The sequence below is a fragment of the Scardinius erythrophthalmus genome, assembly GCF_964197995.2.
Source record: "Scardinius erythrophthalmus genome assembly, chromosome: 4".
Lineage (NCBI taxonomy): Eukaryota > Metazoa > Chordata > Actinopteri > Cypriniformes > Leuciscidae > Scardinius > Scardinius erythrophthalmus.
The window spans coordinates 41,862,710-41,934,798 of record NC_138224.1 but is presented as its reverse complement, the minus strand read 5'-3'; the positions used below and the strand labels follow the sequence as shown (position 1 = coordinate 41,934,798).

The window sequence follows — 72,089 nt, the reverse complement described above, 5'->3', positions numbered from 1 at the left end:
AGCACACATGAATGTTAAAGTCCCCTACAATAAGGAGGCAGTCATACATTGGCACAAACTCAGCCAAAAAATTAGAAAAGTCAGTGATGAAATCCTTGTTGTATTTGGGTGGCCTATATACGAGTGCGCACAGCACTGGAGATGCACCGCTCAGTTCAAACAAATTCACCTCAAAGGTGGCAAAGGATACAGCGAGTGCGAGCTGTTTACACTTAAAATTTGTTTTATAGACTGTTGCCAGTCCTCCTCCACGACCTGACGTCCTCGGGGAGTTAAAGTACAAACAGTCAGACGGTAAAAGTTCACAAAAAGCACTCGACTCACCCACCGGAATCCACGTTTCCGTTACGCAGAGAAAATCCAGATCACGCGACTCAAAGAAGTCCTTCAAGATGAAAGTTTTGTTTGCTAGCGATCTAGCATTCACCAGGGCAAACCTAACTGGATCCGGGGCTTTTGGAGCCAGTGTAGTCCGAGCAAGCAGCCGGAGATTCTGCTGATTCACCCCGCGCCAGCGGAGGTGAGGAGCCTGAACACGGCAAGCAGGGAGCCCCACGTCCAAGCCAGCCACTGGAACCAAACAGGGGTCGATCGGGTCCGCAGAACGCCACGGCGCGAGGCGACGAAATTCTGGACGGATTCCAGGCAAAGTCATAGTAGAAGACGCCAGCCTGGTCCTCAATTTCACCAGCCAACCACCGCGTTTCCCCCGGCGTCTCCGGCGCGCTCTGCGCAAAAGTGGAGCTGACACACGGCGAAGGTGAGCTGGTATTCCCGTAAGAAACGGAGGACAGAAAGTTTTTTGGCCATCATGCTCAAATGGCACCACGTTTATAATCAAGGGTCGAAGGTCTAGGAGTATTTGGCGGTCATAGACCAGTAGAGAGTTGACATTTGCAATAATAATTGACAAAAATAACGAAAATACAAACAAAGTGCGCAGAGACAGACGGCAAGCCATAGACACCGGCGCCATCTTTGTCATAAATCACAAATCGGTTGAATGGGTGATTCAATCACCCATTCAAAATTACTGCTACAACAACATTTGCTTTATTATTATATTACATAATTTCTGCATTTTTTTTTAATTGAGATTATACTATACAAGTTGTCCAAATGAAGTCATTAACTGCATCCACTCACAAATTTTTATATACATTTACAGTTGGAAATTTACTAAATATCCTCACTGAACTTGATCTTTAAATAATATCCTAATGATTTTTGGCATAAAAGAAAAAATAATCATTTTGACCCATACAATTCATTTTTAGCTTTTACATATAGCCTATACCCGTGCTTTGCTTCGAAGACGGGTTTTGTGGTCCAGGGTCACAAAAAATAAAAACAATGTAACTCATTAACAGTTTTTTTTTACTCTTCTCAGGGTGTACGGAATCTTAATCCCATACCTTACTGTGCCACTTACACAGGCCACAAACTCCATTTAGATCAAAACGAAAAATTGGTCATGTTTGGAGCTACACATGTCCTAGCAATTGATGGCTATAGCAGCAAGATAATGGCATATTCCTGTATGCCAGTAAAGAATAACCTCATTATCTATGATGAAGTGTACAGGTTTGTATTCCAAAACACTTACTGTTTGTGTGTGTGTGTGTGTGTGTGTGTGTGTGTGTGTGTGTGTGTGTGTGTGTGTGTGTGTGTGTGTGTGTGTGTGTGTGTGTGTTTGTGTAAAGCAATTTCTATTTAAATCATATACTGTAATTTAAGGCCTGCAGTAATCAACAATGGAATGTGGGACCAGATAAGGGTGGACCATGGAAAAGAGTTTTTCTTGACTCTATTTATGCAAGAAATTCTTGCTGACCACAGAATGAATACAGCAACACCACCATATCGTCAGACCACATCAACAAAGGTAGGTGTTGTCTTGTGGTTCAAATTTGAACTACTGAAAACTCACAACTTAATAAAATTAAAACGTATACAAACTTGTTTTACAATCACTTGTATTTAAGTGTTGGGTTCCAAATTTTAGTTTTTTTTTTTCTTAAAAAAGATGACATGTTCATAATAAAAATTATTTTAATAAATTATATAATTTTAGGAATCTGATGATTTTACTCTATAAAACAGCCCGTTTAATTCCTTTCATTCATCAGAATCACACAATTGAGAGAATTTGGCCAGAAATAAACAACAGGGTTAATTACCCTTTGAAGGAGGCTCTTGTTCAGCTGGTCGACCAAGAACTGATTGATATGGACTGCAACCTAGCAAGATACTGTGTGTCTAACCTTGTCTGTCAGCTGTGTCATCTGGGCATTAGCAGGGTAGTAGAGGCATGGAACAACCACAGGATTCCTGGTATGCTAAATAATGTTTAAAAACTCTTGACAAGCAGTTGACATTTAAACATTTATTACAAGTTAACATGTCCCATTTACTACAGGAAAAGGAATCCCCAACCAGATTGCACAGGGTGGTTGTGCAAAAAAAATCTCAGCAGCACTACTGCCTCATGGAACTGAAGCAGCTGATCTGTACATGAACACACTGGGATCATCTTTGACAAGGGTTTCGGCCTTTGGAACAGACCCTTTTACAAGTGAACATGAGAAGGCTACAGTGGAACAACTGTTTTCAGAAAAGTGGCCAGACATCACTTACTTGCTCAATAATACGGTCAACAAAAACTTTTTGCCTTTTAAAGAGGCTTTGGTCTGTTTAGTAAATTTAACTCAAAGATACTCTTAAAGAGCATGCCTTCTAATTGTTCAATGCTGCTTTCCATCAAGTGTTTTTTCTAGAAACAAAATATTACACACAAATTTAAGCATCAACATGATGCTGATAAATTAAAGTATTTATTTTTTGTTCTTGTTTTAGTAGTTGTGCAACAAAACTTTACACAACAACTGTCAAATAAACTACTGAACTAAACTTGAATTGCTGAACAGCTAAACATTTTTTCCTGGGTAATGTAGGCCTACTCTACCCTAATGATGTCACCAAGAGCTAACAAAGCTTCAGAGAGACCTGCTGCAAGAAAGATGTGGTTGCTAAGAGCTTCCTCTCTGCATTTTAAGCACTGTGATGAAGTAGCCATCCATTGATCAACACAAAGTTTGCATCCGATCAGGCTTCTACAGCAGGTGGCAAATACTGGTTGATCAATGGGTCCTAAAAAACAAAATGTAAAAAAAAAAAAAAAAAATCAGTTATTGTGCAGAGATGGGGTGTTTAAAAAAGGCAAACTTTATTATCCAACTACCTGGAAAAAGGTACATAAAGGGGCAGTTTCCAATTCCTGGAAAGGGTTTAGATTAATCCAGGACTAGGCCTTAGTTGGCATTGATATATGTTAAGACATACAATTACAAGATGTTTTTAAATTTAGGCAGCTCAAACATGCATTTTCTGGGACTAGGATAAGCCCTGTCTGGGAAACCACCCCATAAACACAAATAATGATTATCTCATGCTATCAAAGCCCCAAAATAATTACTCATATTGTTATAAACTCTTTTGTGATTTTTATTCATTTTCAGAAAGCAAATTCAATTTTTTTATGAAATGCAAGCGGTTTCTGTCCCTCATTTTAAAGTGAATACATCCAAACCCTTCCATCAGTTTATAAAGATATGGTTAACCTCTTACCTTTGCAGACTATGCAAGTGAAAGCTGCTTTTATTTTCTCTGTTTGGACTTCAGTCAAGGTTTTGGCAGGTGTTTGACTGGACAGCTCAGAAAGCTCTTTGATAGTTGAGATAACTTGCTGAAGGCCCTGTGACGCCAGCACCACTTCTTCTATCTTATCCTAGACATCTTGTAGACTTGATGTTTCATCATCTTTCCGACTTGAGCTAAATTTAGTTTAAAATAAATTAGAATTGACTTGTGCATTTGAAAAAAATATTTACTCACAAATACTAATTCTGTACCTTCTTTTCCTCTTGCTGCCTTGAAATTCTGTGAAGTCGTGCTCTGCAATGGCAAATACCTTGCGGGCATTTTGCTTCCAGTAGATGGATCCTGAGTACGTGGAGGTGACATGCCATGAAAAATTGTCATATTACTTTTGATGTTTAAAACAGATTAAAAATGCAAACAAATTGACAAATATGCACCTTTAGTTCCTTCAGAGTCAAGTATCTCATTGCCCTGGGCATCGGTGAGAATTACAGGATCATAACTGCCAAGAGCATCTTGAACTTTCCCAATAATGCCATGTACTGTAGCCTCACATTCCATGAAACGAACTACCACCATCCTGCTTGGCCTCAGTTTGCCGTTTACTAAATCAGCTATGTAAATGGATCTGGAGACATTATGCACATGACAAATTCAGAATTTAATTTCTCTTTCACACACACACACACACACACACACACACACACACACACACACACACACACACACACACACACACACACACACACACACACACACAAACTAAAGTATAAATCACTAAATTTTTAGGCGTTTTTGTTAATAAATTATGCTACATGGAGCCAACTGAACCTGTGTGCTTTTCGACATTTTGGTGCCCATGATACAAATAGTAGGCCTAGTGTCTAAAATAAAATAGTAGTGTCTTTTGACTGTGAAAGTTATCAATATAAATTAAATATAGCTGTTTTTCAAAGCTTTACTGAGAATCTTTCAAACATAACATGCATAAATAAAATAACGATAAGTTACCTCTGAAATGATCGAGTCATGGCGGCTTTCGGAGGTCCTGCAACAGCCGCCGCAGGTGAACCAGCAGCTGCAGAGGGTGGAGTATTGCGTGTAAAGGAGAAACGCTGGGAGGCTGTTGGGGTTGAGAGGGGTGTTCCTGGGGTGAGAACCCCTTTCTCCACTTCATCCCCATGGACCTCATAATGCCCACGTGCAGTTAAGTCTAGGGTACTGAAGTAACCCGACTGTGCCGGGAAAATTGCTATATTCGAATCATCTGTCAAATACAGAGTCTGCGATGAAACCTTAAAAACAATAGCAAGGTCAAGGTTAATAATAACCACAACTCCATGTGATAACACCACTGTCTTTATGACTGATTTATGGCCGAATTGTTTTCATTTCATAATTGATTACACTTTGCCAGTATCGACACTGTTTGCTTACATTTATCTATCCAGCATTGATTAGCTAATTTTCTCTTATTGATTTTTTAATGTAAAGCTAGTTTGAAACATGTAACGTTAGTAATAAAGCTGAACGAAAAAAGTTACCGTGCATTTCGAAGATCATGTGTTTTTTCTCTGTAAATTAATAATACTGATGTTTGTACTCACCTGAAAAATTCGACCTATCTTCTCCGCGCTCATGTCATCGTCCTTCAACGTTACCCTTTTGCTTCCTTTAAAAAGAACGTACTGGTCCATCTTTTTGCTGAACTAATGTAGCGGTTCACCTTAAACGTAATCAACGTGGCGACGAAAAGGTCATCAAATAAATGTTCCGGGTCAACTCAAATAAAATGCAAGAATCAAAAATTGCATTTTTGTAAAACTGAAAAAATAGTTGTATACCAATCATTTGATTTTCATTTATAAAATTATTTTAAATAAGAAAATTTACTTTGTTTGTGGTTAATCTCTCCATTAACTTGAAAACAAATATAAAGAAAAGCACATTTTTTGTTTTTTATATAGTTGTTAAAAAAAGAAAAACGAATGGACGCAAAAGTACACGGACCGTGTACTTTTTCGTTCACTCATTTTTCTATTTAGGAATGAAAGATGAAATGTAAAAAAAAAGCTTGTTTTTTTTTTTTTTAAGAAAAAAACAGAAATGGCTGTATTTTTTTGTACATAGCATAGCCTACTTTGTTATGATTTAATATCATAATGATTAATAAATGCACGCACAATTATCTGTGAACTTGATTTGAAGCCTTTCAACTTGTTTGTGCAAAATTCAGAATTAAATGAATGTGCAGCAATTTGTACAAATAGAGTCTGTAGGTCTACTATACTGTTGAAAGTATGAAAAGTGAACAGCACGAGTAATAGGATGCACAATTTGAGACGGGTCAGACATGATTTTGACCACTTCATTAAGTTTTGTTTTGTGAATTTTGAAAGTGAATTTCGTTTTGTATAAATTGTATCTTAATTTTAATACATTTTTCATCAACCAATTGCCTGGAGTGGATTTAATAAATAAGAAGCAAAAACATAGTAGACAATATAATCATGGAGGCGCCCGCGCGGTCACTTGCATTGCACGTTAAGCGCATCTCATCCTAACTTAACGAAACTCAGTGTATGCCTCACACAGACATGAGAAAGACATCAAATACACAAAGCTTGAAAATTCTTTAAATGAAATAATTCAAAACGAAAAGAAAAAGGCTACTCTTTGATTATGTATGATTATATGATCATAGCCTAGCCTATTTTGTGAATTGTTCATTCCCGGTTGGCACACATTTTGCTGCCCTTACAAAAGTGCCGCTCTAGGCAATTGCCTAGTTCGCCTATATGGACGCGCCGGCCGGTCAGCAATGAGTGTATTGATTCATTGTCCCTTCATAGTTTGCAAGAGACATTTAATAAACTGAGACGTATTTAATAAACTGAGCGTAGCCTATTCATTTGTCAATATGAAACGCGACTTGGCCATTCTTATAAATGATCGGAACGGAAGAACGCGTATCGACCACCGTTACTGTAAAATATGCACGTATGTCTATTTAAACTCGATTTTGGTCAAATGTGGACTATATCATTACACTGGCAAGAATATGGTTGCATTTAAAGTTGCCGTACCAAGTACCAACCATATATATATATATATATATATATATATATTCTTTAACTTTTTTTCACCTAGATTTTTTTAAAGGAAAAAAATCTACATTTATTTATTTTTATGCAACTTTAAATGTGTAAATAAAAGAGAATTCATTGCTCTGGACATTGTTTATTTTTGTAATGATAGTCATAATTTCTACATGAAACAAATTCTTCTATACCTTTTTTCCCCCAACTATTTACAACATACGTTAAACATCTCAAAATCAACATAAACATTTAAATTTATAGTACATAAAATAAGAAAAATGATGTAGACTTTTATTCAGCTGAGTGGGAGACCCTGGTGTCCTGCTGGACCGGGATGGGCTCCACTATAGAGACCCTGGTAAGGCCTCCTGCTGGTGGGACATCATCTGGGATGGTCTTCAGAGTGTTTGACTGCATATTTTCACTATCCACTAAGTTGTCTACCAACAGGTTTGCAGGGCTGACTTATGGAATAAATATTGAGATACTTTATTACACTAAAGTACTTTTAATAACCACTAATACCGCATTGGGGAAAAACTACTAGTCATATATTTTAAACCTTAGTTAAGCAATTTTTTTTATTATTCTTTTTCATTATCTTGCATACTATAATGTACTTAAGGTATCAAGAGTAAAAGTAAAGGAATTCTGCAGGAAACAAACCTTGTCAGGGTTTTTATGATGTTTTGCATTTCTATTATTGCATGTTGCATTTTACTTCTGAATATTTTCAAGGCTGATACATTTAAACTATATACTTTTGTGTAGTTTAATGTAAAACAATGCATCATATTGTAAAATAACAATTTTTGTAGTGTTGCTGTCCCGTGTGGGAAAATTACTTCGAGTATTAACGAAGTATGTAGTTCCTTACATACCACCACTGGTTATTTTGAAAATTAAAGTAACAAAATGTAGGCCTATTGTCACGGTGTGACAAATAGCATATGGAACTTATTCCCGCTGAAGCAGTGTTCCCGTTGGGACACTTTGAGTGTAACACCGTCCCCAGGCCTGTGTGTGCGTCTATTGCTATGACAACCCCAATTGACAGATTGACAACAGGTGTGGGGAATTTACTCTGAGATTTTGGGTGAGGCCCCGTCAGCATTTGAGAGAGTATAAAAAGCGAGAGAAAGAGACTGTTGGGGTGGTTCTCCCCCTGTGAGAAGTTGTTTTATCGGGTGGTTGCAGTTATTGGAGTGCTGGTGAATGAAGAGGAGAGTGTTGACTTGATGAGGGACTCGAGGGCAACAGAGGGAAAGTGAAATACCCCGTTTGCATTGGAGAGGAGCTAAGTAACCGAGAACTGAGTCTCGTAATTGCATGTATTTGACACTGAATTGGATGTGGTTTGGAGTGTGTGGATCACGATCATAAATGTCACTGAGTGGATTGTACTGATTCATTACCGACCTCTTATCTCTTTCTCCATTATAAATGGTGATGTGAACTCTGCCTGTGTCTGTGAAGAAAAACATCCCGAAACATCCTTTGCAGCATTGATGATCGCGGCCCCCTCAGACAGAGACCAAGGGTGAGTGCTGGCTTTAAATTGCACTTCGTGAAGTGAGTTTGCAGTGCCTAAAATTGACATTTTCCCCCACATTATATGCTTGAAGTGGAATTGCCGTGTGTGTAAGATGCATTTCTTTTTGCCGTGCACTCTCCATGTATCATGCTGGTCTACTGTCAATAATGAGAGCTCAGTGACATTGATCTGTTCTAACTGTTTGGATGTTGAAGAATTATCATCTGGGATTTGAATTAACCCCTCTGTTTGTGCTAATAGGAGAGGAGATGCCCTGTTGCAATGTTCACTGTTTGTCTTAGTAAAAGCCTCATGCAGCCTGTCGACTTCGAGTCTGCTGTATCCTTGTAGCCCATCTGTGTTGGGAGGAGTGATTGTCCCTCTGTCATAAACGTAAGGCTGGCACGCTCTGTCTGAAATATCCATTCTGTCTCAGAAGAAGCCCCGTTCAGCCCGTCGACTTCGAGTCTGCTGGATTCCTGCAACTCAGCTGTATTGTGAGAAGTGTTCGCTTTCCACGCATGTGAACTGTATACTTTGTTTGAAGCATCCATTCTGTCTGTTTCAGTAGAAGCCCTGTGCAGTCTGTCGACTTCGAGTCTGTTATCACCTTGTAACCCACCTGTGCTGCGAGAAGTGACTGTCCCTCTGCCACAAACGTAAGGCTGGCACGCTCTGTGTGAAGTATTCACGCTGTCTATGTCAGAAGAAGCTCCGTTCAGCCCGTCGACTTCGAGTCTGCTATATTCCCTGCAACTCATCTGTATTGTGAGAAGTGTTCATTCCTTTCAACGCATGTGAACTGTATACTTTGTCTGAAGCATCCATTCTGTTTGTCTCAGTAGAAGCCCCGTTGCCACCTGTCGACTTGAGTCTGCTGCATCCTTGTAGCCCACCTGTGCTGGGAGACGCGACTGTCCCTCTGTCGCGAACGTGAGGCTGGCACGCTCTGTCTGAAATATCCATTCCGTCTGTGTCAGAAGAAGTCCCGTTCAGCTTGTCGACTTCGAGTCTGCTGCTTCCTCGTTGCCCACCCGTACAGTGAGAAGTGGTCGTCCCTCTTAGAAAAAGCGTGAGAGCTGTACGTCCTGTTTGAAGCATTCATTCTGTCTGTCTCAGAAGAAGTCCCGTGCAGCCTGTCGACTTCGAGTCTGCTGCATCCCTGCAATCCATCTATATGGTGAGAAGTGTTTGTCCTTTTCAACGCACGCGAACTGTATACTTTGTCTGAAGCATCCATCCTGTCTGTCTCAGAAGAAGCCCCATGTAGCCTGTCGACTTCGAGTCTGCTGTATCCTTGTAGCCTACCTGTGCTGGGAGAAGTGACTGTCCCTCTGTCACGAACGTGAGGCTGGCACGCTCCGTTCGAAATATCCATTCCGTCTGTGTCAGAAGAAGTCCCGTTCAGTTTGTCGACTTCGAGTCTGCTGCATCTTCGTAGCCCACCCGTATTGTGAGAAGTGGTTGTCCCTCTTAGAAAAAGCGTGAGAGCTGTACGTCCTGTTTGAAGCATTCATTCTGTCTCAGAAGAAGTCCCGTGCAGCCTGTTGACTTTGAGTCTGCTGCATCCCCGCAATCCACCAGTACTGAAGTGCCCGTCCCTCTGCAACGAACGTGAAGACTGTACACTCTGTCTGAAACATCCAGTCTACCTGTCTCAGGAGAAACCCCGTTCAGTCGTCGACTGTAAGTCTGTGGCATACCGGCGGCCCACCTGTGTTGTGAGCAGTGGCCGTCCTCCTTCAACGAACGTGAGATCTGCACCCTTCGTTTGCAGCTTGTTCATTCTGTCTGTCTCGGAAGAAGCCCCATACAGCCCGTCGACTTCGAGTCTGTTATCACCTTGTAACCCACCTGTACTGGAGAAGTGTCCGCTCCCCTCTGCGAGCGTGAGAACAGTGTGTCGTGTTGGAGTCGCCATTCCGTGTGTCCCCTACCTATTTACTCACCGGCTTGCCGTGTACTTGCTTAAAGTCCTGTTCTGGTGTTACAAGGGAAGTAGAAGAGTTTGACCACACCTCTCCCAAGAAGACTCCCCTGGCTATCCCACCTTAAGACCGTGTACCTGCCGTATACGTACCTGACTGGCATCCATCCGCCACAAATTCCGCATCTGTGAAGAAGGAAGGCTGGAATCACCTACTTACCAGAGGAGACTTACCGGACCGTTCACTTGCCAACCGCATCCCCACCTGTGAAAGACCTACCTGACCACCTACCTGTTCGCCGTCCATCCACTGCAGGGTCTGCACTGAGGAAGAGGGTGGGAGAGACCCCGGCCGCTGCACCGTTCACCCTCGATCCCTGAGGGCAACAAGGAAGAAGATTTTAGATTAGGATTTTTAATTTGCTTTTACTTCGAAATAAAACTTGTTCAATTTATTCTGTCTCCGACTCCTCCCTCTGACACGCTCCTCGAGGTGGTCCTGGTTCAGGGGTGGGTGCAGTCTAGCTTGGCCCATCCCGACCTGTGACACTATTGTCACAACATTAACAAATTGTTGCTAACTACAGCTCCGTCCCATTTCAAAGGGCGCATCTGAATCGCTCGGACCGGTCTAGCCTACGGAGGATTGTACTTGTCGCCTAGCAACAGTGACTGACAGCTGCCGATGAAGAACGGGAGTAACATCCGCACTTGACTGTTTATATTCAAATGGGTTTTATATTCAAATGGGGTTAAAAACCTGTGTAAATGTATTTACCATGGTCCATTTATGTGCATGATAAAAAGAATACACTAGCCTACAAAATCGCATCAAGGTAAGATATAAATTAACATTTGAATCTTCGGCTAAGCCAAAAGTATGACCTGAAACATCCTTAATACCATGTCCTCCAGTAAAATATAAAACAAATGACAATAGCCAGTTCTGGATCCATAGCATATCAAATGAATTGTCAGGATGGCAGCATACTCTCGCACCGTTGCTTGGTGCCTGGAGCGGTAATTGGGAACACCTGGCTGTGCAATTAGGAAATCCTACGGAGGCTACATGGTGCGTCTTTCGGAGGACGCATAGGCTGCATCCTTGAAGTCTTCAGTCCTTCGAAGGATGCAGCCTTCACATTGGGACACATCTTGTGTATATAAGCCTGGTTCACTCTTTCATTCACTGTGAGGTTTTCTTAGCTGTTTACACTGCATCTTTGAGCATTCTCCCTGGTTTCATTGTCTCTTGGTTATTGGATTTTTGCCTGTTTCTGGGATTCCCTTTTTTGCCTTTGACGTTTGTTTGTTTGTTTGGGCTGCCTTCCTGTGCTTGACCCTTTTGCCTGTGTTTAGACTACGATTCTGGATTACTCAAAATAAAGCTACATTTGGATCTCAACCTATGTGTTTCGGAGCAGTTCATAACACACACACACACATTTTGTTTTAGATACAGATATTTGAAATATATGGGTAAAAAAAAAAAAGAATTTTTTACTGCAAGTGTCCTCAGTAAAACACCATTTTCAGGTTTCACATTACTCATAATGTAGCACAATTGTGAAAACTAATGTTTCAATCGATATGAAGTGAGGGATTTTGATAAAATATGACTGTAAATGTTATAGTAGTGACTTTAGAAAGTCTAAATATGAATTATAGAAACACATTAGTGAGTAGTAAGAAAAATACTATTATAACCAGCAGAGGAAAACTCATATGCTTGCTTTCATTTAAAAGTGTCTGTTTTATAAGTGTCAGTTTTTCTCCACTAAAGCAAGGCACATTTTCCATGTTAACTCCATGTTAAACATTCTTACACACACACACACACACACACACACACACACACACACATTTTGTTGTAGATATAGATATTTGAAATAAACTCTAGAGAAAATTCTTATTTCAGGCCTCCCATTTAAAACATAATTTTCAAGTGTCATTGCAATCATAATGTGATATTGCAAAATATGCTGCATAAAATGAACATTTGAAGAGGTAAATTTTGACAAAGTAATTCGTAATGTTATTTTGTCATGTTATTTTAATACAAATTTCAAACACACACATTAGTTCTCATTAATACATGTTCATATTTTAATGATTCTTCGTGAGTTTAATTTTAAATCATACACTGTAGGTTCAGAATCACATTCTGCAAAGCTCCTGTTCTCTTAAGGGAAACAGTAGGAAACCACTGAAAGTGCTGTGGTTATTGTCGTTATCATATATCCTCGTGTTAGCCCAAAGTTTCACATAGACAACATCTCCAACCTCCAGGATCAACACAACTCCATTCGAGGAGTTTAACTCGTTCTGAGGCTGACCAGCATATGCCAAAACCAGACGCTCTCCATTCTTAAAAATGGATGCAGCTGCATGAGTTGGGCCAATACCAAATACAGAGATTCTGAACATGTACGCTCCTTTCAGTGGGGCTGTGAAAACACCTATATCAAATAACAAGAGATACAGAATCAGATGTTTCCTGTTTGATTGCTTAATCACCAAACACACTGTGTAAAAGCTTGAAAGATGGCAGATAAATTCAGGCTACGTTTACACGACAACAGTGTCCTAAAAAGACAAGTTTTTTTCTTTGTGTTTTTCGCGTACCAACAACAACGTTGTCAAAACGATCCCCGTTCACACAGATCTGTGGAAAAGCTTTAAAACGCTGTATTCTGCTGCCCAGGCCAGTAGTTGACGGATATAGTAGTATAGACTATATGTAATTAGAATTTCCCCATTTTCACAAATTCATGTTTTTGTAGTTTACATGGAGACGACAACGGTATTTTTTCCCAAAAATTGCACTTTAAAAGTGTTTGTAAATAACTTTTTTCAAAAGTTTCCATTTTCAGGTCCCCAAAACGCAGTTGTCGTGTTAATGAACGGCCAAAATGCTTAAAAAGTTTTCAGTTTTTTGTTGAAACTGGTGTCGTGTAAACGGCCCCTAATTCTCTAATACAAATTTCACAACTGCAGAGAGGTCTGGATGGAGCAGAAGGGTTTTCATTACTATAAACTGAGTTTTATGACTCAGTTCATTGATAATTACCTGTAACTGGGTTGTAGGCTTTCCCTATGTTTGTGAAGACTTTCCTGTAGGTTAGTGTGATTTCAGAGGTAAAAGGACCAATATATCCATCACCAGATTGAATCAGTCCAGCTGAAAAAGCTATTTCTCTGTCTGTTATTGAAAAACATAAGGAATATAGTGATATATTACTATATTTCAATTAGAATCTATACACTAAATTTAACATCATTCAAGCACACTTTCACCTCTATTTTCCTTTCTCAACTCCTCCACTTGACTCAGAGTAAGATTTGAGATTTCTGTGAAGGAATAAAGATTCTGTTAAATCACATTTACTCTGCTTATTGTAATAGATAAAAACAATTTGCACAGTATACATTTAATTTTACTCTAACATTTACATAATGCAATGTATTGCATTGTTATTTTACTTTAAGGATCATTGATAAAAGAGTGAATGTTTTGGTGAGGTACCATCATTTTTCTTGTTCATCTCATCCAGGATAACATCATTTTTCTTGTTCATCTCTTCCAGGATAAACGTCTGTTGTTCCCTCAGTTGTGTCTTTAAATCTCTGATGTTTGTTTTCTGCTCTGTAACGGTGGTGGTCAGTTCTCTGATGTTTGTTTTCTGCTCTGTAACGGTGGCGGTCAGTTCTCTCAGCGCTGCATGGATGTCACTGAAGCACAGATGGTAGTTTTGTTGGCTGTCAGTTGAAGCTTCATCTCTCAAAGTGTCTGTTTGAGGTGGATTCTGTCTTCCGTCCTCAGATCTGAGCTGTTGACTGATCTCATTCTCATTGAGTCCTCCATCTACCTGATGCTGTACGACACACACAAAGGTTTCCAACAGCAGCAGTAAACATACTAAACCCTTCATTCTTCACTGATGTTTGTTTCCAGCTCTTGCTCTTCATCCTCACAGCCTCTCATGTTCCTTTTATAGTGTCCTGATTTATTGTCTTTTGTACTGTATTTATATTGCTTCAGATAAATAAGTAGTTCAAGTTAATTGTTAATCATAATCAGAGGGATGTTCCGGGTTCAGTAGATGTTTATCTCTATTTACAACATTTGTTGATCTCAACAGAAAATAACTAACTCGTCTCTGTTTTTTTTTTTTTTTTTTTTTATATACCGTAAAACTTCAAATAATAACCCGGTCTTCTATTTACCCAAATCGCCGAACTGCACCGGCTTGTATTTGAGACAGGCATCTATACGAGACAGGCCTTTAATTTAGTGTGGAGATGATCAAGCATGACAGTAGGAGGTTACCTCATTATATTATGTTTTATTTATAATTAATTTGAATGTGTTTAACAAATCATTTAATGTAAGAAATGTCTTTGGCTATTGTCAGCATAAAAAAGAAAACAAAAAACGAAACGATGTGACAGCAATGGGCAGAACACAAGTTACCGCTAAAATCCATCGAGCATATGAACTTGTTGCCCGAAACACATCAACAAGAAAGATTGAAGGCTACCCTGTAAAACAACTGCAATCATGTGATAGAAAATTACTCTATTCATCAATATCATCATCCCCGCGATCCTCAATTACAAGTTCATTGGCGAATTCCTCCTCCACGTCGCTCTCCTCCACTTCTCCCTCTCCAGCCTCCGCTAACTTTTGCCTGCCTTGCTTGCACTAACAGCTCCCGCCCATATGCGCAGGGCTCTCCCTCTTTGAAACAATGGATAAGGTGATCCCAAGCGGCAACCTCCCCGTCTTTCTCTTGAAACCAACACGGAAGTGAGTTAAACTGCAATTCGTTGACTGGCCGCTTGAGGCTGATGTCAGAAGTGAGTCAAATCTGTATCTCCCCCATGTTAAAATACCAAATTTTACAGCAGAAAAAAACGTGTTTACAGCCTGGTGTCTGTATGTTCTTTTGGTCTATAAAGCTATTTTTGCCCTTCATGACAACTGTGAGGGGGGTGAATTTTTTTATAACTCATCCGTTTAGTTGATTAATATTTAAAGTTCTGCATAATTAAGGGTGTGGCCACTTGAGTGACAGGTGGGTTGTCGCTGATGTCAATGCTAGCCGCTTGTCTGTTGTTACTAGCCGTCACTTCACCTCAGCAAATGTTAGCTGCTGAACTTGCCATCTCTGCCGTGTTTTGTGCTTTTTTTTCGGGATTATGTCATACTATTGAATACACCCATTAAGTAACGTTAACTTAGCCCACGGCTTAGGATTGTTGTTGTCGAGTATCGTTCGAGAGAACAGCGCTGTATTTCAGTTTTCCTCTGTGAACATGCACTAATGGATGTCTGACAATTTCGTTGCTTTTTGGAGTTTTCAGATTTAAAAACGTCAATAAAGGCTCGTTCGTTCTGCTCTCACGGAACAGATATAGATTATAATATGCTTATGTACCGTCAGATGAAATCATGCAGGCGTGATAATATATATATTATAATAATATATTATAATATATTATAATATATTTCGAAGGGCAAAAACAGGAACTTTTAATTGGCTTTACATCATCAGCTAACTCGATCACGTCAAGCCATAGATATAAACAGTGTTTATAGATATATCATAGATATAAAACAGTGTTTATATCTATGATGTCGAGCTAGGTGATTTCGGCTCCTCAGCTCCACTCCGGGAGTGACGCGAGGCCAAGATGGCGACGGCCGGCTCCGCCTACTTTAGGCTTCAAAAATGCTCTTCAGAAACCTACGGGTGACGTCACGGACACTACGTCCATATTTTTTTACAGTCTATGGGTGATCCTCGCTTCCATCAGAAGCTACTGTCAGGCCACATACCTAAGGATAACATCCCGAAGTTAATGAAATATATTATCTCCTCTTTCTCCCTCACACACACACACACACACATGCGCACGAATAGTGATGAGTCCTTCATGAACGGTTGCGTCTGTCACGTGAAATCTAATCAAAACATAGAACAGACGATCTGACAGGTTTTAGAAGATCAAATACAACCCGATACTAAAAAACAGACCAAGCCTCTATTTGAGACCGGCCTTTATTTACCCAAACCTGTCGTCACACCAGGCGTTTAAAAGAGATAGGCGTCTATTTGGGACTCGGCTATTATTTGAAGTTTTACGGTATATATTTTTTAAGATCAGTAGAGGGACTTATCCTTAAGGGATTATCACAGAAATATGCACCTCCGGTCGTGTGAATGGATTGTCAGATCTGCACGCTAACGCAGGTTAAGATCTCACACTTTAATAATATTTATTAACACCTGACATAATAAAACAGGCTGTGTGACTGTGAGGAATGATTACCTCAACATGTATGTCCATATGCAAGTTTGAGTGACTTTATTTAAATTAAATACATTAGCTATTGTCATGTGCCAGTGATTATCCTGACCTCTGATATATTTCTGACCTCTGATATATAGGATCACATGACTCTGGTATCCATGTGCATATCTGACAAAAGTTACAAGGTTTACCAGCTTTATGTTATGACAAAATGTAAAGATTGGATGTTAATTTACACAGAAGGGCCTCAACTCAAGGATACTGTCACGGTGTGGTGCAGGCAGAAGAAGACAAAGGAGAATCAATAGTTCCAATACAAACTTTTACTCACAATATAACTTTTACAGGTACACAGAAGACAGGCAGAAGGTTCACACACTTAATACGACGGAGATCGGAAAAAGACTGACTGAACAGAATGGAACTAAATACAAACACAGATGAACACAGATTAACAGAACACAGGTGAAACAGATAATGATGATGATGATGATGATGATTAACTAAAAACAGGTGATACAGATGAACTGATAATGACTGTGAAGACAACACGTGATGACAGGTAGACAAGTCCAATGATAACAAACTAAACCAAACACAACTGTGACAGATACAATATGATACAGACATGATATGAACAAGTCTAAGAATGTTCCACATATGGTTGAAATACCATCATTGGCCTAGAAAGATAACATTCTTGGAGTCAAGACTATAAAGGAGAAAGTATGCCCTCCCTTCACTGTCACACTCTGCAGACACTCTGTGTGACTGTATGGGCCCTATCTTGCACCCAGCGCAATAGACTTTGTACACCGACGCATGTATCATTCCTATTTTGCCCCCGACGCACAGCGGACTTTTCCGATGACACGTCGGTAAATTAGGGAATGAACTTGCGCTCCCGGGGGTGGTTCAGCAAAAAGAGGAGGCGTGTTCCGGCGCAAACGTTCCCTGGTGCTATTTTGCAGTTCCAGAAAACATTTCCACCATAGACCAGGAAAAACCTAGTCTAAAGTTAGTGGCGCGTTATTCAGATGCTCTTTTAAGGGCACATGCTTGAGTTGGCCATAATGTAGCGTGTGCACAACACACATACACTTTGCTTCTCTACTCTACACAGATGCAGGCAGCAGTTCTCATTTTTGCAAACCATACATAATTACAAGGAAAAATTTTCCACATTAGGGAAATCATTGTGGTGTCCATGAAGATGTGGAAAAATAGGCATAAATCTAGCTTACACATTTACCCAAATTATTATACGCCTGTTTAACCGAAGCTAATTTGGGTGGGTTTCTCCCATCCCCATACAATGTCACTTCTCTGTCTTTTACGGCCCTGATGAGAACGTTGGCCTCCTCGGCTGTGCCTGTTTGGCTGTTTTAGATTTGCCTCGGGCGCAAAAGTCATTTATCCCGCCGGTATATTAGCAACAGCGCCCAAAATCCGCCCACAAAGTTACTTGCGTTTGCGTTTGATACTTGCGTTTCAGATCGTTAAAATATGGCCCTATGACTGCTGGCCTTTTCTTGCAAGAAAATAAACCTCATCAAAGATAATTGGAAATGTTTGTCTCTTATTCAGTGATATAATTTTGTTTGCCACCGGGTGCAACAAAATGCAACAAAATCATGTATTAACAGATGTAAAACTGAATACATGCTTAGATTAATAAATACAAAAAAAAATAGTATCAATTTTAGGATCAATTTCATTCTTTCCTTGCTGTTACTGTATAATTAGATACCAAAATATACTGAAGATAAAAGGCTATGTGTAAAAATCACTATTATTCTACACAAAACGTGTCAAGTTAATACATTTAAGAACATGTATAAAAACATTAAATGTAATTATTAACCTGATTTGCAACTTTTTATGTACAAGAATGCCCTTGATTTTGGGATTTATGCCTTTATGATAAAGTGTACAATAACTTGTTTTATGGTACCATAATATGAGCTGTTGTTTCGTGGTGTGTACTTTGATCTTAACACCTTTAACCTTATTATTATTCTCAGGTTAGGTAAAGTAAGTCGAGTCTGGCCTAAATTATAAGCCTTTTAAAGTACTTACAATTTGGACAGAAGACTTCTCCGTGGTATGTTCTTATTCAAAGCCTTAAAACACTATAAATCAAAACTTAGGTAGACATTTTGTAATCAATTATATTTCTTTTAATTGGTAACTTCTCTTTTAATAATAAACAAAAATGTAAAGGCAATTACATTTCATCAATAAAGCATAAAGTACAATAATCACACTTCCAATCATAGGTTTCTCAGGGCTTGTCCACACTAATACGCTTTCGTTTGAAAAATCATCTTTTTTGGCTGTTTTGGCCTTCCATTCACACTGAGACAGTGTTTTTATTAACGAAAACTAAGCTTTTAGAAAACGCTCTCTAAAGTGGATAAATTTGAAAATGACGTTTTTGTGTTGTAGTGTGTTGGAGTGTCAGAACGGAGGTATTTAAAAAAATGATGATGTAAGTTTAGTCATGTGACACATATTGAGCCCTTAGACATTCATGTTCATACCGGTATTGTGCCTGTTATGTGCAATTCACTTTCACACTGTTGCATAAATGTTACCTTGCACACTCTTCATATCACAGTCCTGCTGTCACGGTGTGGTGCAGGCAGAAAAAGACGAAGAAGAGTCAAAAGTTCCAATGCAAACTTTTACTCACAGGGAGGGACAGCGAGGGAGCCTGCGGAGCTGGTGGACTGATGGGCCACGGTGGAGATGAGGGAGTTAGGAGCCAAGGTAGAGTTAATGGACAGGCGGGCCGAGGTGGAGTCCTGGTCGCGGAGACCGGGGATACAATGACCATGATAGAGCTGCAGGCTGGCAGACCCACAGCAACCCCACCTCCCTGAAGGTGGCTAGAGGAGCTGAGGGGCTGACAGGCAGTGGCGGAAGAAGGATACAGACTCAGGCCACATCCACACGAAGCCAGAGCTTTGCCTATCCAATGTTTTTTTTTCCCCGTTCAAAAAAAAATTCCGTAAACACGGCGTTGTCTCAAGAAATATCTGCGTACACACAAAACCACTGAAACCGACTCAAAACGATGTAGTATACATGCAAGACCAGTATGTGGCGCTGTAATTCTGCCACAGCAATACACTAAACACGGAGAAGAAGACTTGGTAGCATGCGCATAACCTTGTGCGCTGTATACGAACAACTCGACAGAAGATAGAAGAAGAAGACGACTACGAAGATGGCGAATGCAACAGGAATGCAGAATGCAGCAGGCTTGTCAATTTTGCTGAAATTTCATTGCAGCAACTCAAAATGGTTCTCAGTAGTTTGTATGGCCCCCACGTGCTTGTATGCATGCCTGTCAACATCGGGGCATGCTCCTAATGAGACGACGGATGGTGTCCTGGGGTATTTCCTCCCAGATCTGGACCAGCGCATCACTGAGCTCCTGGACAGTCTGAGGTGCAACTAGGTGATGTCAGATGGACCGAAACACAATGTCCCAGAGGTGTTCTATTGGATGTAGGTCAGGTGAGCGTGGTGGCCCTTCAATGGTATCATTCCTTCATCCTCCAGGAACTGCCTGCATGCTCTCGCCACATGAGGCCGGGCATTGTTGTGCACCAGGAGGAACCCAGGACCCACTGCACCAGCACAGGGTCTGACAATGGATCCAAGGATTTCATCCCAATACCTAATGGCAGTCAGGGTGCCATTGTCTAGCCTGCAGAGGTCTGTGCGTCCCTCCATGGATATGCCTCCCCAGACCCTCACTGACCCACCACCAAACCGGTCATGCTGAACGATGTTACAGGCAGCATAACATTCTCCACGGCTTCTCCAGACCCTTTCCTGTCTGTCACGTGCTCAGGGTGAACCTGCTCTCATTTGTGAAAACCACAGGGCACCAGTGGCGGACCTGCCAATTCTGGTGTTCAATGGGAAATGCCAATCGAGCTCCCTGGTGCTGGGCAGTGAGCACAGGGCCCACTAGAAGACGTCGGGCCCTCAGGCCACCCTCATGAAGTCTGTTTCTGATTGTTTGGTCAGAGACATTTACACCAGTGGCCTGCTGGAGGTCATTTTGTAGGGTTCTGGCAGTGCTCATCATGTTCCTCCTCGCACAAAGGAGCAGATACCGGTCCTGCTGATGGGTTAAGGACCTTCTACGACCCTGTCCAGCTCTCCTAGAGTAGCTGTCTGTCTTCCTGGAATCTCCTCCATGCTCTTGAGACTGTGCTGGGAGACACAGCAAACCTTCTGGCAATGGCACGTATTGATGAGCCATCCTGAAGGAGCTGGACTGCCTGCTCAACCTCTGTAGGGTCCAGGTATCGCCTCATGCTACCGGTAGTGACACTGACCCTAGCCAAATGCAAAACTGGTGAAAAACAGTCTGAAAAGATGAGTAGGGAAAAAATGTCAGTGGCCTCCACCTGTAAAACCATTCCTGTTTTGGGGGTTGTCTCACTGTTGCCCATCTAGTGCACCTGCTGTTAATTTCATTAACACTAAAGCAGCAGAAACTGATTACCAACCCCCTCTGTTACTTAACTGATCAGATCAATATCCCAGGAGTTTAACTGACTTGATGCTATTCTCTGATTAAAAAGTGTTCCCTTTATTTTTTTGAGCAGTGTATATATATATATATATATATATATATATATATATATATATATATATATATATCAAAATAAGTATGGACACAAAAACACAGGATACACATGACCAGCTTTACCTTCATTCTGGGAAATAGTATCAACAAGAATTTGCCTTATCTTATCTCAGAAGACTAACCTAAAAGCAACTGAGCAAAGGGCAAAAGAAGAATTGAGGATTGGAATTTTTTAAAACAATATTGTATACTTTTACCTATTCACTATGTCTGCATTTTTTTTTTAATTAAAGTGTATGGTGACTAGGAATGGACGTTCAGTTAGTTTTGTTGTGGGCATGACTTAGTAAGTCATGGGAATGTCATAGTGTGGGAATGACATTCTTATCTCGTAGCCACCAGTTTAATGCCGCTAACGGCAAATCCCTTCTTGCACTGTCCTCATTTTGATTTCGGCAAATCAGTTTGAGTGTATGCAAACAACGTGATTATTGTTCATGAGTCCAACATTCAGCCACGTAAGAAAACATGCAATCTAGCTGAGGGAAGATGTGATCAAAAAGAGAGGTCGTTTTTCACTATTGCAAGTTAATGTTGTTAAATAGAGAAAAACATTTTACATTTAAGGTATTCTTGGACCTAGTCTCAAGCTCCAAAAGCAGCTCATATGAATCCTCTAAGTTGTCTTTAATTGAAAAATATGCAGTTTCGTTTACAGGGCTGTACAGTGCAACAAAACAATTGGCCTGTGCGATGAATACGTTTACCACTGTGGCACGTGTGTGATACAGTTTTACATGTTCATAACACAGCCGCTTAATAGTGTGAAGTGATTGTTGTGCTTGTTTGTGTGTGAGATTGATGGCGCACTGCTATTATACTTTGTAGTTATAGTCTGATGATAGTGTGATTAAAACTTGTGTCCCGGCTACATTGAGTCATTTTGTCCATTTCCCACAATTCCTAAGTAACGCGCCCACAATTTCTACGCAGCTGCTAGTTGACGAGAAAATAAAGCGCTATTTTCAAGTGATCCACGAAAACCCCAAACGAGCCCGCAAGGAAGAATCAACAGAAGCAATTTTACCTAATCAAAGTAAGGGAAAAACAAAAAGGAAAATATATAGATAAAACCCCGAGTGGAAAAAGGATTTTTCGTGGTTAAATTTCCATGCTGACCAACAGCTCTTGTTTTGTAGCTGGTGCAAGGAGGCTCCAGAAAAGATTAAAATAGACAACGCCTTTGTGATGGGTAACAGCATTTTTAAAAAGGATAACATGCCCACAGATCTGTTCTACTTTGATGTGTAAGGTTGATGTGTAAGAGGTGTTATGTTTCTGCATTGCACTGTGTTATGTTTCTGCACAATTTTTGTGATGGTTTGTATTTTTTTGTGCACTTTATGGAACATCAATGCCTCTTTAAAGGGATACTCCACTTTAAAATTAAAATTCTGTCATCGTATACTCAACCTCATGTTGTTTCAATCCTTTATGAATTTCTTTCTTCTGCTGAACAGAAAGGAAGATATTTAGAAGAATGTCAGTAACCAGACAGTTTCTGGTCCCATTGACTTCCATAGTATATATATATTTTTTCTACTATGGAAGTCAATGAGACAAGAAACTGTCTGGTTTAAACTTTATAAAAATCATTAAAATAACATTACAAATGAAAATGTTATTGTTATTAAATGTTATCAAAATTCACCACTTCAATTGTTCATTTTATGCATCGTATTTTGCAATATCACATTATGATTGCAATGACATCTGAAAATTATGTTTTAAATGGGAGGCCTGAAATAAGAATTTTATATGTAGTTTATTTCAAATATCTATATCTACAACAAAAAATCACTTCATATCTATTGAAACATTAGTTTTGACAATTGTGCTACATTATGAATAATGTGGAACCTGAAAATGGTGTTTTACAGAGGACACTTGCAGTAAACATTTTGTTACCCATCACATTTCAAATATCTGTATCTAAAACAAAATATACAGTGTGTGTGTGTGTGTAGGCATGCTTATTGTATTTTATATTTTATGGTGTCAGGCTGTCAGTCCTACATTTCAGGTTGACCTCACTTAGATCTTAACAGCATAGTTGGCATGAAGGTCTTAAAACGCTTGAACCCTGTTAATAGCTGCTTTCAGCTATATTTTACTTTTTATTTTTGTTTTTATGTTTGAGCTTATATATTAATAATAACAGTCTGAGTAATTCTGAGTCTTGAACTGTAAACTCTCAAGAATTGTGTCTATTCAGAATGAATTATGAGCAGCAGCCTTTTTATTTTGGGTATGTCATTTATGCCCCGCTTGCCAAAATGGGGGGTGTCTGGTAAGGGGTTAACAAAACACTTGAGTCTCACTTGATATTCATGGGTCCTGTCTGTCTCAGTGCTGAAACTCTTTATACAAACTTACATGAATAGACAGCTCAGACTTTTATACAGTAATTTCAAACACACATTATTCCTCTTTAACACAGGTTCATGTTAATGACTCTTCATGATTTTCATCTTAAATCATACACTGAACGTTCAGAATTATTGGAATCACATTCTGCAAATCTCCTGTTCTCTTAAGGGAAACAGTAGGAAACCACTGAAAGTGCTGTGGTTATTGTCACTATCATGTATCCTCGTGTTAGGCCAAAGTCTCACATAGACAACATCTCCAACCTCCAGGATCAACACAACTCCATTAGAGGAGTTTAACCGATCCTGAGCCTGATTATCATATGCTATAACCACACGGTCTCCATTCTTATAAATGGCTGCACCTGATGGAGTTGGGCCAGTACCATGTACAGAGATTCTGAACATGTACACTCCTTTCAGTGGGGCTGTGAAAACACCTAAGTCAAATAACAAGTGATACAGAATCAGATGTTTCCTGCATGATTGCTTAAAGGGACACTTCACCCATTTGCATTAAGCTTTGCATTGTTAGAAACCCAGTCATACTATTGAATGGTCGTGCAACACTCTCTCATTTTCCCCTGAGACGGGAGAAATCTGTTATTTACCTCTTACACTTCCTCCTACAATGACGCAAAAATCGTCATTTTGCGTCATTGTAGGAGGAAGTGTTAGAGGGGGGGATTTCTGTTAAGACTACAGACACTAGTTTCTCATCTTTCCCAGGGTGGGGCGCGCTCACGCTACAGACCTATTACAGATCAGTGGGTGGGACTTTACTCTCTGAAACTGAAAGCAATATCCTCCATCTTGTTTGAAGCTAAGCTAATGTCACAGGTCGGGATGGGCCGAACCAGACTATGCCCACCCCTAGACCCAGAACACTTTGAGGAGCGTGCCAGAGACGAGACCAGAGTCAAGGAATAAAGAGTAACAGATTTTATTAAGAATAAAACAATTGGTAATCCTAATCTAAAAGTCTTCTTCTCTCCCTCGTCCAGGGAGGAGTCCAAGACGGCAAGAGGACACAGTCTTCCCCACAGATGGCGATTCCCAGTAAGGAGTACCGGACTGGTAAGTATCTCACGGTATGCAGGTTAACAGAGTTCCTTTCTCCAAGCAGGTATCAGGTTCACAATGGAAGGTGATGGACAGGTGAGTTCTCCGGCGAATGGATGGCCACAGCTTCCTCTCCTCTTTTCAATAGAGAACAGTTCACGGCCGTCAAATATACAGGTAGATATCTTACGGTAAGTAGATCGACCAGGCTCCTTCCACGCTGGTATCAAGTTCGCAATGGGAGGTGATGAGCAGGTGAGTTCTCCAGTGAGCGGATGACCACAACCTCCTCTTCTCTTTGAAGTAGGGGACAGTTCACAGCAGTCGACAGGGTACAAGTAGGTATCTTACGGTATGTTGGTTAACTGGGTTCTTTTCTCCACGCTGGTATCAGGTACACAGTGGGAGGTGATGGACAGGTGAGTTCTCCAGTGAATAGATGAACACAGCTTCCTCTTCACTTTGAAGTAGGGGACGGTTCACAGCAGTCGATAGGATACAGGTAGGTGTCTTACGGTAAGTAGGTTAACTGGGTTCCCTTCTCCACGCTGGTATCAGGTACGCCGTGAGAGGTGATGTACAGGTGAGTTCTCCAGTGGGTAGGTAACCACAGCTTCCTCTTCTCTTGAAGTAGGGGACAGTTCACAGCAGTCGATAGGGTTCAGGTAGGTATCTTACGGTAAGTAGGTTAACTGGGTTCCTTTCTCCACGCTGGTATCAGGTACACAGTGGGAGGTGATGGACAGGGAATTCTCCAGTGAAGGGACGACCACAGCTTCCTCTTACAGGTGAACTTTGGGGCTGCAGCGAACTCAGTCACGAACTGGGCTGGGCTTTCTCTAGGGCAGACAGAGTCAATACTTCACACAGCAATATAACGTGCTCACTTATGTCGTGGAGAAGACAGAAACTTCACTCCATACAGGTGGGCTTTGGGCTGCAGCGAACTCACAGTCACAGACTGGCTGGGCTTTAGGTGGGCTTTGGGCTGCAGCGAACTCACAGTCACAGACTGGGCTGGGCTTTCTCTAGGGCAGACAGAGTCAATGCTTCACACAGCAATATAACGTTCTCACATGCGTCGTGGAGAAGACAGAAACTTCACTCCATACAGGTGGGCTTTGGGCTGTAGCGAACTCACAGTCACAGACTGGGCTGGGCTTTCTCTAGGGCAGACAGAGTCAATACTTCACACAGCAATATAACGTTCTTACATATGTCGTGGAAGAAGACAGAAACTTCACTCCATACAGGTGGGCTTTGGGCTGCAGCGAACTCACAGTCACAGACTGGGCTGGGCTTTCTCTAGGGCAGACAGAGTCAATACTTCACACAGCAATATAACGTTCTCACATGTGTCGTGGAGAAGACAGGAGCTTCACTCCGTACAGGTGGGCTTTGGGCTGCAGCGAACTCACAGTCACAGACTGGGCTGGGCTTTCTCTAGGGCAGACAGAGTCAATACTTCACACAGCATTGTAACGTTCTTACATACGTCGTGGAAGAAGACAGAAACTTCACTCCATACAGGTGGGCTTTGGGCTGCAGCGAACTCACAGTCACAGACTGGGCTGGGCTTTCTCTAGGGCAGACAGAGTCAATACTTCACACAGCAATATAACGTTCTCACAGGTGTCGTGGAGAAGACAGAAACTTCACTCCATACAGGTGGGCTTTGGGCTGCAGCGAACTCACAGTCACAGACTGGGCTGGGCTTTCTCTAGGGCAGACAGAGTCAATACTTCACACAGCAATATAACGTTCTCACATGTGTCGTGGAGAAGACAGAAACTTCACTCCATACAGGTGGGCTTTGGGCTGCAGCGAACTCACAGTCACAGACTGGGCTGGGCTTTCTCTAGGGCAGACAGAGTCAATACTTCACACAGTAATATAACGTTCTCACATGTGTCGTGGAGAAGACAGAAACTTCACTCCATACAGGTGGGCTTTGGGCCGCAGCGAACTCACAGTCACAGACTGGGCTGGGCTTTCTCTAGGGCAGACAGAGTCAATACTTCACACAGTAATATAACGTTCTCACAGGTGTCGTGGAAGAAACAGGATTTCACGCCAGCTGTCCTTTCCCAAACCTTTCCTCAGTTGGACGTGCTCGATCTCTCCAAGCTCTGAAGATGTACAATATACCAGCCTGCCTCTTGGGCGAGCGCACGGCAGTTAAGAACAGACTTTCACACACTCACAGGAGTTCCACTCCAATATACAGCACGAGGGAAGAGAAAGAACGGCAATTTAACACTGCAAATCCACTCATTAAGTGTACTTAAGGCCAGCACTCACCCTGGGTCTCGGTTCAAAAAGTGAAGGATCGGCAGTGAGAGGAAGGAGATTTTAAACACTTCTTCATAGACATAAACTGGTTTTGCTTCACCATCCGAACAGGAAGAGAAGGTAAGAATAGCAGAGAATCAGTTTAATTCACTCAGTGATATTCACACGGTACACTCCAAATACTTCAGCCCACATCTATCTCAGTATCAAACGTGTGGTAGGAGATTCAATAATCGATTACTTATCTTCGCTCTTCCATCCAGACGATGCACTTCCCTCTTTAAATCCTTTCTCCCTCCGTCTTCAATTCCTCATACACACGACAATCCTTTTTCCTCGCAACGTACCCCCAACGACACACTTCAGAGAACACTTCCCAACAGGAACCAGCCACTTCCAAACGGGAACAAAAGCACCACAAGCAGGAGAGGAACCACCCCCAACTTTCTCTTCCTCTGACTTTTTATACTCTCATGAGCCAGCGTGGCCTCATTCAACGCTCAGCGCAAATTACCCACACCTGCTGTCAATCCGCCACTCATTACCATGGCGACAGGCACTCACTCGGCTTTGGGACGGTGTTTCACTTCCCGGATCTCAACAAGGGCATTTCTCTGGCGGGGATAGTCCCGGACTTATTTGTCACCCCGTGACATACCCCCCCGCCAAACCGTTCTAGTCCCGAGAACGGTCTCCTGACACCCAGTCCCCATACCTGGCTGGTGGCTGACCCCGATTCCCTCGTTGAGACCGTCGGGGAGGGGAGTCAGGTACTTCCGGCCGTGGTCCCAGGCCTAAACCTCTTGGGATTACTGCCCACCCTACCAGCGGGGGTGTCCATGACGTGTCGGCCGGCGGATCTCTTACCACTGGCTTTGGGAAATACGGGCAAGGGCGAATCAGATTGCGATGTAGCACCCGTTCAGGGCCTGCCCTTCCTTCTGGCCGTAGTGCGTATACCGGTTGGTCTGGATGGGGTTGTCGCTGAACGACGTATGGCTGAGCCTCCCATCGATCGCTCAACTTCCCTTTCCCCTGCCGGCGATTATCTCGCACCAACACCCTCTCACCGGGCAATAACGGGGCCTCTCGAGCCGTACGATCATACAACCTCTTATTCTTCAATGCCGTTTGGTTTATCCGGCCAGCGACTTGCTCGTATGCCGACTGCAGGCGTTGATGGTGGTTTATCACCCAAGCAGATAGATTTCCTCCCTCTTCTTCCCCGGTGGTCCCCAGAAGCATATCCATTGGGAGTCTCACATGCCTGCCGAACATTAGGTAAGTAGGGGCGTAGCCAGTAGTACTGTGTATGCTATTATTATACGCCTGTATCATCGCTGGAAGCCTGTCAGCCCAGTGGCCCTGCTGTTCCTCCTCCAAGGTACCCAATAAGCCCAATAAGGTCTGATTGAACCTCTCACACCCCCCGTTCCCTTGAGGGTGATAAGGGGTCGTGTGGGTCTTCTTACATCCGTACAGGAGGCACAGTTCACGGATTACCTTGGACTCGAAATTAGCCCCTTGATCAGAATGGAGGATTTCCGGACAACCAAACGGCTGAATTACATATCTCCAGAGGGCATTGGCGGTAGTAAGAGCAGTTTGGTCCACAGTAGGGACGGCCCAGGCGTATTTAGTAAACAGATCAGTGAAGACAAGAATATTCTGGACCTGATCCACCGGTCGCCCCAGAGTGAGGAAGTCCATGGCCACTATGTGCAGAGGTGCCTTGGCCTGGATCGGGACCAACGGTGCCCGGGCCTCCTTCCTAGATTTAAACAAGATGCAGCGTGGACACCTCTGGAGGTAAGCCCTGGTAGTACCCTCCATCCCGGGCCAGTAGAAATGTCGTCTCAACAAGGCCAACGTCCTCTCTTGCCCCTGATGTCCCATCCGGCCATGATAGGCCTCCAACAGAGCTTGCCAACGCCCTTCAGGGACCACGATCTGACGGACCTCCTCTTCTCGACCGGGCTCCTGCAGTGCCCTACAAAGTACCCCTTCTTTTAGGCACAGCCTCGCCCTCTGTCCCAGCAAGCCTCGCACAACTCGAGTCTCAGCTCGACGTTCCGCCCCCTCGGGCCAAACCTCCTGTTCCACCCACGTCCGTACCTTCAGCACATCCCCATCTTCACCCTGCCACGACCTCCAACGTGATGGATCCCACCCCCAACATGGAGGAGGGTCTTCGGACTCCTGTCCCGGGGCTTCGATGACCCCCACCATCAATCCCTCATCGGACCCCGCTCCGGGGGCCTGTAGATGGCCTGCCGATCCTTCACCCGGTAGCCTAGATAATACATCAGCATTGGTGTGTTCCTTTCCTGGTCGATACTGGATCTGGTAGTCGAAATTGGCCAGTTGTGCCACCCAGCGTTGCTCTACTGCCCCCAGCTTGGCCGTTTGTAAGTGTACCAGCGGATTATTGTCTGTGACAACCTGTACCTTGGCCCCCCAAAGATAGTCTTTGAACTTTTCGCTTAGTGCCCATTTCATGGCTAACAGCTCGAGTTTGAAGGAACTATAATTTGAGTCGTTCTTTTCGGCGGGGTGTAAGCTTCGGCTGGCATAAGCGATGACTCTTTCCGCTCCTTGCTGTTTCTGTGCCAGTACTGCACCCAAACCAAGCTGGCTGGCATCGGTGTATAGAATAAATGGTTGCGTGAAGTCGGCATAGGCTAGGATCGGGGCCTGCAACAGCTCTTGTTTAAGCCTCTGAAAGGCAGCCTCACAAGCTGGGTCCCATTGGATCGTCGGGGACCCTCGACCCCGGGTTCGCCCGGTGCCTCTAAGCAGTTGGTTAATCGGTTTAGCAATCTTGAAGAAGTCTTGTATGAATCGCCGGTAGTAACCCACAAAGCCCAGAAATGACCGCACTTGACGCACCGTCTGGGGTGATGCCCACTCTTGCACTGCCACCACCTTCTCTGGGTCAACCGAGATCCCCGCCGCACTGACCACATGTCCCAAGAACTTAACCTCCTTACGGAAGAGCTGACACTTGTCGGGCTGTAGCTTCAACCCGTAACGCTCAAGGGAACGGAAGACTTGCCCCAGATGTTCCAAGTGAGACTTAAAATCAGGAGAATACACGATAACATCATCCAAGTAGACGAGAGTGGTGTCCATCAACTGACTGCCCAAACAACGCTGCATCAGCCGTTGGAATGTGGCTGGAGCGTTGCAAAGCCCGAATGGCATCCGTTCCCATTCATAGAGGCCAAAGGGGGTAGTGAATGCCGTCTTCTCTCGGTCATGCTCGTCCATTTGCACCTGCCAGTAGCCGCTGGCTAGATCGAGGGTAGAATACCAGGCAGCTTGAGTGAGGCTCGTGAGGGAATCTTCGACTCGTGGTAGTGGGAAAGCATCTCTTTTAGTTACCTGATTTAACCTCCGGTAGTCCACACAGAACCTCCAGGAGCCCGTTTTCTTGCGGACCAATACTATAGGTGCGGCCCAAGGGCTGCTGCTCTCACGAATAATCCCTCTAGCAAGCATTCCCCGCAACAAGGTACGAACCTCCGGGTACAAGGTCGGGGGTACAGGTCGATAACGTTCTCGGCTCGGCGCCGCGTCTCCAGTCGGAATTTGGTGTTTCACCGCATCTGTGCGGCCATAGTCCTCCTCGTGGGTGGCAAACAAGTGCTGCCAATCCTTCAAGAACTCGTGGAGTTGACCCGTTTGTTCTTCCCTCAACCCTTCACCCCATAAAGACTCTCCCTGCAAATGGGCCGGCAATCCTCTCCCGCTCTCCTCCACTCCTGAACTAACTCGAGCTAGGGCCACTTCAACCACCGTTGGACTCACCCGCTCAAAACTCACTTCCCCCTGCTCGTGAACCTGCTGTGGCTTCACGGATGTCACTCGGGCCAAACACTGGTGGCGGTATAGAAGCACCGGGAAGGGGTTTGCGTTCCGAACTCGGACGGGGACCTTACCCCCTCGGACGATGGTTAGTCCTCGAGCTACTTCCACCTTAGGACCCTCGTCATGGGGTTCCACCAGGACCCATTCATGTGGACGGTAACGTCGAGGGGGAAGCCTGACTCGGACCACAGCCTCGCTTTGAGCTGGAATGGACAGGGCATAGCGACAAACTATTCTTCCCACACTCTCTCGGTCATGCTGCTGTTCAGCCAGACATATCCGGCGGCAATCGGCCCTGACACGGTCCCACTCTTGGCCGGCAGATGTTGCGGCCGCTCGTGCCGGTGCACTTCGAAACAGTTCCTCCCAACAGTCCGAGATGACATTCATTCCAATCAGTGCACGATGGGACCCCAGACACGGGTCTCGGACGACCACTACCCCCTTCTGAGGTACTAGAATTCCATGGATCTGTAAATCGGTCACCAAGTATCCCACATACGGGATGTCCAGCCCGTTTGCTCCACGGAGCGTCAGCCAGGGGGTCTCTGCAGGGAGTTGGCTTCCGGCACCAAACAGCTCCTGGGCCAAGCTTTCTGAAAATAGGGTCACTTGGGAACCCGTATCCAAGAGACACCGGATTTTCTGGCCATTTACCTGGACCACAACCACCGGACAACGGCCTACCAGGCAGCTCTGAGAAGATATCGAAGGAGGGGGGTCTGACAAGGGGGTCCCGACCACTTGACCCACAGTGGCCGGAGACTCTAAAAACCCCCTTGTGATGCCCGTCGAGCGGAACACTGGCGAGCATAGTGCCCCGGCTCTCCACAGCCGTTACAGATGGGACGCCCATGTGTATCCCACTGAAATCGAGAGCCCACTGACCGGGGAGGACGATGTTCAAACGGGCGACCCCCATCAGAGTAGGCCCGCTCTCGAGAGTGAGGAGGGTACTGGGGCCGTTCTCGACGTAGTTCTTCCCTCACAGACTTGGATAACTCCGACATTTGCTCACGAACATCCCTCTTTAATTCTTCCCGGAGGGCCTGCTTCCAATCGGGCGCCGCCGGGGCCGAAGGAGGTTCAACAACGTTCGTAGCCAGGCAGCTGGGGACACCCGCATGCTCCGCCTGGTCATGCTCCAGGGCCAAAGCTTCCCGTCGGAGCTCTTCGAAAGTCAAATTCGGCTCTCTCCTCAGTTGTACCCGCAAACTCTGCCGAACTGGGCCCTCCCGTAGCCCCAGCACAAATTGGTCTCGCAACAGGACCTCTTCGCCCCCCAGGCCATGATCCTGTCTCCCCGTCAGCCTAGAATACTGCTCCCGCAGTTGTAAGGTGAATGCCCGAATGGATTGTCGAGGGCCTTGCCGAGAATTAAAGAACTTCGCCCTCAGTGCTGCTACCGGGGTGGTATCCCCATATTGCCCTGTGAGGAAGTCGAAAATCGCCTGGATTGTTGCTCGATTAGCCTCTGGTGCTGCTTGAACTTCCCTTCTTGCATCCCCTTCCAGGGAATTCAACACAAACTGGACCCTCTGGATGGCATTCAGACCCTGGAGTCCTGCCAAGTACTCTACCTGGTTTTTCCACTCCGACAGACTCACTTCAGACCCCGGGCCTCCATACCTCGGGGCCCACGGGGCACCCATGAAGATCGGCATGACAGGTGGCCGAGCCCCAGGTTCCTCCCCCTCTGCCATCACCAACTCTGGTCGCTCAACTCAAAGTGTAATCCTGCCGACTACGCCAATTTTCTGTCACAGGTCGGGATGGGCCGAACCAGACTATGCCCACCCCTAGACCCAGAACACTTTGAGGAGCGTGCCAGAGACGAGACCAGAGTCAAGGAATAAAGAGTAACAGATTTTATTAAGAATAAAACAATTGGTAATCCTAATCTAAAAGTCTTCTTCTCTCCCTCGTCCAGGGAGGAGTCCAAGACGGCAAGAGGACACAGTCTTCCCCACAGATGGCGATTCCCAGTAAGGAGTACCGGACTGGTAAGTATCTCACGGTATGCAGGTTAACAGAGTTCCTTTCTCCAAGCAGGTATCAGGTTCACAATGGAAGGTGATGGACAGGTGAGTTCTCCGGCGAATGGATGGCCACAGCTTCCTCTCCTCTTTTCAATAGAGAACAGTTCACGGCCGTCAAATATACAGGTAGATATCTTACGGTAAGTAGATCGACCAGGCTCCTTCCACGCTGGTATCAAGTTCGCAATGGGAGGTGATGAGCAGGTGAGTTCTCCAGTGAGCGGATGACCACAACCTCCTCTTCTCTTTGAAGTAGGGGACAGTTCACAGCAGTCGACAGGGTACAAGTAGGTATCTTACGGTATGTTGGTTAACTGGGTTCTTTTCTCCACGCTGGTATCAGGTACACAGTGGGAGGTGATGGACAGGTGAGTTCTCCAGTGAATAGATGAACACAGCTTCCTCTTCACTTTGAAGTAGGGGACGGTTCACAGCAGTCGATAGGATACAGGTAGGTGTCTTACGGTAAGTAGGTTAACTGGGTTCCCTTCTCCACGCTGGTATCAGGTACGCCGTGAGAGGTGATGTACAGGTGAGTTCTCCAGTGGGTAGGTAACCACAGCTTCCTCTTCTCTTGAAGTAGGGGACAGTTCACAGCAGTCGATAGGGTTCAGGTAGGTATCTTACGGTAAGTAGGTTAACTGGGTTCCTTTCTCCACGCTGGTATCAGGTACACAGTGGGAGGTGATGGACAGGGAATTCTCCAGTGAAGGGACGACCACAGCTTCCTCTTACAGGTGAACTTTGGGGCTGCAGCGAACTCAGTCACGAACTGGGCTGGGCTTTCTCTAGGGCAGACAGAGTCAATACTTCACACAGCAATATAACGTGCTCACTTATGTCGTGGAGAAGACAGAAACTTCACTCCATACAGGTGGGCTTTGGGCTGCAGCGAACTCACAGTCACAGACTGGCTGGGCTTTAGGTGGGCTTTGGGCTGCAGCGAACTCACAGTCACAGACTGGGCTGGGCTTTCTCTAGGGCAGACAGAGTCAATGCTTCACACAGCAATATAACGTTCTCACATGCGTCGTGGAGAAGACAGAAACTTCACTCCATACAGGTGGGCTTTGGGCTGTAGCGAACTCACAGTCACAGACTGGGCTGGGCTTTCTCTAGGGCAGACAGAGTCAATACTTCACACAGCAATATAACGTTCTTACATATGTCGTGGAAGAAGACAGAAACTTCACTCCATACAGGTGGGCTTTGGGCTGCAGCGAACTCACAGTCACAGACTGGGCTGGGCTTTCTCTAGGGCAGACAGAGTCAATACTTCACACAGCAATATAACGTTCTCACATGTGTCGTGGAGAAGACAGGAGCTTCACTCCGTACAGGTGGGCTTTGGGCTGCAGCGAACTCACAGTCACAGACTGGGCTGGGCTTTCTCTAGGGCAGACAGAGTCAATACTTCACACAGCATTGTAACGTTCTTACATACGTCGTGGAAGAAGACAGAAACTTCACTCCATACAGGTGGGCTTTGGGCTGCAGCGAACTCACAGTCACAGACTGGGCTGGGCTTTCTCTAGGGCAGACAGAGTCAATACTTCACACAGCAATATAACGTTCTCACAGGTGTCGTGGAGAAGACAGAAACTTCACTCCATACAGGTGGGCTTTGGGCTGCAGCGAACTCACAGTCACAGACTGGGCTGGGCTTTCTCTAGGGCAGACAGAGTCAATACTTCACACAGCAATATAACGTTCTCACATGTGTCGTGGAGAAGACAGAAACTTCACTCCATACAGGTGGGCTTTGGGCTGCAGCGAACTCACAGTCACAGACTGGGCTGGGCTTTCTCTAGGGCAGACAGAGTCAATACTTCACACAGTAATATAACGTTCTCACATGTGTCGTGGAGAAGACAGAAACTTCACTCCATACAGGTGGGCTTTGGGCCGCAGCGAACTCACAGTCACAGACTGGGCTGGGCTTTCTCTAGGGCAGACAGAGTCAATACTTCACACAGTAATATAACGTTCTCACAGGTGTCGTGGAAGAAACAGGATTTCACGCCAGCTGTCCTTTCCCAAACCTTTCCTCAGTTGGACGTGCTCGATCTCTCCAAGCTCTGAAGATGTACAATATACCAGCCTGCCTCTTGGGCGAGCGCACGGCAGTTAAGAACAGACTTTCACACACTCACAGGAGTTCCACTCCAATATACAGCACGAGGGAAGAGAAAGAACGGCAATTCAACCACTGCAAATCCACTCATTAAGTGTACTTAAGGCCAGCACTCACCCTGGGTCTCGGTTCAAAAAGTGAAGGATCGGCAGTGAGAGGAAGGAGATTTTAAACACTTCTTCATAGACATAAACTGGTTTTGCTTCACCATCCGAACAGGAAGAGAAGGTAAGAATAGCAGAGAATCAGTTTAATTCACTCAGTGATATTCACACGGTACACTCCAAATACTTCAGCCCACATCTATCTCAGTATCAAACGTGTGGTAGGAGATTCAATAATCGATTACTTATCTTCGCTCTTCCATCCAGACGATGCACTTCCCTCTTTAAATCCTTTCTCCCTCCGTCTTCAATTCCTCATACACACGACGTTCCTTTTTCCTCGCAACGTACCCCCAACGACACACTTCAGAGAACACTTCCCAACAGGAACCAGCCACTTCCAAACGGGAACAAAAGCACCACAAGCAGGAGAGGAACCACCCCCAACTTTCTCTTCCTCTGACTTTTTATACTCTCATGAGCCAGCGTGGCCTCATTCAACGCTCAGCGCAAATTACCCACACCTGCTGTCAATCCGCCACTCATTACCATGGCGACAGGCACTCACTCGGCTTTGGGACGGTGTTTCACTTCCCGGATCTCAACAAGGGCATTTCTCTGGCGGGGATAGTCCCGGACTTATTTGTCACCCCGTGACACTAACAGGCGCTGTGGAGACAGATGTACAGTTATGACAATAGCGGAGGAGGAGAGTGCTCAATATGATATAGAAGAAGAGGATTTCGGAAGTCTGATGCTTGAATCAGGTGTTTGTGGCTACCTTTACAAGCCGCATTATAGCGAAGAGCAGCCGAGGCAGAGAAGACCTGCCTGCCGCGGACGAGGAGCCCGGACTGGCTCGAGTTAGGGCGGACTGGTGGCGCCGGTGATCTCACTATGCAACTACGAACCGCTACGAACACAGAGATAGAGTCCGTCTGCGGCAAAGAATTTCAACGATGACAATTTCTCCTGGACGAAATCTCTGAATCAGACGAGGACACGGACGTTTGTGTTGAGAACTATCCTAGTTTCGCACCGCATATGTTCTGACTGAACATCCAGGTACCATGCAATAATTCACCTTTTCGAAAGAAATACAAACGAGGAGTAATGCACTATATGAGTTCGCCAACTAACTAGACATTTTGTGTGAATGTGAAATGAATTTCAAGCTCTGGTAGTAGCTAGCCTTGTAGACGGAAGAGTGATTTCTCTTATAGGCAGATATGCGCTTTCTGGATTAGTGGGAGTGGCTTGCGGAGCTGTGCAATGTGGTGCATTGTGGGAGTTGTTGTCTTTCATACAAATGCGTTCTGAAGTTATTTTTTGTCTTTTCTCGGTCACGAAGGCACCAAATTCAAAAATTATTTTACATTTCGACTACATATATGACCCACTTTAAATAAAAAACAATGTTCAAATGGGTGAAATGACCCTTTAATCACCAAGCACACTGTGTAATAGTTTTGAAAGATGGCAGATGATTTCAGGCTACGTTTACACGACAATGATTTCCTAAAGACAGACGGTTTTTTCTTTGCGTTTTTCGTGTACCGACAACAACGTTGTCAAAACGATCCCCGTTCACACAGATCCGTGGAAACGCTTTAAAACGCTGTATTCTGCTGCCAGGCCAGTAGTTGGCGATGTCTCTTTGTAAAGAAATACTATGGATATAGTAGTATAGACTATAGACTGATCGTGTAATACGCATGCGCATGACATCACCATTTTCACAAATTCACGTTTTTGTAGTTTACACTGAGACGATAACGGTATAGTTTCCAAAAACTTGCACTTTGAAGCCCCCCCCCCCCTTTTAAAGTTTGCGTTTACAAGCTGCCTAAACGCTTACAAAGTTTTCAGTTTTTTGTTGACACTGGTGTCGTGTAAACGGCCCTTAACCTGTTAACCTTTGCCAGTGCGCCCGCGCACTGAAGCGTTTTTTTTTTTATTTAGTTCAAATTTACTATCAGATTTAATGTTATGCCTTGACAAACTATACATCATTAAAAAGATATAATACTCAAGTTTCAGTATTTGACCACTATTGTATTCTGAGAAACTTATAGCGACAGTTATTTCTAAATTTCTGTCAGGAGTTATGAAATGAAAAAATGAGTCGATACCTTTAATATGAATTATGCGCGTCAGCCGCTTTCATTCATAAAAAAACTCCCGTGCTGTCGTCATGACAGCGATACACAAAACAACGTCCCTCAGGGCTTTTAGCTCAAAAATGTGCAGATTTGGAGAAATATTGATAGATTCTCATAGGTTTACATCAGATTTCTATTGACAGGAATAATATTTATTGAATTTATACCCAAATGCGTCGATGTAATCTTTATGAGCGTTTGGCACTCTCATTTACTGGGTTTTCAATTCATACCAGAAGCCTGAGGGCGCTATAAGCACAATAATAACCCATATATGGGACATGAAGAAGAGCCATAATCATGTGACATTCCAGGACGTCACTGATACCAGAGATACACACAAAGCTAACAAGAGATAGCGCTGTATCATGCAGATACAGATATTTTGAAGACAGTAAACATGATTGCAATGATATTCGAGTTACCTGTGTTTTTCAAGCCATGCCAGGTATTTTAATAATAATAGATTATATGTATAATGTAATGCTAATCTATAGACCATCATTGTGCAGAATATGATCAAATAGTATATTTTCTGTCAGATTTTTTTTATCTGATGTCAAATTAGATCACAGAAGATTATTTAAAACACTTCACTTGCGTTTTAAAGTAAGTTTGAAGCACAAACATGGTTTTAATCTCATAAATTGTCATGTATTGATGGTGTGCTAAGCTAACATGCTAGCTAGCTCTAGGTGCTTCTATCTTGAAAAAAATGAACTAAATACAGAGTTTTAGACTTATCATCTTCAGATTTTAAACATAAAATGTTTAGACATGTGGCTTTAGCTGTAGTGCATTTCTAGATTGCTACAGGGTCAACTTCAATTTTATTTTCATGAAGATGTTTCATAAAAATACATTTCTAATAACTTTACAAAACTTTAAAGCTATTTATAAAAAAAAATTCATTATGACAATAATTAATTCTACATTTACAATAAACTGCCAGGTGTCAGCTTTCAAATGAGATCATACTTGTGCTTTTAGTGCAAAGGGTTCATGAACTGTATCTGTTTCAGTGTGGGTATGTCATTTCTGGGGATTTTTCAAAAGTGGGCTTGCAGCTTAACAGGTTAATTCTCTTATACACATTGAGACTGCAGAGAGATCTGAATGTAGCAGAAAGGTTTTCATTACTATAAACTGAGTTTTATGACTCATTTCATTGATAATTACCTGTAATTGGGTTGTAGGCGTTCCCTATGTTTGTGAAGACGTTCCTGTAGGTTAGTGTGATTTCAGAGGTAAAAGGACCAATATCTCCACTGCTAGATTTCATCAGTGCAGCTGAAAAAGCTATTTCTCTGTCTGTTATTGAAAAACATAAGAAATATTGTGATATTACTCTATTACACTGAGAATGTATAGACTGAATTTAACATCATTCAAGCACACTTTCACCTCTATTTTCCTTTCTCAACTCCTCCACTTGACTCAGAGTAAGATTAGACATTTCTGTGAAGGAATATAGATTATGTTTAATGACATTTACACATTATATACTTACACTAAAATTTTTCTATGCAAGAGTGAATGTTTTGGTGAGGTACCATCATTTTTCTTCATCTCTTTCCTCAGTCTTGTCTCTAAAGCTCTAATGTTTGTTTTCTGCTCTGTAACTGTGGCGGTCAGTTCTCTGATGTTCACTTTCTGCTCTGTAACTGTGGCGGTCAGTTCTCTGATGTTCACTTTCTGCTCTGTAACTGTGGCGGTCAGTTCTCTGATGTTCACTTTCTGCTCTGTAACTGTGGCGGTCAGTTCTCTCAGCGCTGCATGGATGTCAGTGAAGAACAGATGGTAGTTTTGTTGGCTGTCAGTTGAAGCTTCATCTCTCAAAGTGTCTGTTTGAGGTGGACTCTGTCTTCCGTCCTCAGATCTGAGCTGTTGACTGATCTCTTTCTCATTGAGTCCTCCATCTACCTGATGCTGTAAGACAAACACAAAGGTTTCCAACAGCAGCAGTAAACATACTAAACCCTTCATTCTTCACTGATGTTTGTTTCCAGCTCTTGCTCTGTCGTCCTCACAGTAGAGGTCTTCACGGGTCCAAAAATTCGTGCCCGAACCCGAAAGAGACCCGTAATGTGCTAAACCGAACCGACCCGGACCCGTCTATTATTTCAAAAGCTGGACCCGGACCCGTGCAGATCCGAGAAATGCCTAACTGGACCCGACCCGGACCCGTCTATTATTTGAAAGCTGGACCCGAAACCGACGGGAAGACACAGACCCGACTGGACCCGATTGTCACATATTCCACCTTAAACTGCTATTACAAGTCAATAAACCTGTTGCGAAAAATACAACTTTTTGTCTTACCTAATTTAAGCCGTGGTAGCTTAGTAGTCTCCTCTCCCTTCCTTGTAACGTTACCTGACTGGCTGTGATCATGCATTACAATCCTCCGACAAGAAAGTTATTCATGTTATTCCTCTCGTTATTCCAAGTCCAAGCTTAATCCACTCATTATTTCAGCTTCAAAAGTCCACTTGATGTCACGGTGACGGATGACAAATGCAACTTTGCACATGTAACGTTAACTTACATTCTGACTCGAGTTAACTCGCATAATAACTTTGACTGTTTGCCCTTTTGAACTAACGTTATAATAACGATTGCTCGTTCAGTGCCATGGCCGCTGACGTTATTTATTTGCTATCATCTCTGTGCTCTCTGCTCTGCATCGAGTCCTAATCTGACCACTAAAACTTTAAGATTAAACAAGACGGTTAATTTATATTGTAAAATCTAAAGCGCGGTTTGGCGGTCCCTCACTGAAGCTCTGGTAACTGGTTGCCATAGAAACATGACACGCGCTTGAGACTGCACATGCACGCTAGCTGGATCAACCTAAAATATGCTTTTTAACGCAATTTATTTTGAGTGTCCTAATTTTACAAGTTGCAAGTTACAAAAAAAAACACAAGCAGTGTCTAATCACGACCGGGTTTTCTCCGAGTCTGATCTAATGACTCCGATCGCACGGGTATTACACACAATGTTAAACAGACCCGGGACCCGAAGTAATAAATTCGGACCCGACCCGGACCCGGCTGATCATTTAAAATATAGACCCGAACCCGTACGGGTCCCGGGTCGGGTCCCGGGTCAACGGGTCTCGGGTTCACTGTGTAGACCTCTACCTCACAGCCTCTCATGTTGCTTTTATAGTGTCCTGATTTACTGTCTTTTATACATTACTTATTTATCTGAAGCAATATAAATAGTTCAAGTTAATTGTTAATCAGAATTAGTGGAATGTTCCGGGTTCAGTAGATGTTTATCTCTCTTCACTACATTTGTGGCACTATGTTGATCTCAACAGGAAATAACTTTGACTCAAATATTCAACCATCAAACATATCAACTGATAGTGTTATCACTGCATCACACCACACCTGGTAGCTGGAATACGGTCTCATCTAGTACAAGCAGCCAAATAAAAATAAAGAAAACAAAGACAAATAAACTTTAAATACTGGGAAAAACAGTTGGTCTAATATAGGGCCCTATTTTAACGATCTGAAACGCAAGTGTCAAGCGCAAAGCGCAAGTAACTTTGTGGGCGGGTCTTGGGCGCTGTTGCTATTTTCCCGGCGGGATAAATGACTCTTGCGCCCGACGCAAATCTAAAAGGGGTTGGTCTGAAGTAGCTTCATTATTCATAGGGTGTGGTTTGGGCGTAACGTGAAATAAACCAATCAGAGCGTCATCTCACATTCCCTTTAAGAGCAGGCGCGCTTGTTCTATAGTGGATTCCTATCAGCCCATATGAAAAAACCTGCATGGTTCATATACAGCAACCATATATCTTCCTTACATAAATCGACCAGAATTACCTTCTGTGTTTCATGTAAGGCCCATACTGTCAGGGTTACCGGGTTGATGAAGATGATGAAGAAGATGAATGAAGGAATGATGAACTCGAATTACAAATAACAGGGGTTTTATTTCAATGGTAAAACAAACTGAACAGAGTGCTGGTGCACAAAAAATAACCGACCATGATGAGTGAAATCCAGGATCTTAAATACACAGACAGATGAACACAAGACAGGTGATGCAGATGATGATGACGAACAGGTGGTAAATGAAGGGAGTGAGTTCAGGTGAGGAGACAAGGAGGATTCTGGGAACTGTAGTGAAGACGAAGACAGACGGTGAATGTGACATTACTCCCCCCTCCCGGTAGGCGCGTCCTCGCGCCGTAGACAGACCAACAAAGGGGTGGGAGGGTGGGCGCCCTGGAGGCTGACAAGGACGTGGCTTGGCAGGACAGGGAGCCTCCAGGGCGGAGCTGGCAGTTCAGGTGACCAGGGCGAAGACGGCCTTTCAGGCGGCCACGGCGGAGACGACCCCTCGGGCGGCCACGGCGGAGACGACCCTTCGGGCGGCCATGGCGGAGAAGACCCCTCGGGCGGCCACGGCGGAGACGACCCCTCGGGCGGATACGGCGGAGACGACCCCTCGGGCGGCCACGGCGGAGACGACCCTTCGGGTGGCCACGGCGGTGAGGACCCTTCGGGTGGCCATGGCGGTGAGGACCCCTCGGGCGGCCATGGCGGTGCGGACCCTTCGGGCGGCCATGGCGGTGAGGACCCTTTGGGTGGCCATGGCGGAACTGATGGACCCTCGGGCGTCCAGGGCGGAACTGATGAACCCTCGGGCGTCCAGGGCGGAACTGATGGACCCTCGGGCGTCCAGGGCAGAACTGATGGACCCTCGGGCGTATGGCCCCCCAAAAAACTTTTCCTGGGGAGGCTCCCCAGTATGGAGTCCTGAGCCAGCGATGAAGAGGACTCTGAGCTGGGCAGGACCAGCGGCGAAGAGGGCTCTGAGCTGGGCGGGACCAGCGGCGAAGAGGGCTCTGAGCTGGGCGGGACCAGCGGCGAAGAGGGCTCTGAGCTGGGCGGGACCAGCGGCGAAGAGGGCTCTGAGCTGGGCGGGACCAGCGGCGAAGAGGGCTCTGAGCTGGACGGGACCAGCGGCGAAGAGGGCTCTGTGCTGGGCAGGACCAGCGGCGAAGAGGGCTCTGAGCTGGGCGGGCCCAGCGGCGAAGAGGGCTCTGAACTGGACGGGACCAGCGGCGAAGAGGGCTCTGAGCTGGACGGGACCAGCGGCGAAGAGGGCTCTGTGCTGGACGGGACCAGCGGCGAAGAAGGCTCTGTGCTGGACGGGACCAGCGGTGAAGGCTCGATGCTGGGCAGGACCAGCGGTGAAGGCTCGGTGCTGGACGGGACCAGCGGTGAAGGCTCGGTGCTGGACGGGACTAGCGGTGAAGAGGACTTTGGCTCGTCAGGGCCGATGAGAGGAGGTAGGTCGCTGAAGACATCTACCCCATTTATAGGCTTGGCGGGCACGACGCTGTCAGTCACAGGCGCGGCGGGCGAGACGCTCTCAGTCACAAGGGCAGCGGGCACGACGCATACTGCCTTGGTCTCGGCAGATTTGACGTGAAGTGCGGGCCCGGCTGGACTGGCGTGAAGTGCAGGCTCGGCTGGACTGGCGTGAAGTGCAGGCTCGGCTGGACTGGTGCTCTGGATGAAGAGGGGTGGCTCGGCGGAGATAGCTGGTTCTGGAATAACTTCCACTGTGAGGGAGGAACCACACACCCAAAGAGTGCGGTCGATGAACTCCGTGAAGGGGAGATGAAAATCACCCCACAAAAGCATCTGATCTAGTGGATTACTCAAACCACTCCAAAATGACATCTTTAGAATATGTGGATCTTTACTCACATCTTGGAAGTAGTCAAGGTATATTTCAACATATTCTTCCAGAGACAAACTCCCTTGCTCCATGTTTGGTTAGGTCGGTTATTCTGTCAGGGTTACCGGGTTGATGAAGATGATGAAGAAGATGAAGAAGAAGATGAAGAAGAAGATGAAGAAGAAGATGAAGAAGAAGATGAAGAAGAAGATGAAGAAGAAGATGTAGAAGATGAATGAAGGAATGATGAACTCGAATTACAAATAACAGAGGTTTTATTTCAATGGTAAAACAAACTGAACAGAGTGCTGGTGCACAAACAATAACCGACCATGATGAGTGAAAACCAGGAACTTAAATACACAGACAGATGAACCCAAGACAGGTGATGCAGATGATGATGACGAACAGGTGGTAAATGAAGGGAGTGAGTTCAGGTGAGGAGACAAGGAGGATTCTGGGAACTGTAGTGAAGACGAAGACAGACGGTGAATGTGACACATACATGTCTTATACAAAATCAGACCAATTATGGCCACTTTCATACTAAATAGCACACATTTTTGCGTTATACATGACTACTGTTAAAAGACTTATATGAGTTTTACATGACAAAAGTATGCAAATGTGTATGGTATTAGTAGAAATATATAAAACTCATATAAAATTCATATATAAATCATTTAAAGTTCTTATATTGAATCATATGCTAGTCAAATTAAAGTCATATAAAATGTATACACATTTTGTGTTGTTTATGTGTTTCATACAGATTTCATGTTTTGATGACCAACATCTGATTCACTTATATGCAGTTAGCAAAATTTTTAAATTATACAGTGCAGAAGCCAGTTCGAGGATTACTGTCAGAGTATCACTGACCTTTATGAAGACTGTTAATTTTCCTAAAGGATTTGAAAGAGCAGTTGAAAAGCAATGACATTGTAAGACTGTGGATTTACATTAATTGTGAACTGTCTGGGCCTGTTGTTTGTGAACAAAACAAATCATAACATTATTGCAAATGAACAAAGTTGAGTCAAACATGTTTCTAGAACAGTGATTAAAATGTTGAAAATTGGCTGGAATATGTTTTTGTATATGTGACATGAACTCCACACCATGTATGGTGGTGATGCACTCTAAAAACTTTTAATATGATTTACTATTTTTTTTGGTGAAACATTTTTACACTTAGAATACTGATTAGCCTAGATTAAGCAGTGAAATCCATTACATACACTGTATTAACTGAGTAAATATAAGTAAAACAAATTAAATACATCAGAGTAACTGCATTTGGTACATTAGCAAATAAAATTGAGTAAAAAAATATATATTTTTTTTTTTTTGGGGGGGTTGGACATTTAGAAACAAATATTAATGAGTACTATTAACTGTGTTTATATGCCAGTAATATTAGCCTAACTTTTTTATTTCCTCTAAACCTTTGTAAAAACATTCCATACAACCACCAGTATAACTACATGACATTGGCCTTTATTGTTGATGCGTAGCCTACAGCAATACAGCATATTTTATACTATTTTTAACACGTATACAATATTGCCTACATTTAAACTCATGTAACAAACATTTTCGAAGTAAAAATTAAACATTTAGGCCTAAACATTCAAGTAATTCAAGTGTAATCAACCGGTCTGCTATCCAATATCCACCGGATCAGTGCTGGTTGCCGTGCCGGAGACGGACTCGCCTCTGCGGGGGAACCTCTAATTTTACACCGCCGTCCTGCGTCACTCACAGCCGAAAAATGCTGCGACGCAACTGACACCATAACCTGCCAATAAACAAACAGTGCACATTTCTGAGGACATTTTATCATCCAAATTAGTTATATTCATTATCTTTAGGAATATAGTCGTGTGTTTTTTATGCAAGGCGTTACAATCACGGGAAAAGGCATGCGCGAGTCGACACTCGTTTAACTCGTGAGTAACATTGCGTCTCTGTATGTTCTTTCGCATTAAATAAAATGATTTAAAGCACATTAATGATTATACAGATAAATAAAAACATACACACACCTGAATTTCACAGAGGAAATGCACCAGTTCAACGACGCTGAGAAGAGAAGAGGAGAACTCTCTGAAGACTGGAGAGAGCTCAAACAGCGCGCGCTCACTCAACCGCTGAGTGTCGTCAGAGGGTGGGGGAGGGGTGCATTGTTTTAATTGATTTAATTTTATGCATGTTAACAATTAATAATATTGATTTTAAGTAATAGGCTATTTGTGGTTCTTGAAACAGATCAGTTTAATTATCCATTCCCAAATAATGTGATGGAAATTTCACAAATATATTAGAGCTAATATATTTGTGAAATTTCCATCATTTCTTAGCTCTAAGCGTATTTTAAATAAATAATTGCTTAGTCAAATACTAAATTATTTTAGTGAAAAACTTCAAACTGTAAATTTCAGACAAAACTAGAAAAAAAAGTTTGAGACAAACTTTAAGTTGGCTTGAGAAAGCCGGACCAGAGAGTTTGAAAAAGTTAAAAGTAGTTAGAAGTTTGAAGTAGTATGAAGTTTAAAGTAGTTTAAATTTTGATTGATAAATTAGTTAGAAAGAAAGAAAAAATATTAGTTAGAAAGAAAAAGATAGATTAGTTAGAAAGAAAGATTAGTTAGAAAGATAGATTAAAAGAAAGATTAGTTAAAAAGAAAGACAGATTAGTTAGAAAGCAAGAAAGCAAAAAAGATTAGAAAGAAAGAAAGAAAGAAAGAAAGAAAGAAAGAACAGTGGATTAGAAAGAAAGAAAGAAAGAAAGAAAGAAAGAAAGAAAGAAAGAAAGAGAAATAATAGTGGATTAGAAAGAAAGAAAGAAAGAAAGGTGGATTAGTTAGAAAGAAAGAAAGAAAGAAAGAAAGAAAGAAAGAAAGAAAGAAAGAAAGAAAGAAAGAAAGAATGGTGGATTAGTTAGAAAGAAAGAAAGAAAGAATGGTGGATTAGTTAGAAAGAAAGAAAGAAAGAAAGAAAGGTGGATTAGTTAGAAAGAAAGAAAGAAAGAAAGAAAGAAAGAAAGAAAGAAAGAAAGAAAGAAAGAAAGAAAGAAAGAAAGAATGAATGAATGGTGGATTAGTTAGAAAGAAAGAAAGAAAGAAAGAAAGAAAGAAAGAAAGAAAGAAAGAAAGAAAGGTGGATTAGTTAGAAAGAAAGAAAGAAAGAAAGAAAGAAAGAAAGAAAGGTGGATTAGTTAGAAAGAAAGAAAGAAAGAAAGAAAGAAAGAAAGGTGGATTAGTTAGAAAGAAAGAAAGAAAGAGAAAGAAAGAAAGAATGGTGGATTAGTTAGAAAGAAAGAAAGAAAGATGTTTATTGATATTTGATCATAGTTTACCATAGTTTACCATTATTTACCACGATTTACAATAGTTTACCATGATTTACTATAGTATACCATGATTTACCATGTTCAAGTATGATTTACTGATTCTAGCATGATTTATCATAGTTTACCATGATTTACCATAGTTTACCACGATTTACCATATTTTACCATGATTTACCATGATTTACCATAGTTTGCCATGCTAGCATGATTATCATGTTGCTAGCATGATGCTAGAATTTTTTTTACCATGTTGCTAGCATGGTTTACCACGATTTACCATAGTTTACCATGATTTACCACGATTTACCATAGTTTACCATGATTTACTATAGTATACCAAGATTTACCATGTTCAAGTATGATTTACTGATTCTAGCATGATTTCCCATAGTTTACCATGATTTACCATAGTTTACCATTATTTACCACGATTTACCATAGTTTACCATGATTTACTATAGTATACTATGATTTACCATGTTCAAGTATGATTTACTGATTCTAGCATGATTTATCATAGTTTACCATGATTTACCATAGTTTACCATGATTTACCATGATTTACCACAATTTACCATAGTTTACCATGATTTTACTATAGTACACCATGATTTACCATGTTCAAGTATGATTTACTGATTCTAGCATGATTTATCATAGATTACCATGATTTACCATAGTTTACCATGATTTACCACAATTTACTATAGTTTACCATGATTTACTATAGTATGCCAGGATTTACCATGTTCAAGTATGATTTACTGATTCTAGCATGATTTAGCATAGTTTACCATGATTTACCACGATTTACCATAGTTTACCATGATTTACTATAGTATACCATGATTTACCATGTTCAAGTATAATTTACTGATTCTAGCATGATTTACCATAGTTTACCATGATTTACCATGATTTACCATAGTTTACCATGATTTACTATAGTATACCATGATTTACCATGTTCAAGTATGATTTATTGATTCTAGCATGATTTACCATAGTTTACCATGATTTACCACGATTTACTATAGTTTACCATGATTTACTATAGTATACCACGATTTGCCATGTTCAAGTGTAATTTACTGATTCTAGCATTATTTACCATAATTTAGGATGATTTACCATAGTTTACCATGATTTACCATGATTTACCATAGTTTACCATGATTTACTATAGTATACCATGATTTACCACAATTTACTATAGTTTACCATGATTTACTATAGTATACCATGATTTACCATGTTCAAGTATGATTTACTATGATTCTAGCATGATTTACCATAGTTTACCACAATTTACCATAGTATACCATGATTTACCATGTTCAAGTATGATTTACTGATTCTAGCATGATTTATCATAGTTTACCATGATTTACCATGATTTACCACGATTTACCATAGTTTACCATGATTTTACTATAGTACACCATGATTTACCATGTTCAAGTATGATTTACTGATTCTAGCATGATTTATCATAGATTACCACAATTTACCATAGTTTACCATGATTTACTATAGTATACCAGGATTTACCATGTTCAAGTATGATTTACTGATTCTAGCATGATTTACCATAGTTTACCATGATTTACCATAGTTTACCACAATTTACCATAGTATACCATGATTTACCATGTTCAAGTATGATTTAATGATTTACCATGATTTACCACGATTTACTATAGTTTACCATGATTTACTATAGTATACCATGATTTACTATGATTCTAGCATGATTTACCATAGTTTACCATGATTTACCATAGTTTACCACAATTTACCATAGTATACCATGATTTACCATGTTCAAGTATGATTTACTGATTCTAGCATGATTTATCATAGTTTACCATGATTTACCATGATTTACCACGATTTACCATAATTTACCATGATTTTACTATAGTACACCATGATTTACCATGTTCAAGTATGATTTACTGATTCTAGCATGATTTATCATAGATTACTACAATTTACCATAGTTTACCATGATTTACTATAGTATACCAGGATTTACCATGTTCAAGTATGATTTACTGATTCTAGCATGATTTACCATAGTTTACCATGATTTACTATAGTTTACCATGATTTACCATGTTCAAGTATGATTTACTATGATTCTAGCATGATTTACCATAGTTTACCATGATTTACTATAGTATACCATGATTTACCATGTTCAAGTATGATTTACTGATTCTAGCATGATTTAGCATAGTTTACCATGATTTACCATAGTTTACCATTATTTACCACGATTTACCATAGTTTACCATGATTTACTATAGTATACCATGATTTACTATAGTATACCATGATTTACCATGTTCAAGTATGATTTACTGATTCTAGCATGATTTATCATAGTTTACCATGATTTACCATAGTTTACCATGATTTACCATGATTTACCACGATTTACCATAGTTTACCATGATTTACTATAGTATACCATGATTTACCATGTTCAAGTATGATTTACTGATTCTAGAATGATTTATCATAGTTTACCATGATTTACCATAGTTTACAACGATTTACCATAGTTTACTATGATTTACTATAGTATACCATGATTTACCATGTTCAAGTATGATTTACTGATTGTAGCATAGATAGATATATAAGGTTTGAAGATAGATAGATAGAAAAGGTTTGAAGATAGATAGATAGAAAAGGTTTGAAGATAGATAGAAAAGGTTTGAAGATAGATAGATAGATAGATAGATAGATAGATAGATAGATAGATAGATAGATAGATAGATAGATAGATAGATAGATAGATAGATAGATAGATAGGTTAGAAAGAAATAATGATAGATAGATAGATAGATAGATAGATAGATAGATAGATAGATAGATAGATAGATAGATAGATAGATAGATAGATAGATTGGTTAGAAAGAAAGAAAGATAGATTGGTTAGAAAGAAAGAAAGATAGATTGTTAGAAAGAAAGAAAGATTGGTTAGAAAGAAAAAAGAAAGATAGATTGTTAGATTGTTAGATAGATAGATAGATAGATAGATAGATAGATAGATAGATAGATAGATAGATAGATAGATAGATAGATAGATAGATAGATAGATAGATAGATAGATAGATAGATAGATTAGTTATTAGTTAGAAAGAACATAGATAGCTTAAAGCTTAATTGAGTATCAATGGCTTCTAGCAGTTTACATTAAACATAGTTCAAACAGACATGGACTTTTGGTCAATGAAAGTCTATGGGATTTTTATGATTTTTAATATTAATTTTTAAGAAAACCATAACTCAAACCAGTCTGAAAAGATATAGCACACCAAGTCAGAACAGTATGAAGGTCTGACCCGAGTTTGGAGTATGTAGCTTGAACGGTCTAGGAGGAGTTGAAACTCCAAAAAATTTTTGGGTCAGAAGAATAAGAAGAAGAAGAAGAAGAATAACTAGATGCAAAAGTTCGTCGAGACAAACTTTAAGTTGGCTTGAGAAAGTTTGGACCAGAAAGTTTTTTGCTAGGCGGTTGCTAGGGTGTTCTTGGTGGTTGCTAGGCGGTTGCTAGGGTATTCTGGGTGGTTGCTAGGCGATTGCTAGGGTGTTCTGTGTGGTTGCTATGGTGTTGCTAGGCGGTTGCTAAGGTGTTCTGGTTGGTTGCTAGGCGGTTGCTAGGGTGTTCTGGGTGGTTGCTAGGTGGTTGCTAGGGTGTTCTGGGTGGTTGCTAGGCAGTTGCTAGGGTGTTCTGGGTGGTTGCTATGGTGTTGCTAGGCGGTTGCTAGGGTGTTCTGGGTGGTTGCTAGGCGGTTGCTGGGGTGTTGTTAGGCGGTTGCTAGGGTGTTATGGGTGGTTGCTATGGTGTTGCTAAGGTATTCTGGGTGGATGCTAGGCGGTTGCTAGGGTGTTCTGGGTGGTTACTATGGTGTTGCTAGGTGGTTGCTAGGGTATTCTGGGTGGTTGCTAGGCAGTTGCTAGGGTGTTCTGGGTGGTTGCCATGGTGTTGCTAGGCGGTTGCTAGGGTGTTCTGGGTGGTTGCTATGGTGTTGCTAGGTGGTTGGTAGTTGTCACAGATGGTTACTATGGAGTTTTGATATAGTTGTTTGCATGATCTTGGGATGATTTAGCACTTAACTAATCGCTATTAGCATGTAGCTATTCACTGCTAGCATGTGTAGCATGTTGGAAGTGCTGTTTGCTAGCATGAGTCAAAAGAGCCAAACCTCATCTCTATACGATGTTCTGATACAGAGATATAGGTCCTGCAAAACCGTTTCTAGGGTACTCAAGTTTGGTTGCTATGGAGTTGCTTTGGAACTGGGAGCTTTAAACGTAAGAAGTTTAAAGTGGTTTGAAGTTTAAAGTAGTTTACAGTAGTTTGAAGTTTATGGCAGGTAGATAAATAAGTTAATAGATAGATAGATAAACACACACACACATACGCACACACACACTAACTCGCTCACACACTCACTCAGACACACACACACTCAGACACACACACACGCACACTTAAGAGTTTGAGTTTAGAGTTTATAAGTGTATGAGTTTTTGAGTTTTGAGTTTATAAGTTTAAATGAGTTTAGAGTTTATAAGTTTAAATGAGTTTAAGAGTTCAGAGTTTATTAATTTATGAGTTTAATAGTTTATAAGTCTATGAATTCATGAGTTTATAAGTTAATTAGTTAATCTCATACACTAATTATAAGTGTATGAGTTTAGAGTTTATTAGTTTAAATGAGTCTCAATGGCTCATATAGTATATAGAACGGCAGTTTGGTTTAGTCTTCAAGGTGTTTAGATTTAAATTTTCGACATACACACACACAAGCATGCACACACAGACTCTCACTCTCTCACACACACACACACACACACTATCTCTCTCACACACACACTCACTAACTCACTCACTCACACACACACACACACACACACACACACACACAGACAAGCTCATTAACACACACACACACACACACACACACACACACACACACACTCACGCACATAGACACACTCTCTCTCTGTCACACACACACACACACACACAAACACACACACACACACACACACACACACACACACACACACACACACACACACACACACACACACTCAGAGTTTATAAGTGTACAAGTTTTTGAGTTAAGAGTTTATAAGTTTAAATGAGTATGTACAAGTATTTGAGTTTACACACACACACGCTCTCTCTCTCTCTCTCTCTCTCACACACACACACACACACACACACACACACACACACACACACACACACACACACACACACACACGTTTTGAGTTTAGAGTTTATTAGTTTAAATGAGTCTCAATGGCTCATATAGTATATAGAACGGCAGTTTGGTTTAGTCTTCAAGGTGTTTAGATTTAAATTTTCGACATACACACACACAAGCATGCACACACAGACTCTCACTCTCTCTCACCCACACACACTATCTCTCTCACACACACACACACTCACTAACTCACTCACACACACACACAGACAAGTTCATTAACACACACACACACACACACACACACACACACACACACACACACACACACACACACACACACACACGTTTTGAGTTTAGAGTTCATTAGTTTAAATGAGTCTCAATGGCTCATATAGTATATAGAACGGCAGTTTGGTTTAGTCTTCAAGGTGTTTTGATTTGAATTTTCGTCGGTTTGAATTTTTTAGAACTCCCATTGTAAGTCAATGGAGTTTTTGAATGAGTTTTTTCGAGTTTTGATCGTCATTTTTAGGAAAACCGTAAGTCCGATCAGTCTGAAAAGATATAGCAACTCGAGTCAGATCAGTTTGAGTGTCTGAGCCGAATTTGGAGTATGTAGAGTTAAAGCTCTAGGAGGAGTTTGAGTTGTAAATTTTTACGGTCAGAAGAATAATAATAATAATAATAATAATAATAAGTTTAAATAGGATTTCAATATGTTGGCTCTCTCAAGCCAACTTAACTAGATGCAAAAGTTCGTCGAGACAAACTTTGAAGTTGGCTTGAGAAAGTTCGGACCAGAACGTTTTTTGCTAGGCGGTTGCTAGGATGTTATGGGTGGTCGCTATGGTGTTGCTAGGCGGTTGCTAGGGTGTTCTGGGTGGTTGCTATGGTGTTGCTAGGCGGTTGCTAGGGTATTCTGAGTGGTTGCTATGGTGTTGCTAGGCGGTTGCTAGGGTGTTCTGGGTGGTTGTTATGCTGTTGCTAGGTGGTTGCTAGGGTGTTCTGGGTGGTTGTTAGGCGGTTGCTAGGGTGTTCTGGGTAGTTGCTATGGTGTTGCTAGGCGGTTGCTAAGGTATTCTGGGTGGTTGCTAGGCGGTTGCTAGGGTGTTCTGGGTGGTTGCTATGCTGTTGCTAGGCGGTTGCTAGGGTATTCTGGGTGGTTGCTAGGCGGTTACTAGGGTGTTTTGGGTGGTTGTTATACTGTTGCTAGGGTGTTCTGGGTGGTTGCTATGCTGTTGCTAGGCGGTTGCTAGGGTGTTTTGGTGGTTGCTATGCTGTTGCTAGGCGGTTGCTATGGTGTTTTGGTGGTTGCTATGCTGTTGCTAGGGTATTATGGGGGGTTGCTAGGGTGTTGCTAGGCGGTTGCCAGGGTGTTCTAGGTGGTTGCTATGATGTTGCTAGGCGGTTGCTAGGGTGTTTTGGTGGTTTTTATGGTGTTGCTAGGCAGTTGCTAGGGTATTCTGGTTGGTTGCTATGGTGTTGCTAGGTGTTGCTATGCTGTTGCTAGGCGGTTGCTAGGGTATTCTGGGGGTTGTTAGGGTGTTGCTAGGCGGTTGCTAGGGTGTTCTTGGTGGTTGCTATGATGTTGCTAGGCGGTTGCTAGGGTGTTTGGGTGGTTGCTATGGTGTTGCTAGGCAGCTGCTAGGGTATGCTTGGTGGTTGCTAGGGTGTTGCTAGGTGGTTGCTAGGGTATTCTAGGTGGTTGCTAGGGTGTTGCTAGGCGGTTGCTAGGGTGTTTTGGTGGTTGCTATGGTGTTGCTAGGCGGTTACTAAGGTATTCTGGGTGGTTGCTAGGCGGTTGCTAGGGTGTTCTGGGTGGTTGCTTTGGTGTTGCTAGGCGGTTACTAGGCGGTTGCTAGGGTGTTCTGGGCGGTTGCTATGGTGTTGCTAGGTGGTTGGTAGTTGTCACAGATGGTTACTATGGAGTCTTTATAGAGTTCTTAGCATGATCTTGGCATGATATAGCACTTAACTAATCGTTATTAGCATGTAGCTATTCAGTGCTAGCATGTGTAGCATGTTGGAAGTGCTGTTTGCTAGCATGAGTCAAAAGAGCCAAACCTCATCTCTATACGATGTTCTGATACAGAGATATAGGTCTTGCAAAACGGTTGCTAGGGTACTCAAGTTTGGTTGCTATGGAGTTGCTTGGGAGCTGGAAGCTTTAAACTTAAGAAGTGGTTTGAAGTTTAAAGTAGTTTACGAGTTTTTGAGTTTTGAGTTTATAAGTTTAAATGAGTTTAGAGTTTAAGTTTAAATGAGTTTAGTGTGTGTGTGTGTGTGTGTGTGTGTGTTCACACACACACACACACACACACACACACACACACACACTCAGAGTTTATGAGTTTAGAGTTTATAAGTGTATAAATTGATGAGTTTATAAGTGTAAGAGTTTTTGAGTTTAGAGTTTATAAGTTTTAAATGAGTTTAGAGTTTATAAGTTTTAATGAGTTTAAAGTTTATAAGTTTAAATGAGTTTAAGAGTTCAGAGTTTATTAATTTATGAGTTTAAGAGTTCATAAGTCTATGAATTCATAAGTTTATAAGTTAATTAGTTTATAAGTGTATGAGTTTAGAGTTTATTAGTTTAAATTAGTCTCATTGGCTAATATAGTATATAGAACGGCAGTTTGGTTTAGTCTTCAAGGTATTTTGATTTAAATTTTGTCGGTTTGAATTTTTTAGAACTCCCCAATGTAAGTCAATGGGAGTTTTTGAATGAGTTTTTTCGAGTTTTGATCGTCATTTTTAGGAAAACCGTAAGTCGGATCAGTCTGAAAAGATATAGCAACGCGAGTCAGATCAGTTTGAGTGTCTGTGCCGAGTTTGGAGTATGTGGAGTTAAAGCTCTAGGAGGAGTTTGAGTTGTAAATTTTTACGGTCAGAAGAATAATAATAACTAGATGCAAAAGTTCGTCGAGACAAACTTTAAGTTGGCTTGAGAAAGTTTGGACCAGAACGTTTTTTTGCTAGGCGGTTGCTAGGGTGTTCTGGGTGGTTGCTATGCTGTTGCTAGGCGGTTGCTAAGGTATTTTGGGTGGTTGCTAGGCAGTTGCTAGGGTGTTCTGGGTGGTTGCTATGGTGTTGCTAGGCGGTTGCTAGGGTGTTCTGGGTGGTTGCTAGGTGGTTGCTAGGGTGTTTTGAGTGGTTGCTAGGCGGTTGCTAGGGTATTCTGGTTGGTTGCTATGGTGTTGCTAGGCGGTTGCTAGGGTGTTCTGGGTGGTTGCTATGGTGTTGCTAGGCGGTTGCTAGGGTATTCTTGATGGTTGCTAGGCGGTTGCTAAGGTATTTTGGGTGGTTGCTAGGCGGTTGCTAGGGTGTTCTGGGTGGTTGCTATGGTGTTGCTAGGCGGTTGCTAGGGTATTCTTGGTGGTTGCTAGGCGGTTGCTAGGGTGTTCTGGGTGGTTGCTAGGGTGTTCTGGGTGGTTGCTAGGCGGTTGCTAGGGTGTTCTGGGTGGTTGCTAGGGTGTTCTGGGTGGTTGCTAGGCGGTTGCTAGGGTGTTCTGGGTGGTTGCTATTGTGTTGCTAGGCGGTTGCTAGGGTGTTCTGGGTGGTTGCTAGGCGGTTGCTAGGGTGTTCTGGGTGGTTGCTATGGTGTTGCTAGGCGGTTGCTAGGGTATTCTGGGTGGTTGCTAGGTGGTTGCTAAGGTATTCAGGGCGGTTGATATGGTGTTACTAGGTGGTTGGTAGTTGTCACAGATGGTTACTCTGGAGTTTTTATAGAGTTCTTAGAATGATTTAACACTTAACTAATCGCTATTAGCATGTAGCTATTCACTGCTAGCATGTGTAGCATGTTGGAAGTGCTGTTTGCTAGCATGAGTCAAAAGAGCCAAACCTCATCTCTGTACGATGTTCTGATACAGAGATATAGGTCTTGCAAAACGGTTGCTAGGGTTCTCAAGTTTGGTTGCTATGGAGTTGCTTGGGAGCTGGAAGCTTTAAACTTAATAAGTTTAAAGTGGTTTGAAGTTTAAAGTAGTTTACGAGTTTTTGAGTTTTGAGTTTAAATGAGTTTAGTGTGTGTGTGTGTGTGTGTGTGTGTGTGTGTACACACACACACACACTCAGAGTTTATGAGTGTAGAGTTTATAAGTGTATAAATGGATGAGTTTATAAGTGTACAAGTTTTTGAGTTTAGTTTATAAGTTTAAATGAGTTTTGAGTTTATAAGTTTAAATGAGTTTAGAGTTTATAAATTTAAATGAGTTTAAGAGTTCAGAGTTTATTAATTTATGAGTTTTAGAGTTAATAAGTCTATGAATTCATGAGTTTATAAGTTAATTACTTTATAAGTGTATGAGTTTAGAGTGCATTAGTTTAAATGAGTCTCAATGGCTCATATAGTATATAGAATGGCAGTTTGGTTTAGTCTTCAAGGTATTTTGATTTGAATTTTCGTCGGTTTGAATTTTTTAGAACTCCCCAATGTAAGTCAATGGGATTTTTGAATGAGTTTTTTCGAGTTTTGATCGTCATTTTTAGGAAAACCGTAAGTCCGATCAGTCTGAAAAGATATAGCAACGCGAGTCAGAACAGTTTGAGTGTCTGAGCCGAGTTTGGAGTATGTGGAGTTAAAACTCTAGGAGGAGTTTGAGTTGTAAATTTTTACGGTCAGAAGAATAATAATAACTAGATGCAAAAGTTCGTCGAGACAAACTTTAAGTTGGCTTGAGAAAGTTTGGACCAGAAAGTTTTTTGCTAGGTGGTTGCTAGGGTGTTCTGGGTGGTTGCTAGGCGGTTGCTAGGGTGTTCTGGGTGGTTGCTATGGTGTTGCTAGGCGGTTGCTAGGGTATTCTGGGTGGTTGCTATGCTGTTGCTAGGCAGTTGCTAGGGTGTTTTGGGTGGTTGCTAGGCGGTTGCTAGGGTGTTCTGGGTGGTTGCTATGGTGTTGCTAGGCGGTTGCTAGGGTATTCTGGGTGGTTGCTAGGCAGTTGCTAGGGTTTTCTGGGTGGTTGCTATGATGTTGCTAGGCGGTTGCTAGAGTGTTTTGGGTGGCTGCTAGGCGGTTGCTAGGGTGTTCTGGCTGGTTGCTATGTTGTTGCTAGGTGGTTGCTAGGGTATTCTGGGTGGTTGCTAGGCAGTTGCTAGGGTGTTCTGGGTGGTTGCTATGATGTTGCTAGGCGGTTGCTAGGGCGTTGCTAGGCGGTTGCTAGGGCGTTGTTAGTCGGTTGCTAGGGTACTCTGGGTGGTTGCTATGGTGTTGCTAGGCGGTTGCTAGGGTGTTTTGGGTGGTTGCTAGGTGGTTGCTAGGGTGTTCTGGGTGGTTGCTATGCTGTTGCTAGGTGGTTGCTAGGCAGTTGCTAGGGTGTTCTGGGTGGTTGCTATGATGTTGCTAGGCGGTTGCTAGGGTGTTTTGGTGGTTGCTATGGTGTTGCTAGGCGGTTGCTAGGGTATTCTGGGTGGTTGCTATGCTGTTGCTAGGCGGTTGCTAGGGTGTTCTGGGTGGTTACTATGATGTTGCTAGGTGGTTGCTAGGGTATTCCGGGTGGTTGCTAGGGTGTTGCTAGGTGGTTGCTAGGGTATTCTGGGTGGTTGCTTTGGTGTTACTAGGTGATTGGTAGTTGTCACATATGGTTACTATGGGGTTTTTATAGAGTTCTTAGCATGATCTTGGCATGATTTAGCATTTAACTAATCGCTATTAGCATGTAGCTATTCACTGCTAGCATGTGTAGCATGTTGGAAGTGCTGTTTGCTAGCATGAGTCAAAAGAGCCAAACCTCATCTCTATACGATGTTCTGATACAGAGATATAGGTCTTGCAAAACGGTTGCTAGGGTACTCAAGTTTGGTTGCTATGGAGTTGCTTGGGAGCTGGGAGCTTTATACGTAAGAAGTTTAAAGTGGTTTGAAGTTTAAAGTAGTTTATGAGTTTTTGAGTTTTGAGTTTATAAGTTTAAATAAGTTTTCAGAGTGTGTGTGTGTGTGTGTGTGTGTGTGTGTGTGTGTGTGTGTGTGTGTGTGTGTGTGTGTGTGTGTGTGAGTGTGTATACACACACACACACACACACACACAGACAGAGTTTATGAGTTTAGAGTTTATAAGTGTATAAATGGATGAGTTTATAAGTGTAAGAGTTTTTGAGTTTAGAGTTTATAAGTTTTAAATGAGTTTAGAGTTTATAAGTTTAAATGAGTTTAAGAGTTCAGAGTTTATTAATTTATGAGTTTAAGAGTTCATAAGTCTATGAATTCATGAGTTTATAAGTTAATTAGTTAGTAAAGTGTATGAGTTTAGAGTTCATTAGTTTAAATGAGTCTCATTGGCTAATATAGTATATAGAATGGCAGTTTGGTTTAGTCTTCAAGGTATTTTGATTTGAATTTTTGTCGGTTGGTCAGTTTGAATCTAAATTTGAATTTTTTAGAACTCCCCAATGTAAGTCAATGGGAGTTTTTGAATGAGTTTTTTCGAGTTTTGATCGTCATTTTTAGGAAAACCGTAACTCCGATCAGTCTGAAAAGATATAGCACTCTTGGTCAGATCAGTTTGAGTGTCTGAGCCGAGTTTGGAGTATGTAGAGTTAAAGCTCTAGGAGGAGTTTCATATAGAAATTTTTAGTCTCAGAATAATAATAATAATAATAATAATAATAATAAGTTTAAGTACAATATCAGTAAGTTGGCTCTCTCAAGCCAACTTAATAACTAGATGCAAAAGTTCGTCGAGACAAACTTTGAAGTTGGCTTGAGAAAGTTCGGACCAGAACGTTTTTTTGCTAGGCGGTTGCTAGGATGTTATGGGTGGTCGCTATGGTGTTGCTAGGCGGTTGCTAGGGTGTTCTGGGTGGTTGCTATGGTGTTGCTAGGCGGTTGCTAGGGTATTCTGGGTGGTTGCTATGGTGTTGCTAGGCGGTTGCTAGGGTGTTCTGGGTGGTTGCTATGCTGTTGCTAGGTGGTTGCTAGGGTATTCTGGGTGGTTGCTAGGCGGTTACTAGGGTGTTTTGGGTGGTTGCTATACTGTTGCTAGGGTGTTCTGGGTGGTTGCTATGCTGTTGCTAGGCGGTTGCTAGGGTGTTTTGGTGGTTGCTATGCTGTTGCTAGGCGGTTGCTATGGTGTTTTGGTGGTTGCTATGCTGTTGCTAGGGTATTATGGGGGTTGCTAGGGTGTTGCTAGGCGGTTGCCAGGGTGTTCTAGGTGGTTGCTATGATGTTGCTAGGCGGTTGCTAGGGTGTTTTGGTGGTTGCTATGTTGTTGCTAGGCAGTTGCTAGGGTATTCTGGTTGGTTGCTAGGGTGTTGCTAGGTGTTGCTATGGTGTTGCTAGGCGGTTGCTAGGGTATTCTGGGGGTTGTTAGGGTGTTGCTAGGCGGTTGCTAGGGTGTTCTAGGTGGTTGCTATGATGTTGCTAGGCGGTTGCTAGGGTGTTCTGGGTGGTTGCTATGGTGTTGCGAGGCAGTTGCTAGGGTATGCTTGGTGGTTGCTAGGGTGTTGCTAGGTGGTTGCTAGGGTATTCTAGGTGGTTGCTAGGGTGTTGCTAGGCGGTTGCTAGGGTGTTTTGGTGGTTGCTAAGGTGTTGCTAGGCGGTTACTAAGGTATTCTGGGTGGTTGCTAGGCGGTTGCTAGGGTGTTCTGGGTGGTTGCTATGGTGTTGCTAGGCGGTTGCTAGGCGGTTGCTAGGGTGTTCTGGGCGGTTGCTATGGTGTTGCTAGGTGGTTGGTAGTTGTCACAGATGGTTACTATGGAGTCTTTATAGAGTTCTTAGCATGATCTTGGCATGATATAGCACTTAACTAATCGTTATTAGCATGTAGCTATTCAGTGCTAGCATGTGTAGCATGTTGGAAGTGCTGTTTGCTAGCATGAGTCAAAAGAGCCAAACCTCATCTCTATACGATGTTCTGATACAGAGATATAGGTCTTGCAAAACGGTTGCTAGGGTACTCAAGTTTGGTTGCTATGGAGTTGCTTGGGAGCTGGAAGCTTTAAACTTAATAAGTTTAAAGTGGTTTGAAGTTTAAAGTAGTTTACGAGTTTTTGAGTTTTGAGTTTATAAGTTTAAATGAGTTTAGTGTGTGTGTGTGTGTGTGTGTGTGTTCACACACACACACACACACACACACACACACACACACACACACACACACACACACACACTCAGAGTTTATGAGTTTAGAGTTTATAAGTGTATAAATTGATGAGTTTATAAGTGTAAGAGTTTTTGAGTTTAGAGTTTAGAAGTTTTAAATGAGTTTAGAGTTTATAAGTTTTAATGAGTTTAGAGTTTATAAGTTTAAATGAGTTTAAGAGTTCAGAGTTTATTAATTTATGAGTTTAAGAGTTCATAAGTCTATAAGTTAATAAGTTAATTAGTTTATAAGTGTATGAGTTTAGAGTTTATTAGTTTAAATGAGTCTCAATGGCTCATATAGTATATAGAATGGCAGTTTGGTTTAGTCTTCAAGGTGTTTTGATTTAAATTTTGTCGGTTTGAATTTTTTAGAACTCCCCACTGTAAGTCAATGGGAGTTTTTGAATGAGTTTTTTCGAGTTTTGATCGTCATTTTTAGGAAAACCTTAAGTCCGATCAGTCTGAAAAGATATAGCAACGCGAGTCAGATCAGTTTGAGTGTCTGTGCCGAGTTTGGAGTATGTGGAGTTAAAGCTCTAGGAGGAGTTTGAGTTGTAAATTTTTACGGTCAGAAGAATAATAATAACTAGATGCAAAAGTTCGTCGAGACAAACTTTAAGTTGGCTTGAGAAAGTTTGGACCAGAACGCTTTTTGCTAGGCGGTTGCTAGGGTCTTTTGGGTGGTTGCTAGGCGGTTGCTAGGGTCTTTTGGGTGGTTGCTATGCTGTTTCTAGGCGGTTGCTAGGGTATTCTGGGTGGTTGCTAGGCGGTTGCTAGGGTGTTTTGGGTGGTTGCTAGGGTGTTCTGGGTGGTTGCTATGGTGTTGCTAGGCGGTTGCTAGGGTGTTCTGGGTGGTTGCTATGGTGTTGCTAGGCGGTTGCTAGGGTATTCTTGGTGGTTGCTAGGCGGTTGCTAGGGTGTTCTGGGTGGTTGATATGGTGTTGCTAGGCGGTTGCTAAGGTATTCTGGGTGGTTGCTAGGCGGTTGCTAGGGTGTTCTGAGTGGTTGCTATGGTGTTGCTAGGGTGTTCTGGGTGGTTGCTAGGCGGTTGCTAGGGTGTTCTGGGTGGTTGCTATGGTGTTGCTAGGTGGTTGCTAGGGTATTCTGGGTGGTTGCTAGGCGGTTGCTAGGGTGTTCTGGGTGGTTGCTATGGTGTTGCTAGGCAGTTGCTAGGGTATTCTGAGTGGTTGCTAGGCGGTTGCTAGGGTGTTGCTAGGCGGTTGCTAAGGTATTCTGGGTGGTTGCTAGGCGGTTGCTAGGGTGTTCTGAGTGGTTGCTATGCTGTTGCTAGGGTGTTCTGGGTGGTTGCTAGGTGGTTGCTAGGGTGTTCTGGGTGGTTGCTATGGTGTTGCTAGGCGGTTGCTAGGGTATTCTGGGTGGTTGCTAGGCGGTTGCTAGGGTGTTCTGGGTGGTTGCTATGGTGTTGCTAGGCGGTTGCTAGGGTATTCTGAGTGGTTGCTAGGCGGTTGCTAGGGTGTTCTGGGTGGTTGCTATGGTGTTGCTAGGCGGTTGCTAAGGTATTCTGGGCGGTTACTAGGCGGTTGCTAGGGTGTTCTGGGCGGTTGCTATGGTGTTGCTAGGTGGTTGGTAGTTGTCACAGATGGTTACTATGGAGTCTTTATAGAGTTCTTAGCATGATCTTGGCATGATATAGCACTTAACTAATCGTTATTAGCATGTAGCTATTCAGTGCTAGCATGTGTAGCATGTTGGAAGTGCTGTTTGCTAGCATGAGTCAAAAGAGCCAAACCTCATCTCTATACGATGTTCTGATACAGAGATATAGGTCTTGCAAAACGGTTGCTAGGGTACTCAAGTTTGGTTGCTATGGAGTTGCTTGGGAGCTGGAAGCTTTAAACTTAAGAAGTGATTTGAAGTTTAAAGTAGTTTACGAGTTTTTGAGTTTTGAGTTTATAAGTTTAAATGAGTTTAGAGTTTAAGTTTAAATGAGTTTAGTGTGTGTGTGTGTGTGTGTGTGTGTGTGTGTGTACACACACACACACACACACACACACACACACACTCAGAGTTTATGAGTTTAGAGTTTATAAGTGTATAAATTGATGAGTTTATAAGTGTAAGAGTTTTTGAGTTTAGAGTTTATAAGTTTTAATGAGTTTAAAGTTTATAAGTTTAAATGAGTTTAAGAGTTCAGAGTTTATTAATTTATGAGTTTAAGAGTTCATAAGTCTATGAATTCATGAGTTTATAAGTTAATTAGTTTATAAGTGTATGAGTTTAGAGTTCATTAGTTTAAATGAGTCTCAATGGCTCATATAGTATATAGAATGGCAGTTTGGTTTAGTCTTCAAGGTGTTTAGTAGGGATGGGCGTATCGATACAAAGTATCGATACATCGATACTGACGTCGAGTATTGAAAGTATCGATACTCAAATAAAAATATCGATACTAGGTTTTTTTTTTTTTACCAGTGATTTTGGTTATTTGACAAGAAGTTTAATGCGTACAATATGCATTGAATTGGATGAATATCCTATGTTTAGCAAATAATTGTGTAGTATAACTATTTTCCTGCTTATCTGAACACACGCAAATGCTGCAAGTCAGAAGCAATCAATCACAGAGAGCGTTCACACACTGCCGACAATGCATTCAAACAGGGATGTGTTTCCCAAAAGTATCACAAGAAACCATTGATGCTTTTGGGAAACGCAGCCCAGAACAATGCTTAACAGAAGACAGAAAAACATCATATGTTTGAGCTATTTCACAATAAACTAATTTAAATTGTAGCCTACATAGTTTGTGCAAATAAATAGTTTTTTGAATGTTAAAAGTTCATAGTTCTATTCTGTAACTAATTTTAATATAAATCATACATTGTTAGAATAAAAAGGTTGCATTTTATGGGTGCAACAGCCGGTCACTGGCAGTCCATTATGGAAATTAACATTACAGTGATCATAGTTCAACTAGGCCTATAATATTTTGTAGGTTTCCATGGTTACCACTACAAGTAAACATTGTAATCACGTGTAAATAAAAATATAATCTAATAAGTTTCAATTACGGCGTATATTGAATGTTAAAATGCCTTTAATATATAATGTTAAGTGGGTATCATTACCCATTTTAATCTTAGTAATTCAATAATTTAAGAAATTTTCAAATTTAAAAGTTCAGTTTAGAGGTATCGGTATCGATATCGGCGATACTGGCCTTGAAAGTATCGGTATCGTATCGAAAACAAAATAAGTGGTATCGCCCATCCCTAGTGTTTAGATTTAAATTTTGTCGGTTTGAATTTTTTAGAACTCCCCAATGTAAGTCAATGGGAGTTTTTGAATGAGTTTTTTCGAGTTTTGATCGTCATTTTTAGGAAAACCGTAAGTCGGATCAGTCTGAAAAGATATAGCAACGCGAGTCAGATCAGTTTGAGTGTCTGTGCCGAGTTTGGAGTATGTGGAGTTAAAGCTCTAGGAGGAGTTTGAGTTGTAAATTTTTACGGTCAGAAGAATAATAATAACTAGATGCAAAAGTTCGTCGAGACAAACTTTAAGTTGGCTTGAGAAAGTTTGGACCAGAACGCTTTTTGCTAGGCGGTTGCTAGGGTCTTTTGGGTGGTTGCTAGGCGGTTGCTAGGGTCTTTTGGGTGGTTGCTATGCTGTTTCTAGGCGGTTGCTAGGGTATTCTGGGTGGTTGCTAGGCGGTTGCTAGGGTGTTTTGGGTGGTTGCTAGGCGGTTGCTAGGGTGTTCTGGGTGGTTGCTATGGTGTTGCTAGGCGGTTGCTAGGGTGTTCTGGGTGGTTGCTATGGTGTTGCTAGGCGGTTGCTAGGGTATTCTTGGTGGTTGCTAGGCGGTTGCTAGGGTGTTCTGGGTGGTTGATATGGTGTTGCTAGGCGGTTGCTAAGGTATTCTGGGTGGTTGCTAGGCGGTTGCTAGTGTGTTCTGAGTGGTTGCTATGGTGTTGCTAGGGTGTTCTGGGTGGTTGCTAGGCGGTTGCTAGGGTGTTCTGGGTGGTTGCTATGGTGTTGCTAGGCGGTTGCTAGGGTATTCTGGGTGGTTGCTAGGCGGTTGCTAGGGTGTTCTGGGTGGTTGCTATGGTGTTGCTAGGCGGTTGCTAGGGTATTCTGAGTGGTTGCCAAGCGGTTGCTAGGGTGTTGCTAGGCGGTTGCTAAGGTATTCTGGGTGGTTGCTAGGCGGTTGCTAGGGTGTTCTGAGTGGTTGCTATGCTGTTGCTAGGGTGTTCTGGGTGGTTGCTAGGCGGTTGCTAGGGTGTTCTGGGTGGTTGCTATGGTGTTGCTAGGCGGTTGCTAGGGTATTCTGGGTGGTTGCTAGGCGGTTGCTAGGGTGTTCTGGGTGGTTGCTAGGCGGTTGCTAGGGTATTCTGAGTGGTTGCTAGGCGGTTGCTAGGGTGTTCTGGGTGGTTGCTATGGTGTTGCTAGGCGGTTGCTAAGGTATTCTGGGCAGTTACTAGGCGGTTGCTAGGGTGTTCTGGGCGGTTGCTATGGTGTTGCTAGGTGGTTGGTAGTTTTCACAGATGGTTACTATGGAGTCTTTATAGAGTTCTTAGCATGATCTTGGCATGATATAGCACTTAACTACTCGTTATTAGCATGTAGCTATTCAGTGCTAGCATGTGTAGCATGTTGGAAGTGCTGTTTGCTAGCATGAGTCAAAAGAGCCAAACCTCATCTCTATACGATGTTCTGATACAGAGATATAGGTCTTGCAAAACGGTTGCTAGGGTACTCAAGTTTGGTTGCTATGGAGTTGCTTGGGAGCTGGAAGCTTTAAACTTAAGAAGTGGTTTGAAGTTTAAAGTAGTTTACGAGAATTTGAGTTTTGAGTTTAAATGAGTTTAGAGTTTAAGTTTAAATGAGTTTAGTGTGTGTGTGTGTGTGTGTGTGTGTGTGTGAACACACACACACACACACACACACACACTCAGAGTTTATGATTTTAGAGTTTATAAGTGTATAAATTGATGAGTTTATAAGTGTAAGAGTTTTTGAGTTTAGAGTTTATACGTTTTAAATGAGTTTAGAGTTTATACGTTTTAATGAGTTTAGAGTTTATAAGTTTAAATGAGTTTAAGAGTTCAGAGTTTATTAATTTATGAGTTTAAGAGTTCATAAGTCTATGAATTCATGAGTTTATAAGTTAATTAGTTTATAAGTGTATGAGTTTAGAGTTTATTAGTTTAAATGAGTCTCAATGGCTCATATAGTATATAGAATGGCAGTTTGGTTTAGTCTTCAAGGTGTTTAGATTTAAATTTTGTCGGTTTGAATTTTTTAGAACTCCCCAATGTAAGTCAATGGGAGTTTTTGAATGAGTTTTTCCGAGTTTTGATCGTCATTTTTAGGAAAACCGTAAGTCCGATCAGTCTGAAAAGATATAGCAACGCGAGTCAGATCAGTTTGAGTGTCTGTGCCGAGTTTGGAGTATGTGGAGTTAAAGCTCTAGGAGGAGTTTGAGTTGTAAATTTTTAGGGTCAGAAGAATAATAATAATAATAAGTTTAAATAGGATTTCAGTAAGTTGGCTCTCTCAAGCCAACTTAATAATAATAATAATAAGTTTAAATAGGATTTCAATATGTTGGCTCTCTCAAGCCAACTTAACTAGATGCAAAAGTTCGTCGAGACAAACTTTAAGTTGGCTTGAGAAAGTTTGGACCAGAACGCTTTTTGCTAGGCGGTTGCTAGGGTCTTTTGGGTGGTTGCTAGGCGGTTGCTAGGGTCTTTTGGGTGGTTGCTATGCTGTTTCTAGGCGGTTGCTAGGGTATTCTGGGTGGTTGCTAGGCGGTTGCTAGGGTGTTTTGGGTGGTTGCTAGGCGGTTGCTAGGGTGTTCTGGGTGGTTGCTATGGTGTTGCTAGGCGGTTGCTAGGGTGTTCTGGGTGGTTGCTATGGTGTTGCTAGGCGGTTGCTAGGGTATTCTTGGTGATTGCTAGGAGGTTGCTAGGGTGTTCTGGGTGGTTGATATGGTGTTGCTAGGCGGTTGCTAAGGTATTCTGGGTGGTTGCTAGGCGGGTGCTAGGGTGTTCTGAGTGGTTGCTATGCTGTTGCTAGGGTGTTCTGGGTGGTTGCTAGGCGGTTGCTAGGGTGTTCTGGGTGGTTGCTATGGTGTTGCTAGGCGGTTGCTAGGGTATTCTGGGTGGTTGCTAGGCGGTTGCTAGGGTGTTCTGGGTGGTTGCTATGGTGTTGCTAGGCGGTTGCTAGGGTGTTCTGGGTGGTTGCTATGGTGTTGCTAGGCGGTTGCTAGGGTATTCTTGGTGGTTGCTAGGCGGTTGCTAGGGTGTTCTGGGTGGTTGATATGGTGTTGCTAGGCGGTTGCTAAGGTATTCTGGGTGGTTGCTAGGCGGTTGCTAGGGTGTTCTGAGTGGTTGCTATGCTGTTGCTAGGGTGTTCTGGGTGGTTGCTAGGCGGTTGCTAGGGTGTTCTGGGTGGTTGCTATGGTGTTGCTAGGCGGTTGCTAGGGTATTCTGGGTGGTTGCTAGGCGGTTGCTAGGGTGTTCTGGGTGGTTGCTATGGTGTTGCTAGTGGGTGGTTGCTATGGTGTTGCTAGGCGGTTGCTAGGGTATTCTGAGTGGTTGCTAGGCGGTTGCTAGGGTGTTCTGGGTGGTTGCTATGGTGTTGCTAGGCGGTTGCTAAGGTATTCTGGGCGGTTACTAGGCGGTTGCTAGGGTGTTCTGGGCGGTTGCTATGGTGTTGCTAGGTGGTTGGTAGTTGTCACAGATGGTTACTATGGAGTCTTTATAGAGTTCTTAGCATGATCTTGGCATGATATAGCACTTAACTAATCGTTATTAGCATGTAGCTATTCAGTGCTAGCATGTGTAGCATGTTGGAAGTGCTGTTTGCTAGCATGAGTCAAAAGAGCCAAACCTCATCTCTATACGATGTTCTGATACAGAGATATAGGTCTTGCAAAACGGTTGCTAGGGTACTCAAGTTTGGTTGCTATGGAGTTGCTTGGGAGCTGGAAGCTTTAAACTTAAGAAGTGATTTGAAGTTTAAAGTAGTTTACGAGTTTTTGAGTTTTGAGTTTATAAGTTTAAATGAGTTTAGAGTTTAAGTTTAAATGAGTTTAGTGTGTGTGTGTGTGTGTGTGTGTGTGTGTGTACACACACACACACACACACACACACACACACACACACACACACACACACACTCAGAGTTTATGAGTTTAGAGTTTATAAGTGTATAAATTGATGAGTTTATAAGTGTAAGAGTTTTTGAGTTTAGAGTTTATAAGTTTAAATGAGTTTAAGAGTTCAGAGTTTATTAATTTATGAGTTTAAGAGTTCATAAGTCTATGAATTCATGAGTTTATAAGTTAATTAGTTTATAAGTGTATGAGTTTAGAGTTCATTAGTTTAAATGAGTCTCAATGGCTCATATAGTATATAGAATGGCAGTTTGGTTTAGTCTTCAAGGTATTTTGATTTAAATTTTGTCGGTTTGAATTTTTTAGAACTCCCCAATGTAAGTCAATGGGAGTTTTTGAATGAGTTTTTTCGAGTTTTGATCGTCATTTTTAGGAAAACCGTAAGTCGGATCAGTCTGAAAAGATATAGCAACGCGAGTCAGATCAGTTTGAGTGTCTGTGCCGAGTTTGGAGTATGTGGAGTTAAAGCTCTAGGAGGAGTTTGAGTTGTAAATTTTTACGGTCAGAATAATAATAATAATAATAATAATAATAATAATAAGTTTAAATAGGATTTCAATATGTTGGCTCTCTCAAGCCAACTTAACTAGATGCAAAAGTTCGTCGAGACAAACTTTGAAGTTGGCTTGAGAAAGTTTGGGCCAGAACGTTTTTTGCTAGGCGGTTGCTAGGATGTTATGGGTGGTCGCTATGGTGTTGCTAGGCGGTTGCTAGGGTGTTCTGGGTGGTTGTTATGCTGTTGCTAGGTGGTTGCTAGGGTGTTCTGGGTGGTTGTTAGGCGGTTGCTAGGGTGTTCTGGGTAGTTGTTATGGTGTTGCTAGGCGGTTGCTAAGGTATTCTGGGTGGTTGCTAGGCGGTTGCTAGGCAGTTGCTAGGGTATTCTGAGTGGTTGCTAGGGTGTTGCTAGGCTTTGCTATGCTATTGCTAGGCGGTTGCTAGGGTGTTCTGGGTGGTTGCTAGGCGGTTGCTAGGGTGTTCTGGGTGGTTGCTATGGTGTTGCTAGGGTGTTCTGGGTGGTTGCTGGGTGGTTGCTAGGCGGTTGCTAGGGTATTCTGGGTGGTTGCTAGGCAGTTGCTAGGGTGTTCTGGGTGGTTGCTATGGTGTTGCTAGGCGGTTGCTAGGGTGTTCTGGGTGGTTGCTATGGTGTTGCTAAGGTATTCTGGGTGGTTGCTGGGGTGTTCTGGGTGGTTGCTATGGTGTTGCTAGGCGGTTGCTAGGGTATTCTGGGTGGTTGCTAGGCGGTTGCTAGGGTGTTCTGGGTGGTTGCTATGCTGTTGCTAGGCAGTTGCTAGGGTATTCTGGGTGGTTGCTAGGCAGTTGCTAGGGTGTTTTGGGTGGTTGCTAGGCGGTTGCTAAGGTGTTCTGGGTGGTTGCTATGGTGTTGCTAGGCGGTTGCTAGGTTGTTCTGGGTGGTTGCTAGGCGGTTTCTAAGGTATTCTGGGTGGTTTCTAGGCGGTTGCTATGGTGTTCTGGGTGGTTGCTATGGTGTTGCTAGGCGGTTGCTAGGGTATTCTGGGTGGTTGCTAGGCGGTTGCTAGGGTGTTCTGGGTGGTTGCTAGGTGGTTGCTAGGGTGTTCTGGGTAGTTGCTATGGTGTTGCTAGGCGGTTGCTAAGGTATTTTGGGTGGTTGCTAGGCGGTTGCTATGGTGTTCTGGGTGGTTGCTATGGTGTTGCTAGGCGGTTGCTAGGGTATTCTGGGTGGTTGCTAGGCGGTTGCTAGGGTGTTCTGGGTGGTTGCTATGCTGTTGCTAGGCGGTTGCTAGGGTATTCTGGGTGGTTGCTAGGCGGTTGCTAGGGTGTTTTGGGTGGTTGCTATGCTGTTGCTAGGGTGTTCTGGGTGGTTGCTATGCTGTTGCTAGGCGGTTGCTAGGGTGTTTTGGTGGTTGCTATGCTGTTGCTAGGTGGTTGCTATGGTGTTTTGGTGGTTGCTATGCTGTTGCTAGGGTATTATGGGGGGTTGCTAGGGTGTTGCTAGGCGGTTGCCAGGGTGTTCTAGGTGGTTGCTATGATGTTGCTAGGCGGTTGCTAGGTTGTTTTGGTGGTTGCTATGGTGTTGCTAGGCAGTTGCTAGGGTATTCTGGTTGGTTGCTAGGGTGTTGCTAGGTGTTGCTATGCTGTTGCTAGGCGGTTGCTAGGGTGTTCTAGGTGGTTGCTATGATGTTGCTAGGCGGTTGCTAGGGTGTTCTGGGTGGTTGCTATGGTGTTGCTAGGCAGTTGCTAGGGTATGCTGGGTGGTTGCTAGGGTGTTGCTAGGTGGTTGCTAGGGTATTCTAGGTGGTTGCTATGGTGTTGCTAGGCGGTTACTAAGGTATTCTGGGTGGTTGCTAGGTGGTTTCTAGGGTGTTCTGGGTGGTTGCTATGGTGTTGCAAGGCGGTTGCTAAGGTTTTCTGGGTGGTTGCTAGGCGGTTGCTAGGGTGTTCTGGGCTGTTGCTATGGTGTTACTAGGTGGTTGGTAGTTGTCACAGATGGTTACTATGGAGTTTTTATAGAGTTCTTAGCATGATCTTGGCATGATTTAGCACTTAACTAATCGCTATTAGCATGTGGCTATTCACTGCTAGCATGTGTAGCATGTTGGAAGTGCTGTTTGCTAGCATGAGTCAAAAGAGCCAAACCTCATCTCTATACGATGTTCTGATGCAGAGATATAGGTCTTGCAAAACGGTTGCTAGGGTACTCAAGTTTGGTTGCTATGGAGTTGCTTGGGAGCTGGGAGCTTTAAACGTAAGAAGTTTAAAGTGGTTTGAAGTTTAAAGTAGTTTACAGTAGTTTGAAGTTCATGACAGATAGATAGATAAATAAGTATAAATACACACACACACGCGCGCACACACACACACACACACACACACACACACACACTAACTCGCTCACACACTCACTCAGACACACACGCACACTCAAGAGTTTATGAGTTTAGAGTTTATAAGTGTATCAATTGATGAGTTTATAAGTGTATGAGTTTTTGAGTTTATAAATTTAAATGAGTTTAGAGTTTATAAGTTTAAATGAGTTTAAGAGTTCAGAGTTTATTAATTTATGAGTTTAAGAGTTCATAAGTCTATGAATTCATGAGTTTATAAGTTAATTAGTTTATAAGTGTATGAGTTTAGAGTTCATTAGTTTAAATGAGTCTCATTGGCTGATATAGTATATAGAACGGCAGTTTGGTTTAGTCTTCAAGGTATTTTGATTTGAATTTTCGTCGGTTGGTGAGTTTGAATCTAAATTTGAATTTTTTAGAACTCCCCAATGCAAGTCAATGGGAGTTTTTCCGAGTTTTGATCGTCATTTTTAGGAAAACCGTAAGTCCGATCAGTCTGAAAAGATATAGCAACGCGAGTCAGATCAGTTTGAGTGTCTGAGCCGAGTTTGGAGTATGTAGAGTTAAAGCTCTAGGAGGAGTTTCATATAGAAATTTTAGTCTCGGAATAATAATAATAATAATAATAACTAGATGCGAAAGTTCGTCGAGACAAACTTTAAGTTGGCTTGAGAAAGTTTGGACCAGAACGTTTTTTGCTAGGCGGTTGCTAGGGTATTCTGAGTGGTTGCTAGGCGGTTGCTAGGATATTTCTGGTGGTTGCTAGGGTCTTTTGGGTGGTTGCTAGGCGGTTGCTAGGATATTTCTGGTGGTTGCTAGGGTCTTTTGGGTGGTTGCTAGGCGGTTGCTAGGGTATTTTGGGTGGTTGCTAAGGTGTTCTGGGTGGTTGCTAGGCGGTTGCTAGGGTGTTCTGGGTGGTTGCTAGGCGGTTGCTAGGATATTTTGGGTGGTTGCTAGGGTCTTTTGGGTGGTTGATAGGCGGTTGCTAGGGTATTTTAGGTGGTTGCTAGGGTATTTTAGGTGGTTGCTAGGGTATTCTGGGTGGTTGCTAGGCGGTTGCTAGGGTATTTTGGGCGGTTGCTAGGGTCTTTTGGGGGTGGGCGGTGGGCTAGGCGGTTTCTAAGATATTTTCGGTGGTTGCTAGGGTCTTTTGGGTGGTTGCTAGGCGGTTGCTAGGGTATTTTGGGTAGTTGCTAGGGTGTTCTGGGTGGTTGCTAGGCGGTTGCTAGGATATTTTGGGCGGTTGCTAGGGTCTTTTGGGTGGTTGCTAGGCGGTTGCTAGGGTATTTTGGGTGGTTGCTAGGGTGTTCTGGGTGGTTGCTATGGTGTTCAAAGGTATTTTGGGTGGTTGATAGGGTGTTCTGAGTGGTTGCTATGGTGTTGCTAGGGTGTTCTAAGGTATTTTGGGTGGTTGCTAGGCTGTTCTGGGTGGTTGTTAGGCAGTTGCTAGGGTGTTCTGATTGGTTGCTATGGTGTTGCTAGGCGGTTGCTAAGGTATTCTGGGTGGTTGCTAGGCGGTTGCTAGGGTATTCTGGGTGGTTGCTATGGTGTTGCTAGGCGGTTGCTAGGGTGTTTTGGGTGGTTGCTAGGGTATTCTGGGTGGTTGCTATGGTGTTGCTAGGCGGTTGCTAAGGTATTCTGGGTGGTTGCTAGGTGGTTGCTAGGGTGTTCTGGGTGGTTGCTATGGTGTTGCTAGATGGTTACTAGGGTATTCTGGGTGGTTGCTAGGCGGTTGCTAGGCGGTTGCTAGGGTGTTCTGGGTGGTTGCTAGGCGGTTGCTAGGGTGTTCTGGGTGGTTGCTATGGTGTTGCTAGGTGGTTGCTAGGGTATTCTGGGTGGTTGCTAGGCGGTTGCTAGGGTGTTCTGGGTGGTTGCTATGGTGTTGCTAGGCGGTTGCTAAGGTATTCAGGGCGGTTGATATGGTGTTACTAGGTGGTTGGTAGTTGTCACAGATGGTTACTATGGAGTTTTTATAGAGTTCTTAGCATGATCTTGGCATGATTTAGCACTTAACTAATCGCTATTAGCATGTAGCTATCCACTGCTAGCATGTGTAGCATGTTGGAAGTGCTGTTTGCTAGCATGAGGCAAAAGAGCCAAACCTCATCTCTATACGATGTTCTGATACAGAGATATAGGTCTTGCAAAACGGTTGCTAGGGTACTCAAGTTTGGTTGCTATGGAGTTGCTTGGGAGCTGGAAGCTTTAAACTTAAGAAGTTTAAAGTGGTTTGAAGTTTAAAGTAGTTTACGAGTTTTGAGTTTACAAGTTTACAAGTTTAAATGAGTTTAGAGTGTGTGTGTGTGTGTGTGTGTGTTCACACACACACACACACACACACACACACACACACACACACACACTCAGAATTTATGAGTTTAGAGTTTATAAGTGTAAAAATTGATGAGTTTATAAGTGTTAGAGTTTTTGAGTTTAAAGTTTATAAGTTTTAAATGATTTTAGAGTTTATAAGTTTTAATGAGTTTAGAGTTTATA

General features: G+C 42.6%; 1 protein-coding gene across 1 annotated transcript; it reads right to left on the bottom strand.

Moving 5' to 3' along the window:
* Positions 1-23,435: 23,435 nt before the first annotated feature.
* Positions 23,436-40,760, bottom strand: LOC308689687 (uncharacterized protein). Its single transcript, XM_081363525.1, has 6 exons — positions 40,391-40,760; positions 38,979-39,269; positions 38,798-38,897; positions 38,649-38,702; positions 38,424-38,555; positions 23,436-24,021 (listed from the first exon to the last, which is right to left on the bottom strand). Exons 2-6 carry the CDS (start codon positions 39,228-39,230, stop codon positions 23,720-23,722), a joined length of 840 nt encoding a protein of 279 aa, XP_081219651.1. The 5' UTR covers positions 39,231-39,269; positions 40,391-40,760; the 3' UTR covers positions 23,436-23,719.
* Between the last annotated feature and the right edge of the window lie 31,329 nt (positions 40,761-72,089).

What these genes read in the sequence shown, in the direction of transcription:
- LOC308689687 (XM_081363525.1), bottom strand. Translation starts at nt 39,230, where the DNA reads ATGAAGGGTTTAGTATGTTTACTGCTGCTGTTGGAAACCTTTGTGTTT. An exon ending in AGAGATGAAGAAAAATGATG is followed by an intron (nt 38,703 to 38,797) that starts GTACCTCACCAA and finishes ATTCCTTCACAG; the next exon opens with AAATGTCTAATCTTACTCTG. An exon ending in GTTGAGAAAGGAAAATAGAG is followed by an intron (nt 38,556 to 38,648) that starts GTGAAAGTGTGC and finishes TTTCAATAACAG; the next exon opens with ACAGAGAAATAGCTTTTTCA.